The following is a 72,089-nucleotide window of genomic DNA, read 5'->3' as shown; positions in this document are numbered from 1 at the left end:
GCGCCTGGCCCGCGCCCAGCGCCAGGACCCCTGGCCCTCCCCGCCGTGGCAAGACGACCCGACTGTCCTACGACGCCGCCACTCTCAACGCACTCAATGCTGGCCGGACCCACGCCTGCTGCCGAGCCACCCTGAGACGCACCCACGGACCCTTCACCTGCTGTGCCTGCAAGTTCACCTGCCTCCGAACCTGCCCCTCACCCGCCAAGACAAACACCAGCAGCAACCACCTCAAGTGCATCCTGATCAACACCCGCTCCATCCACAGACATGCCGTGGAACTCTGGAACCTCCTCGACGCTACATCACCGGACGTCGCCTTCCTCACAGAAACCTGGATGAACGCCTCCTCTGCACCCGACATCGCCATCGCCATCCCGGACGGGTACAAGATCATCAGGAGGGACCGCATCAACCAGACCGGAGGTGGCATCGCCATCGTCCACAGGAACACCATCCGCATCACGACCGATGCCAACGACTCCTTCGCCGCAGCCGAACATCTCCACTTCCAGATTCACACCGACCCTAAGACGACCCTCAGAGGCACCCTCGTCTACAGACCCCCGGGACCACGCACACAATTCAGCGAAGACATCACAGACTTCATCAGCCCGCATGCCCTCCCCTCCACTGACTACATCCTCCTCGGGGACCTCAACTTCCACCTGGAGAACAACAAGGACCGCAACACCACCGCCCTGCTGGAAAACCTCGCCAACCTCGGACTCAAGCAACTGGTCAACACCCCCACCCACTACGCTGGCCACACGCTTGATCCCGTCTTCTCTTCCAGCAAGTACATCACCTTCAGCCACGCCACCGGACTCCACTGGACCGACCACAGCTGCGTCCACTTCAGCTTCAAAAGATCCACGACCCACCACCACCCGCAACAGGTACCTCACAGGAATTGGAGCAAGATCACCACAGACCAGCTAACCACCTCCCTCAGCCAGAGCCCACCCGCCAACACAACGGACCCCAACGAAGCAGCCCGCAACTTCACACAGTGGCTGACCGCCTGCGCCGACGACCTCGCGCCACTAAAGAACCCTCCCAGCAGACCCAGAAGCAAGAAGGCATCCTGGTTCACCGACGACCTCAAGGACTCCAAGAAGACCTGCCGCACCCTCGAGAAAGCCTGGCTCCTCGACCGGACCACCGACAACATGACCGCCCTCAAACACGCTACCCGCAATCACCACCAGCTCATCCGCACAACCAAGAAGAAATCCCTGAAGGAACGACTGGACAACAACGCCCACGACAGCAAAGAGCTCTTCACTATCGTCAAGGAGTTCCCCAACCCCAGCACCGGCACCAATGACATCACTCCGTCACAAGACCTCTGCGACTCCCTCGCCTCGTTCTTCCACCGCAAGGTCGCCGACATCCACAACAGCTTCGGCGCCCCACCCACGCACCCAACCGTCGAACCAATGCCCCCCACCGCCACCCTTCGCACCTGGACCACGGTGACCACCGAAGACACAGCCCGCACGATGAACACCATCCAATCCGGATCACCGACAGACCCCTGCCCACACCACGTCTTCAACAAGGCCGACTCCACCATCGCACCCCAACTCCGGAACATCATCAACGCCTCCTTCAACACCGCCGCCTTCCCGGAGAGCTGGAAGCACGCCGAGATCAGCGCCCTCCTGAAGAAACCTACAGCGGACCCCACCGATCTCAAAAACTTCTGCCCCATCTCGCTCCTCCCTTTTCCTGCTAAAGTAATCGAGAAGATCGTCAACAGACAGCTGACCGCCTTCCTCGAGACAAATGGATCCCTCGACCCCTTGCAGTCCGGCTTCAGAGCCAACCACAGCACCGAGACCGCCCTCATCGCAGCCACCGACGACATCCGGACCCTGCTCGACAAGGGGGAAACAGTGGCCCTCATCCTCCTGGACCTCTCCGCTGCATTCGACACGGTCTGCCACCGCACCCTAGTCCAGCGCCTCAGCAACATCGGTATCCAAGAGAAGGCACTGGAGTGGATCATCTCGTTCCTCGCCGGAAGAACACCAAGAGTCCGCCTCCCCCCGTTTCGCTCCGAGGCCACCGAAGTCATCTGCGGCGTCCCGCAAGGATCTTCACTCAGCCCCAACATCTACCTGAAACCTCTCGCAGCCATCGCACGCCAGCACAACCTCAACATCATCTCTTATGCCGACGACACCCAGCTGATCCTCTCCCTCACCAGAGACCCCGACACCGCCAGAACCTGCCTACACGAAGGGATGAAAGACGTCGCCGAGTGGATGAAGGACAGCCGCCTGAAACTGAACTCGGACAAGACAGAAGTCCTCATCCTGGGGTCTTCGCCCTCCACCTGGGACGACTCCTGGTGGCCCCCAGCCATGGGCACCGCACCCAAGCTAACCGACCACGCACGCAACCTGGGCTTCATCCTGGACCCCTCCCTCTCGATGACCAGACAAGTCAACGCCGTCTCCTCATCGTGCTTCAACACCCTGCGTATGCTTCGCAAGATCTTCCGCTGGATCCCGACCGAGACCAGGAAGACTGTCACCCAGGCACTCGTCACCAGCCGACTGGACTACGGAAACGCCCTCTACGCCGGAACCACAGCCAAGCTACAGAAAAGACTCCAGCGCATCCAGAACGCCTCCGCCCGACTCATCCTGGATGTCCCCCGACGCAGCCACATCTCCAGCCACCTGAGGAACCTGCACTGGCTCCCCGTCGACAAGAGGATCACGTTCCGGCTCCTCACCCACGCACACAAGTCTCTCCACGACCTGGGCCCCAAGTACCTCAACGACCGCCTGACCTTCTACACGCCCACCCGCCAGCTACGGTCCACCAGCCTCACCCTCGCAGCCGTACCACGCATCCGAAGAGCCACCGCCGGAGGAAGATCCTTCTCTTACCTGGCTGCCAAGACTTGGAACTCCCTCCCCATCCACCTTCGGCTGACCCAGTACCATCTCGCCTTCAGGAAACAACTCAAGACCTGGCTGTTCGAGCAGTAGCATACCCCTCCCCCCAAGCGCCTTGAGACCCTCCCGGGTGAGTAGTGCGCTATACAAATGGCATGATTGATTGATTGATTGATTACCCAGAATCCCTTGCAAACCTCAAACTTTGTGTAGGCAGAGTACCTGCGACAGGAAACAGCCAAAACGCAACGTGGCCACATCTAATTTTTCCATTGAAAACATACTTTTTTTTGCAATATATCTAGCTGTGGATTTGGGATCCTAGCTCAACCGGCACACTGGAAAATCTAGCATACCTGTACATTACTAGACACACAGGGAAATCCAGGATGGGATGACTTGTGTGGCTCTCACTAGGTTCTATTACCCAGAATCCCTTGCAAACCTCAAACATTGTCAAGAAAACACATTTTCCTCCCATTTCTGTGATAGAAAGTTCTGGAATCTTCAGAGAGCCATAAACTTCTACCCCCCCAGCATTTCCCCATGTCTCCTGATAAAAATGGTACCTCAGTTGTATGGGTAGACCTAGTGCCCATGACAGGAAGCGGCCCAAAATGCAACGTGGACTAATCATATTTTTTCACAGCAAATTGACCCATTTTTTGCAATGTGCTTAGATGTGGATTTGGGACCCTAGCTCAGCCGGCACCTAGGAATATCTAGGAAACCTGTACATTTTTGAAAATACTAGGCACATAGGGAAATCCACGACGGGGTGACCTGTGTGCCTCTTACCAGGTCCTCAGACTTTGTAAATAGAGATACCAAAAACAGTCAGTGCCTAGTGGCCTGACTGCATTCCTGGGGGGCAGATCAGTGGCTATTGCCTCAATATGCCCCCAATGGGGTCAGAAAGACAGTGGCCATTTTGTGGGAGGGTAGGGACATAGACATGTCCATGCTGGGGAGCCCCCAGCCCTTCACTAAGAAAGAAATAGTCCCTGGTGCTTAGTGGGCTATTGCTCCCATATGCCCCCTTGTGGGCATAAAGAATGTGCCTATTTTTTGTGGTAGTTGGAGGCATTCCGGGCAGCCCCCACCCCACACCTACAAAGAAAATAGTCCCTGGTGCCTAATAGGCTTTCTGCCCCTGAGGGTGATGATCGGGGCTATTGTCTCACCTATCCCTTAGGGGAGGCAGAAGGTCTTTGGTCCCCATTTATGTGGGGTGGGGAATGGTCAAGCCCATTGTGGGCAGCCCGTACCCCTCTTTTATAAATAATAAATCCCCATTATCCAGTGGGGTTTCTGCCCCTTCTGGAGGGGGCAGATCAAGGGTAATACTCCATCTAATGAAAGATTGTCCCATTTGTTTGTGAAGGTGGGACATTGGCATGTCCATTCTGGGCAGCTACCACCCCTATGTATAAAACAAACTAAAATCCCTGGTGCCTAGTGGGCTTTCTGTCCCACCAACGTCAGTGCTCCATGCGCACAATCATCATTACATTGAAGGGAAAAAAATTGCCTAGGGAGGTTAGACAACCTCTTCCCCACCTCCTAAAGCAAAAAAAAGGAAATCCCTCTGCAGTTTACAGCAGAGGGATTTCATGCTTGTGTGCACACGAGCACCGTAACTCGTCACAGAACCATTCCGCCATGAGCATGGAAGGGGTGAATATACATACTGGAATGATCCTCAGGCATATTTTCAAACTGATATTGCATCCATCCATGCAGGCCTATGGCAAATTCACACTAGCTAAACGCACAAAATTGCTGCCAGCTTTTCCTACTTAGTCAAGAAACAACACTGAGCAAAGAGGCATGGGCAACAAGCAAGACATGCAGGCCTATGGCAAAAACACACTGGTTGAGTACAAAAAATGGCCCCCAGCCACACGGTCAAACAACAACCAGTAGGGAGGCATGTTCACAATAAAGAAGACATGGTCAAACAACAAGAAAGACGCATGGAAATCAAAGAACACACAAAAGTCCATGGACACTGAATATATAACAAAATGGCCCTGGCCACATGCATAGGGAACTAGGACAAATGGTGGCCTTTAGCAAACACATTCACGCACTGGCCAGACAAATAAGTCATGGTAACAAAGGAGAAAAACATATTAATTCAGCAATGCCCCAAAAATAAAACCCACATCCACCAAAGGCATCAAATATATTACCCTACCTGTACACTGTTTTTTCAGAAAAAAGCCATATTTTGTAATTTAATCCAATGCCTTGGCCTAATGTATGCTTCAATTCAACAAACACCACACAAACAGTTGTTTCATGTACCCATGACTAGTACTGGACTTACTGGCTGGAAGGCCCATTGCTAGACTAGGCCACATAGTGAATGAAATTAATACTGCAAATTATTTAAAAACATGGAGAAAATGTACTAAACTGTGCAAAATCTTTCCTTTACAAAAGAAGAAAAATTACGTACAAAAAAATGACTAGGCCCATACTGAAACTGCAGCCACCCACCAGAGTACATTTTAAAAATCAAATAAAAGTACAAATACATCCTAGTGCATGTGCTGAATCAAACAAATAACACCCTTATGCAACAGATTTTAAACTTACTTGTGAAATCTCAAATAAATAGTCTTTAAATCCAATGGCATATGTCAGGGACAGGAAGAAAATCCACTAGAGAAGCCTCTACGCTGCCTCTCAAGCACGAAAGCTACGTGAGTGATGCGTTTGTGATTGGCATTACATTGCATCGTCGCGGTCGGAATCCATGCAAGCGAGTGTGAGGTATTGCGTGAATTTTCTAGTGGCCCGAGATTATCAAGCTGCTTGCTTTGCGGGTGAGCGCCAAAACAAATCTCGAGCACGAACAGAAAAAAAACTTGCTCCTCTCCCAGGAAGGCAAAATTCAGGAATAGAGTTTACCACCCGTGCCTAACAACAATGTAAAGGTTCTTCATATGTTTTTGAAAAGCAATTCCATGATGTTTTATTGGATTTAACAAATGCTTTTGACACTATGTAGTTAAAGTCTTTCATTACTTTTCATAATAAAAGGATATATAACTGTGGCATATGAACAACATTTTCCAATGAACCAATTATTTCTGCAGAATTTATGATTGGCTTGTCACAATAACCAACCGGGACATAATCCATGCAATATTTTTCATTGTAAGCACACAGTGTCTGCCAAATAAAAATCTGTACTCAAAGTAAGAAAATTTGAGCTGAGCCAAAGCTCCTCTCTCATAAATGCCTCTTGAAGCATTTTTCATATTGATCACATAAGGTCTGTCAATGGCTGTGCTATCAAGCCGGAACTGAAAGTAAACCTCTTCAGAGATATTTTCACTCAATCCCAGAGAAGGCAGGACCCCACATAATACTATGCAGTCTCCCTCCCTGTTGTACCCCACTAGGGTGTTTGCATTTTAATGCTTGACAAGAATGTGATATGCATTACATTCACCTAACCACTATCTTGTATGGTAAGTAAAGGTACGTAGAAGTGGCATCAGTGTAGTATTTATACATGCACATTGGGATGTAGTAGTTAGTGCTATGCGGAGGATGTGATATTGTTTCAGGATAATACTATCAACCATAGTAATATGTCATAAAATCCTCCTTCACAACCCTCCGTTAAAGATATATTAGTGGGACAGCCCCCTTGGCAGTGAGTAACAACTATTGACACAGCTGAAGACCTTAAAATGGACTAGCATGATGAAGGTTTTTCACATTATATGTCACCACACTATGTACATTATTTAAATAAATAAATTATTGCATTCTGCTGCACAGGGCAAGAGCTGCGTTCTGTTAATTCAGTGGGAACGACGTGTCCCAGCATTCCTGAGGGCGAAGAAGGAGCCCTGCATCAAGCACCACCTGCTTTGGCTGTGAAGTGCTTAAAAGCGCACTGTGAGTTTCATCAGTGGGGCCTAACTGTCCCAGCATTTCTCAGGGCAGAGAAGGAGCCCTGCAATGATCACCACCTGATTTTGCTGTAAAGTGTTTAAAAGGGCACTGTGAGTCTTGCTGTGCAGGAACAGCAACTTCTTTCTGCTAGATCAGTGAGGACTACCCACACCAGAAACTAAGGGGCCTATTACGATAGTGGGTGGATCACATCAGGTCACGGGCCCGACCGTCCATGTCACAACGGTCCCACCACACACATTAGGATGCGCCAGCCACACTGACAGGCGCATTCTGCATTCTTAACATTGCGGCGGGCGGTGCTGTAAACAGAACCCGCCACAATGTTAAAAATGCATGTTGTGCATTTGCATGCACAACGTGACAGGCAGCACGGGGTGCCTGCCACCTTGTGCATGCAAATGACCCCCATGTGCACCTCCCACCCCCCTACACCCCTGGGGCCCGCTGCATGCCCCAACAACAAAGACCCCAAGCCGTTGCCGCCATGAGAAGGCGAGTGACCGCCTACATCATAATATGGATGGCAGTGTCTTGCAGACACCACCACCATGTTATGGACTTTTTCCGCCCAGTTGACGAGTCGACTGGCGGAAAAGCAGCGGACGTTCTTTCTTTCCGCTGCGGACCCCCAGCCATCCTAATGTGACGGGGGGACATTCCTGGCAGGATGGTGGTGGCGATCCGCTCGCCATCCCAATGGGCCCCTAAGAAGGTAGAAATGGTAAAACGCTTACAAAAAAACATGGTACTGCACTTGATTCTTTTTTGATATGTGGTGTCTGTGTCATTTATAAAGAAATAACTCTAGCAGACGGCGTTCAACACAGCATATGGGTAAGTCTCCCATGAGGCTTATGAGGGCATCTAGTCGTTTCGTGATCTCCCCTACTGGAAATGGTTCCACGATTGAGGTGCCTAACCAAGACACAAAGGCTCCTAAAACCCATTTCACCATAACACCAACCCCAGAACTAACAATTGCTTGTGTGGATGGGTCGCCGTCAAATACAAAAAAAAAGCCAAGCACACAGGTCTAGGGGTGGGTGGAATTGGCATAATCACGTTACGCAAATCTCCGCAAAACTGTAAATAATCTCTACGAACACGCAGAAATTCTGTGAAAATGCACAATTGCTTGTTCGTGATGCTTTTTTACTGTCCGCAATCTCTGTTTGTGTGCTCGGGGGAAATATCTCGCCAACACGCATTTTGAGAATGCAAACAAGCAAAACGGAACAAAGAATTTTGGGGAATTTCGCGTTCTCCGCAGAACACAAAATTACCCAACTTCCACGAATTCCAGGAGCGGAACAGAATTTGACGGCCAGGCCTACACAGGTCAACATGGTGTCCATAGAACCACCAGGGAAGCAAACGTGAAGAGGGTTACTGTAAATGCGCAAGCTCAAACTCCACTGTCCAATTTAGATAAATCTTCCTTCTCTGAAGTCTCTGACCTTGCTTTTAAACTGGACTTAGACTTTATAATTGGTAAATTCCAACACATGCGGACAGCGGGTTAATCTCCACTTTTCGACAGACTATGTAAACTGGAAAATGCAGTTTGTTCATTTTTGATCATCTACGTTAGCACGAACATCAGTAGGGCTCCAACTCAGGATATGGTAGAGAATGATCACCAACTTTGCAGCTTGAATCCTTACTCATGATTGGCTTATCACAATACCCAGTCCAAGTGCAGTGTCTTCCTTAGCTCATGGTGGACCCCGCATACTTATAACAACACTATTTCTACCACCAACAAAATAGATCCTGGTGGCTTGGTTAAAGGGAACCAGCGCCAGGGTACTTCAAGGAGCCACAATGTTACATCTGGTGTACACAGCAACAGGGGACCCACTGATATAGAAGGAAGGCACCTGAGCAAAGGAATCACTACGGCCAGCAGTTACACATCTGGCAAACCAGCCAAAATCTTTATGAGGCCTTATCCATCAACATCCTAACCATGCTATCTTGGATCTCCCTCCTGATTGTTTTCCCTATGTAGCCATACTGACTGATTTCCCACAACTAAGCCATGACAAATAGGAATCAACTGAGCAGCTGAAAAACAAAGTCTGTGACTGGCTGTCCCGAAACACTGACTTTAGGAACAATGAATTCCAGTATATTTTGTTTGTCAGAAGGGTGGTATGGGTTGGCCCTTTACCTAAAAACATAAGTGGGGACTGCATTGTAGTTAACTGTACGTTTCCTAATATTGCCAAAAGTCTAACTGGTCATGGCAATAGGTTTGGTAGGGGGGTTGCTGGATCTGGCATATACTTTTTCCAACTGGGGTTCTTTTACAAACATTTCTCCACCTTCAATCCAAAATCCTTGTCTGGTGGAGAGGTCACCTGAAATAAGCCACAGATCAGTGCAAAATTACAATTCCTGTCCACATTGGGTCCGAGCCACTTGAGGCTTGACAAAGTGATGCTTGAAGGGTGACTACGTCCATCATGCACCAGCCCAAGTAGAAATACCACAATCAAGAGGCTTCTGGGCTAACTTACATTTCTACTCATGCTGAACCCCAGGTGCTGGGTAGCCACTCGTTTAACCTCACGCACACTATTTACCTACCCCCAGCTCAAATATGGCCATCCTCCCCTCGAATCGAGTATGGTATCCATTTAAATGGCCTAGAGTCACCTATTTTGAAATTATCTTTGAATGTTTTGGGTCTGAAGGGCAAAATCAGATCCAGAGTGGGAAACGTTTATTAATTGCAATGATATTATCATCTTAAAATAAACATTGGCATTGGAAAAAACCTTTAGACTGGGGTATTTATATTTTAGCATTGAGCCTGTGCTATCCAAAGCCGGTCGACCATCCGGCGGCTGTACTGTTTGGGTCAAAAATCAATCAGACCTAATTGTAAAGGAGTTGGACATCCACAGTAATGATATTTTGAGACTGTCTATTAGGGCTAGAAAGAGTTGCAGCTTTTACCTATACAATGTTTACAACCGCTCTGTGCCCTGTAACAAAGACTCCCCCACATAACATCTTCTCTGTCAGTTCCTTGGGCATATAGCCTTTCTGTATAATTGGAGGCAATTTTAATACCACCTTCGAGCCACTGAAGGGCTTGTACTCCCTCCTTGGGACAGAAGATGAGGCCAGAGGCATTATCACCTTGGAGAGAAAACCACTATCCTCACGGTCAGTGGCAGCTACACAGCTTCTGTCCTTAACCCTGAACTATGACATACACACATATTACAGGAGGTTTCTGTCTGACAATAACTGTACCCACACATTCTCTCATGGTTCCACACAAATCAGAATCGATTGTCTTTCTAGACCTTGACCTTTGGCACATGTCAGTTGATTTTGAAATCCTCATATGCAATAATAGTGATCACAATGTACTGCAGCTCACCCTGTGTAGTCATTTTTTTAGGAACTCTGTAGCACTGGGCGACAATCCAAAAACAATCTTGAATTTGAGCAATACAAGGAAATCAATAAAATTGTCAAAGTTGTACCTAGACATGAGACTTACAACAGGTATTTTATAGCTATCCTTAAACCATTTACGGAATATGTCAGTAATGCATTCCTATTGCTGGATTATCACCTTGTCCTATCTGCAACCCAGAAGCAACACCATACCAGGGCCCAAAATGATAAAAAATTGACATGCCCTTGGCCCCCCCATGGATCACTAAGGAGTGTCTTAAGGCAAGGGGTCAACTTATTAAAGCTGTTTAAAGGGGGGTGGCACAATGACATCCATGCTGCCAGTGTAAATTATAAATGGATAACAAACAGAACCAAACAAAGCTGGGTTCACTGAAATTGTATAGCTCTAATTGAGGCCTCAAATAATAATGACCCAGTCATTTTGGCACATCCTTTCCTATGGCTGTCCTAGATCTATTAGCCCTTTAGAATAGAATCCAACCGAAGCATTGGGTTGATCACTTCTCCGCAATATATGCACAACCTGATATTGGGTTTGATCGCATAGTGTATGGTAAACCAGCTCTAGAGAAGGTTAAAGTAGCGACACCACTTCACTTCTCGCTTGAAGAAACTTTCAGAGAAATTAAGACCATGCCTACTGGCCACTTGGGGTCTAGTTAGAGTCCCCAGTGATCTGTTTGGCTCAGAACCTCTTGTTTGGGGACCCTACATCAACACGGTCTCAAACAAGATAATGGCAGGTGGGGATGTTCCAGACTCTTGAAAAAATGCAGAGATCAACCCAATATACAAAAAATATACAAATAGAGGTAGCCCAAAAAACCCACTAGACTTATAGAAAACCTGCAGAATATCTTCTGCTGGCAGATCTTGGCTAGACCACAGGACTGAATGGGTGAAGACTCAATTTTGTCTCCATTGCAGGCAGGGTTTTCTGCCAAGGTGAGCACAATAGTTCAGATTATTTGTCTCGATTACTACTGTGGCCAAATATTTTATATCATCCAGGGACCATCTATACTTGGATTTTGTGGCCCTCAGGGCTGCCTTTGATTTGATTCCAAGGCAGAACCTTTGGTCTACCCTAACTGCCAAGTGCATGGATTATAACTTACTTAACACTCTCATTAGCCTACAGAGTAACACCCTGCAAAAGTCAGGTGGGGGGAAGATAGCAATTTAACTGACCTATACCCGGTCCAGCTTGGTGTGCGACAAGGTTGTGTATTAGTGCTGACAGTTTTTCCCCTATATGTAAATGACGGAATTAAATTCCTAGGTGACTGTGTCCATGACTCTCGTAAGCTTGCTGCATGCCCCATGTCTGTCCTACTCTTTGCAAGCGATACACACCTCCTCTTTCTAACATCTACAGGTTTCAGACCCTCCAAAATACATTTTCCGCATATTGTGACATCTGTGGCTTTGAGGTGAACACCACATAAAACAAACGTATGGTTCTTTACCTGCACAAAGTCTGTAGACTTGGATTTCTGCTTCTGAGCCTCGCCAGACAACCAAAATATCAACGATATACCTCTTCCACAGCAACACTTGATGTATAAATGGGTTGCTATGGTTGAGGATGTGATCTTGTTCGAATTGGTGGACATAGAGGTTGGCGAGGCTCGGAGCGAAAACACTCCCCATGGAGGTTCCAGAGATCTGAAGGAAGAACTGGTCCTCAAATTTAAAGAAGTTTTCCTTCATGGCTATTCTAGCACATTCAAGTATAAAGCTCACAGGAGTGATACTGTCCAAATCTCACAGGGATAGTAGTTGACTAATGGTTTCTAACGTTTCTTCCTGCGGTATACAAGTATACAATGACTCAACGTCGAAACTAGCCAAAAGGTCAATTTCGGGGTTGAATTCGGTCACAGGTAGCAATCTGAGGACATCGGCTGTGTCCTGCAAATATGTGGGCATCTCCTTCACTAAAGGTCTGAGAAAGAAATTCACAAAGGTGGAAAGAGGCTCCATAAGTGATCCTATCCCCGATATGATCGGGTGCCCTGGCGGAGGTCTAGTGGCTTTGTGGATATTGGGGAGACAGTAGAAACCCAGCTATTTAACTTTTCTAGTTGCGACCTAGATTTACACAAATTCTTCCATTCTTAATAGAGCGGGGCCCCACTTTTTCCCGAGCTGGTGCCGGGTGAGGTGTGGCGACTTCCCACACAATGTTGGGTAAGTAAGAATATGGTTTTATAATATCATTCTTTGACTAATCGCCATGTATACTTGCAGAACAAGCATTGTCTGCACGACATTGAGACATTTTTGCTCTTGTTCGATTGTGTGTTTGTTTGTATTGTTTTCTTGTGTGACTTGCGGATCACTGTGAACACTTTTTTACACCATGTATTGCATGCACTTTCTACCATGTAGGAAAGGACGAATAACTTCATTTTCCACCAGTTAACATTGGGGACCCAAGTTTCTGGTAGGAATATTCTGATTTGATATCGTCTTGTCTTATAAAAAATTTCTCTGCAGTTGCTATATAATCACGGTCCTGAAGAAAGCTGGATAAGTTCTATCCACATAGCCGAAACATGTCGACCACTCTGCACTGCGCCCCTATATAGTTATAATGTCTCACTATTGGGCGCAATTTTAAATTTTGACACTAGAAGAGTGCCCAATAAACATATTTTATGTTCTGGTAGTCTATTTTAACATTTTCTTTACCACTCACATTTTCTCACAGAGCACTGCACTCCATCAGTACTTATCTTTGAAATATACTGTGGCTAGATATTTATCACGATTATCCATCTTTGTACCATCACATGAAAGGCTGGACAAGCTTTGGATTTATCATACGTATCCCATGTGATGATATTCCGCCACATTGGTGGTCTGATGGGAGTTTTTCAGCCACGGTAGATTTCTCTGTGTTCTATGATCCTATACAGTTCTCAGGTGCAATACTACACGCACTTCTCTGTGACCCTACATCTCTTGTTTATTGTTTAGCATATATTGGGTTTGAGATTACAGGGTCATTAAACTAACCCATCTAGACCCCCCCTACCTTTCCTTTTTACGACTATTGGAATAATCCTTCAACAATTGGGGCAGACGCAAAGGGTGTGGTTAAAGTTGCATTTTGGAATAGAAATGTTATCGACCACCATCTCAAAGCCAAATCTGGGAGTTTGGTGGGGGCTTTCCTAGTATGTAAAACTGCCCCTCTATAGAAAAGTATCTGGATCATATGCAACCCCACTTACTTTAATACACTCTTTATAAAATTCAGGTTGGGAACATTACTCGTCAACAAATTCATATATAGCTGGAAATCCAACCAGTTGACTTTGGCAGCTTGTAAGTTTTGTTATCATGAATCTGAGGACATGGAACAAGCACTATTCTTTTTCCCCAAGTATGATAGGCCCAGGAGGAGCTGGATCAAACCCCTATGTATCTTCCTATGAGCAAGACACTACAGGGAGTCCTAGCACATCCTGCAATCAGACACAAGACAGGTTTGGTTCTCTGGTATTAGCCAATATCTAAACGCTGTATGGTTGCTTAGGAAGAAGGCTGGAAAGTTACTCTTACTCCAGTCGCGGCCGGCATGACTCGTTGTTGGAGGGGCGGGGTTGCGCAGGGAGTGGGTTGCGCGGGTGAGGTTTAATTTAAAAAAAAGTTTGCCGGCTTGGTCCGGTCCCGCATTGCGTCTACTCTCTCTGCTTGGGAGTGCTGCGGAGCAGTGGGGTGAGACAGGGGAGGGGCATGGTGGTGGGGTAGTAAACTCCGGATCAAGGCCCAACGGAGTTCAGTAACAAAATAAATAAATAAAACAAATTACATTGCATGCTGCATCGCCGGTTTGGTGTTGCAGCATGCACAATGTTATTTGTTTTATTTATTTAGTTACTGAACTCCGTTTGGCCTTAATCCAGAGTTTTCTACCCCCCACCCTGACCTCCACCACCGCCTGCAGTACACCCTCCAGGAGCTGCTACTGTCTGCTCCCCCCAGGAAGCCGGCAGCCTCCCTCCCCTCCCCTAAGCCAATCACAAATCTGCAATGGCAGCATTGTGATTGCTTGAGATGCCAAACACACAGGCGTCCATGGAGAGGCCATTTTCTCCATGTAGGCTGCATGCAGCCTACATGGAGAAAAGGGAGAGTGCATATGACTGGTTTAGTCGGCCTGGGGGCCCACCAAACTGTCAGCGCCCTCAGAGTGGGTAAGCCACTTCTCCCCTGACCTAGATTAGGACTGCCCACCGGCCCGCCCCAACTAAACTCTTCTGCTTTCTCGCAGTGTAAGAAGCAGAAACAGAAAATGGTATTTATATTACCATTTATGTTTCTGCTTCTCACACTGCGAGAAAGCAGTGGGGCGACACTGTTCCCCCACATGGAGGAGCAGCCCCAGTCTTACTCTTAAGGTAAGTATGAAGCACCAACTTGTCATTTCTGAACATTTGCGCAATTGATTTCATGGATACATTATTGGTGTTATATTATGGTTTCTAATTTCTCAATTTTAATTTCTTGTCATTGGAAATCATGTTTTATACTCCATTACAGCCCTGCGGGAATGCTCTTATTCTGTTGTGTTTACCAACCTGATAGCCGCCATGTGCCTTAGGTTTTGCTGCTTTTATTCTTTGTGAATGGAACTCGTTCTAACATCTTAACCCACATTGTGCACTTTATAATTGTATATGTTAATAATTTAAGCCACCTGGACCTTGCAATTAGTTTTGACTTCCCAGATGGAATAACGGACCGGATTCCAGACCCCTTAAAGTTTTTTTTGTTGTCTACATAAGCAGAGAGGCGTCATATTGACTAAGTGGCAGATTTAAATTTTCTGGCGCATCCCAGCAAAGCAGCAGGGATGTGCCAGGAAAGATGATGGACGCAAGTTTGCCCGTGTGCCACCACAGATGTGCCGCATTTACAATGCGGCGCATCATGGTGCAAGGATAAACAGATGTGTGTCGCATCTGCCGGTGTAAGGTTGGTGCAGTGCTGGAGTTGTGTCGCGGGGCGCAACGCAACTACAGCACTGTTCCAACTCGGCCTAGGTACAGCATAGTGCGTCAAGCCTTTCGCCTGCTTCAAGCGGGCGCAAGGTTTAGACGCAGCGGCGTCAGAAAAGTGACTGAGTGAAATCTTGTAGATTTCACTCAGGCACTTTTCCGAGGCGTTCCCTCAGCGCCGGAATGCCGACATGAAACCTGACACAGGTTTCATGTGGCGCAGGGCTTTACAACGTCCCACATCTCCCTAGATGCATCACGTTGTAAATAGGGCACAACTTGGCGCATGGTTTACGCCGCCGCTGCGTCACAGAAGTGATGCAATGACAGCACAAATGAGGCGCAGAGGGCTTGTAAATCTGCCCCGAAATATCTAACATGATCTTAAACTCTATTTCATTCCATTATCCCCTAAAGGAAAGTACTTATTTTGCAAACATAAAAAATGGTTTTAAGGAGGTATAGGAGTTTTTACTCCCACAACCTTTAATTTGAAGATGCTGTGCTTCATGTCGTGAACAAAGCCTCATTATACAGTCTCTAAGTAACTATAGGGAGGCCATCAAACATGGACACAGATCATGACTACTGTGATTGACGTTTAATGATATTTTTGTATGAAATAGGGCTGTCTGTTATGCTCCACATTTTCCGTTATTAATTTTAAATATTTCTTGTATGTGATTGATTTTCATCTAAACAATACATAACAATTTACTTTTACTACTATATAAAAAATACACACTTGCCGGGAGTGCTCTGGGCTGGAAAGGAACCTACATGGCAGTTGGGTTTTAACTCCATGAATGTCAATTTAAACCATACTGGTAGGAAGCATTTTACAGTTTAACTGAAAATTACAAATATATGGAGGGTTTCTACTTTTTCCTTGCGCTGGAGCACTGTATGCAGCCTACTGCAAACATAGGCATATTTGTGCCTTTCTGCAAGGGTGCTAAGTTGCAGACAGGATTGTTCTTGGCAGGAAGGGATACTTACTTGCAAAAAAACAATACTCAGAAGCATTTTCCTCTTACATGGAAAGAGGAAATAACAAGGCGAAATAAAGGTATTTTGCCTTGTTTTGTGCGTGGGGGGTCGCAGGCTGCTTTGAAAAAATATATATTTAAACCTACCTTGCCGCTGCTGCCGGGTCCCGTGTCTTCTCTCTTGCTCCTTTGTGCTCCAGGTCAGAACAGAAAGCAGGCAGCCAGGCCCCAACTCCTAAACCAATCACAATGTTGAAATGGAGCGTTGTGATTGTTCTGAGCATCGTGACACAGCACTCAGCCAGGAGCTGAAGGTGTCGGCATGTTCTCCATGCAGGCTGTAATGCAGCCTGCATGGAGTACAGGGGAGTGTGCAAGAATGTTTTGGGTGGCCTGAGAGGGCCGACTAAACAGTCATTGCGCACAGGAGTGTTCTACCACTCCTCCCCTGCAGCTCTCCCCCGCCCCCTCAAGCACTGCTACAGCAGGTGACAAAATAAAATGATAATGACATTCTGTTATTATCATTTTATTTTTTCCTGTCTATACTTCTCCTGGCAGTCTCACACGATGAATTTATGGACCTGGTCAAAGCAAGCAGGCCTGCCGGCAGCCCTTCTGATCTCTGTCCGCCGCAAACTTGCAAGACAATTCTTTTAACAACCTCTGCTGCCATTCCAGTAAGAAGAATCATCAACGATTCCTTCACTACTGGAATATTTCCAGAAGACTTCAAAAAGTCATACATACGCCCTTTACTGAAGAAAACAAACTTGGATCTGCTGAACCCTGACACCTACAGACCCATTACAAATGGATCTTTCCTGGGCAAACTGATAGAAAGAGCAGCGTTCGCCCAGATGTCACAATTCAGATGACATACATTCAGATTTCCAAACAGGATTCCGTCTGGGAAGAGCACTGAATCTGCCCTCCTTGCCATCTGGGATGACCTAAAGAATACAGTTGACCGCAACGGGGTTGCTGCGCTACTCCTCTTGGACCTCTCAGCTGCCTTTGACACGGTTGACCATGACACTGAAAAAAAGACTTTATGAAGCCGTCATAAAGGGAACTGCTCTAGACTGGATTGCGTCCTACCTTCGAAACAGAACTAATGTCATCCATACCCCACCTTTCTTATCCAAACCGTACTCCACAAAAGCAGGGGTCCCTCAAGGTTTTATCATCTCGCCCATGCTTTTCAACATCTACATGAAGTCTTTACCAGTACTGATCAATACATTTCACCTCACATGCTACAACTATGCAGATGACATGCAAATACTCCTTCAACTGGAATGCCCCAAAGACATTGGAAAATCACCAATTTTCAGCTATCTCAGAGCCATGGATCAGTGGATGACTTGTAGCCATCTCAAATTGAATGCTTCAAAAACTGAAATACTTACGTGTGGCAATTGGAAAAATTACAACCCGCTTGCCGCATGGCCTGATTAACTGGGATCACTGACTAAAGTATCGAAGGAAGTAAGAAATTTCGGAATGGCCATGGACTCCAAGCTGTCGATGCCCAAGTGGATAAACTAGCAAGATCAAGCTTTGCTACTATAAAAATGCTGCGACAAATTTTCCCTCATTTGGGATTTCCATACAAGGTCCAAGCTATCATCTCCCTTGTTCTATCCAAACTCAATTACACCAGTAGCCTCTACCACGGATCACCTTTAACAACCATGAAAAGACTACAACAGATTCGGAACTCTGATGCCAGACCACTCTTGCATATCAAACCACGAGACCACATCTCCCCTGCGTTGAAAGCCCTGCATTGGTTACCGGTTGCCAGAAGATCCAAGTTCAAGCTGCTTTGTATTACCCACAAAGCAATACATGGAATAGGACCACTGTTCATCAGGAATAAAATCACCAAACACATTCAACTAAGGAACCTCCGCTCTAAAGGAGCATCTCGCCTCAAAGTCCCACATACAAGAAAAAACCATGGGTTGCACATCCTTCTCTGTTCAAGCAGGCAAACAATGGAACTCTTTAGCCCCCAACATAAGATCCACCGACAACCACCTTATCTTCAGAAAACTACTCAAGATTTGGCTCCTCTGTATATAAGCATTTGTTTTCACTATAGATATGTACCTATCTTTGTGTATTACTTTATAAAACATGTAAAATAATAATGTTGTTAAGAGAAAAGAAACAAAAAATAATATTAATAATAATATTAATCAATAAATAAAAATCATCTTTGGTCTACATGTACATACTTCCATTGTGCATCTATGTACCTTCCATGTACTTGGATCTGTGTGTCTGTTACTTTTCTCCTGAAAAAGCATATCCAATGCCCTACCCTATTTCTCATCCCGTGCCTCTATCAATATATTTAATCTAAATATACTTACTTCCTTTATGTATCTATATACTTTCAATGTACTTATGGAACTATATATTTATCACTTTCTTCTAATTTAGCATTTCCAATGCACTAGCCTATTTCTCAGCCTATACTTCTCTCAATATATCTTCTAGCCCAACCTTCAGACTCATCTCAAACTTCTTTCTACTACTCCTTCCAATGCACTACCCTATCTCTCATCCTATACATCTATCAATATATCCTCTACATCCAATCTCTCATTTATCCCAAACCCCATACTACTACTATGATCGTGAAAATAACCTGTTCTAGACTCTCTCCTGCTCTACCCCTCCTTGCATCATCTGACATATCTTTTTACTACACCGATCCCCTAAAACAAACCTTTCTAAACTCTCCTCTCTGACTCCTCCCCTCCAATACAAACGTGCACCGGATCCTGAGCTACAAAAGTTCAAGTAAGTTTGAAATATCAAGTCCCAATATTTAGGTGCTCTTCATTTTATTCTTCATAAGAAAATTTTTTCTTTCATTCAAATGATAGTGTCCATTCTTCATACATAAGGAAGAGAAACAACCGCCGCCAACACGTGTTTCGTCTAGGTCGTTAAGACCACTAGACTTCGTCAGGGCTGTAAATACATATTACAATAAACATAATCACAATCATGTTCCAATAAACATACACTGTTATGACAAAAGAGAGAAAGTTATCCTATTTACAATTATATATTACAAAGTGGCAACCGTACAAAAGCACCGATAACCAAGATATTGTTAACATTAGCACACACAATTATAAGTATTTACACTAAAATGTCATCCACAATGGAGAAGATACATTGTGATATACGAACAATAAAGTAATCAAACCACCAAGACACCAGTGATACCCAGAATGTGAAGGGAAAGAATAGTCAATGAGAATGGTAACCACCAAAAGGAAACCCAGATCAGAATTATATCTAAAAGAATAGACCCAAAACGCACCCAAAACGGTACAGAGCCTATCTCTAAAACAAAAAGTGCCTGCCAACCAACATGCGATAAGAAAGTCAAATGAATGCTCACCAAAAACTATCTACTGCAAACTTCCAATAGGTAAGCGTGGGCGTATTGTTCAGACTCTAGATCTATAACAAACATAGGACAACGTGAGCACACACATGCTCCATCGTCCAAACCGCCTATATCTCCTCATAACATTTTCATTGCAAACAGTCCAAATTCAGTGACAATGTATACACTCACTTAATCTCCAAAAAGACAGCGTCTTGCTCCATATAATTATCACAGGGGAAGGACATCCAGTCCTTAGAATCGTTAGCAAATATCCACCCAATCCATAAGGTGCTCGTAATATCTCCTGTTAAGTGCAACAAAGTCGGTATCAGATATACACACTTAATTGGGCTTAAGGTTGGTTTAACACAATAAAAATAAAATAATCCACTTAAAAATATTACTCCGCTTGAAGACATTCTCCTTAATGGTCCAGTGTCGCGTCCAGACACACAGACACCGTGCTATCCAAATTATAACCCGACCACATTGCAATAGTTGCATTTCTATTTTTAAACCCTTTACACAACCGCTAACACCCTGTTCGTGCAGGGCCCATGATCAAAAACCTGTCGGTTCAGAGTCCGACGGCACATACCTCCGAGTACGGGGTCCTGGTCAGGAAACAGTGTGTTCCTTCAGCGTGTCTCAGGCGTTCAGCACACGCGCCATTACTTTCCTTCCTTATCTTTGCTTTGCGTTCGGTAATCCAAAAAGGGAAATAAAAGTAGGACTATCCTACATACTGTTAAATGGTCGCGATCTTTAAGTGACCCGTGTAACGTCCCAGAAACCAATATCTGTAACTTAGTGTTCATAAAAGGATACATAGGAAGAAATCTTATGGTAAATAATAAATCAAAATATCCCAAATAATAAGAAAACCCCAAAGGGAAAGAAGAATGTCAACAGAAAGTAATGTGAAACGGAAACCCTATGAGAAGCCTCCGTTATTAGAAAAGCGGAAAGCTTATGAAAGCGAACAGAGTTATGAGTCACATAACATTCTGATAAGTGTTACAAGTGAACTGCACTTACAAAAAGTAGCACACAGACAGTTAAATCGTACAATCTTGACAGCAATGCAACCTATACAAATTACAGAAAAATACACTTACAAAACATACAGATAGAGAGGTCATCATATACTTGGGGCGTGAAAGACTATTCTGATTGGCTGTAACGCTATACCAGAAAGAATTGTAATTCATCATCAAAATTCAAGCCCCGCTCCACTGCATCCTCCCCTCCAAAACTCCTTTTGACCTAAAAAAAATATATATCCCTCACTCTTTTATCCCGCCACTGTCCTTTTAAATCAAAATTATCAGACTAACATGTTCACTTCTCAAATTCCATGTTCAACTGTACTAATATACTGCCCAAATAACTGAATAAAATATCTACTACTCAAAATACTTCATATGTATACTATACTAATTTTCAACAGTAATCCTTTATGGGTTCCGGAGTGACGTGCTACTCGCCAGAAAAGCGCTTCAACACCCATCAGGGGTAACAAGCGCTATATGAATGCAAATCTTTCTTCCCCCTTTTATCCCTACGCTATCCTTCTCACTCCAAGTAACAGACTAATATCCACCACTGAAATTACCTCATTTTTCACTATATTAATTCACCACTAATCCTTTGTAGGCTTCCTGAATAGCGTGCGCCAACAAGCGATAAATAAATACAAACCTTTGTCCTCCTCTATCCTTCTGCTATCATTTTAAATCCAAATAACTGACTAATCTATCCACCACTTAAAATGTACTTGCATGTTTCACTATACTAATTCAACACTAATCCCTATGGGTCCCGGAGTAGCGTGCTACCCGCCGAAAAAGTGATTCGACGCCTCATCAGGGTTAGTAAGCGCTATATAAATGCAATTACAATACAGTACAATAAAGGCCTATGTAGTAAAAGCTCATGGTTGGCATTGTGTCTAATGAAATATGCAAGCAACTGTACTTTCAATAGTACACTTCTGACCATTATACAAGTTGGTGAGTTCGTTTTGACATGTGATCACTACAACTTAGTTTGCAGTGTCCTAAGGATTGTCACGCCTTTTTTTAATCTCACATTTGGGTGACATCATTTTTTTAATTGTTTTGTTAATTATAACCAGAAAAATTTATTCAAACCTTTGAATATAAAACACCGTATTAAAATCACCAGAAGGGGAATATAATGCATCTATTTATCTTGAAGATCAATACAAAATTTGCAAATAGGCTAAGTACATAGTTAGTCGGGTTTAACCTATTAACAAGTACTTAGGGGCAGGACTTTGGGGCAGATTTATGAAGGCCTTGCGCCGCCGGTGCGTCACTTTTTCCCATGTTAAAAATGACACACCGGCGGCGCAAGGCCTTCATAAATCTGCCCCTTTGTTTTTAACAAATGTCCTCATACATCCCTTTATTATAGTTAAACATTTGCTGTCCTTATAGTCATAACAATCAATGCTCTTCTTGACATTCTTCCATCCGGAGTGTGTCCTCCCCTTTCTCTAAAGTGTTTCCTGATGTGTACATTTTTTACCATATAATCACGCAGTTTTAAGAATTTTATCAGTTTGCAATTGAGCAGCGTGTCTGACAGGTACAAAGCTTGAAGGATTGCTGCTCTCCAGGTCCTCATCCCTTTTGCTAGAAATTATCTTTTCATTAAAGTGACACATGCTCTCTGTAAGTAGGGGCAGATACAGATCAAGTGAATAAAGTCCTCTTTGGTACCACCACAGAGTCTACATGTTATAGGCCCACTATAATTCCAGGATGGTTTGTCGGCCAGTGATGGTAATTGACCAAAGCGGATTAATTTGTCATAAGATTTTTATTCTTGTCGAAAAGGTTAGACCCAGGTAGATAGCCGATTGATGCGTTTTGTAATTTTTATTCACTGTCCAAATATGTGATTGGGAACTAAAAACATCCTCATCAAGTGGTGATGAATGAAGTTGTGCAACTTTATTTAAAGTGCGCTCAAAAATATCAAAGTAGAGAATCCTATTCCGGAGCTCTGCAGAGTTGGTTAATTCTAGAGCATTGAACAGATACTGATTATATGTTGAGCTTTTGCTTTTTTTACCTCTTCCCACAGAGCTTCAGTGATTGGGTGGTGCACCGAATTTTGTTTTATTTTAAACCAACACTTTATTGTGGAGTACAAGCTACCTGCAGTTTTATTATCAGCAAAAATTCTATGCATACCTGCCCTGTGAGGCAGACATAGATTGGTGGATAACAGTTTATACGTTGTGACCCATAGCTTATTTATCAATGCAGAATCTTTTTCGTATTGGATGACACTTGCATAAGATTTTGTAAAGAGCAATTTTGCCGCTATTACTGCAATCAATGGTTTAGGTGATGGGCCATTTAGTGTTTTTGCCAGTGTGGTAAATGCAAATAATAATTAACCCTGGGCGTAGTTCGCGGAGCCGCACTCCGCGGAGCTACGCGAAGACGCAGTTGCACTCCGCGACCTTCACGTAGCTCCGCGGACATGCGTAGTAGCTTGCTAGACCCGTTCGCGCGCCGTTTTTCGTCTTCGGGAGCGCGGTGCGCGTGTTCGGGGCGCTGCCTGCATGCTCGAGATAGCTGTGTGTTAGACATGTTGGGGAACTCATCTTCTCGTTCGCACTGCCAAAGTGCGTGATCGCGTCAAATATCGCGCGAACTTACCCCGGCGCACGCGATAATGTTGTTCAGCGCGCGAGAACTACGCTACGCACCGGATCGCGGAGTAATCTACAGCTTCGCGTTCTCCGTAGAACGCGGAGTTGCCAAAACTCCGCAAGCTCCGCGAACGGAGCGTAGTTCTTCGCCCAGGGTTAATAATAATGCCCTTGATTTTTGTTACATGTAATTGTTTGGCACTGATGTGTGAATCTGCTGACTGTTTGCTCCCAAGTACTTGTAGCTGGTCACTTCTTCCAACGCCTTCCCATTTAACCGAATAGTCAGGGAGGGAGGAGGACGATTGCAAATCTGCATGGTCTTTGTTTTTGATGTATTCATTTCTATGTTATTTGCCGTGACATACATGTGCATTTCATTCAACAACCTTTGAAGTCCTACTTTTGTTTGACTCATAAGTACTATGTCGCCCGCATATAAGAAATGCGATAGTGGTTCATTTCCTAAGTGCGGCGGGTGGGAGTTAATCTGTACAAGTCGAGGTGTCAGGTCGGACAAATACAAATTAAAGGGATGTGGTGCCAGGACGCGTCCCTGTTTAAGGACTTTATTTGTGATCAGTTCTTTTGAAAGTCTTGAGCTATCTCCCGGTTTAACTCTGATCCATGTATTAGAATAAAGTAACAATATTCCTTTCAGAATTGTGCCTGGGATATCCCAGGTTCTTCGTTTTCTCCAAAATGATTGTGTCGAATCCTATCCCATGCTTGTTAGCAATCGGGCTGGCCATATGGCAGATGGATAAGGGTTCCACCATAAACCTCTCAGTCAGAAAGTTTACCGAATCGTGTTCCTGGACGTTAGATGACAGCACATTATTTGGTCAATTCAGTTTGTTTATTGTATTCCAAAATGTACTTGAATTAACTTGTTTCTCATTATACAATAGTTTTGCCTAGAATATATCTTCCGTCTCCTTTTTCTCAGCACATTTTATTTTTATTCTCTCCGTAATAGCCTGACTCCAGTGCTTACATTGAGCCGGTGCTCTAATCCTCAGCACTGGCGCTTATAGCATCAATTAAGGACATGTTCATTTGGAAGACACATGATTTTCCCCAGAATCACAAAATGTTGAGCCATGCTGAGACTCCAACCTTGTTCCCCAGTCTGAAATCAGCAGCTCTAGCCATTAGGCCAAGTCCTCACCAGAATAAAAAGTGATGGGACTCTCGTCAGGAGACAGTTTACACCAGCACATTTCTCCTGTTAGCGCTGCCTCCTTAGGAGAGCCCCAGAACTTTTTTGTTTTACAATTTAACCACTGCTTTATCCCATGCCAACTCATCACGAGCAAAAGGTTTTAACTTCCTGACTTTTCTTTAGTTCTTGTTTCATGGACTTATGAGGAAGGGAGATAATTGTACCTGTTTTTTTAGTTTTGGCTTTGTACAGTTGACATCAGAAGTATCACATTTGAGATGAATTTTATCCCAGCATCAATATTATGCTGTTGCTTTGTGAGAATCTTCAATATTTGTTCCTGTACTGTATGTTGCAGCTCTTCTAGGGAGTCATTTGTCCATTTAAGTCTCCTTAAATTGATTGTATTTATGCTACCAGCAAGTATAATTACTTCTTTATGTTTTGGCAATGTTAATTTGAGATGAATGCATTGATACGAATGATCACTTTTGGTGGTGTATTCGATTGAGTATTGTAGAAGTAGTGGCATTGATGGTAGCAGGACTATTGTGTAATCTAAAATCGATGTGCATGAGGACCATGGAATGTAAAATGTGGAGGGGTATCGTCCGATGTTCTGCCACTTAGTACCTCACCCCTAGATATTCCAATGGAGTGATTAGGGACTGGCCTATCCGATCTGGTCTAGCTGTTGCTGAAAGATACTGACGGGGATTACACCAGTAAGTATTATCTGCTGTTAGGATCTCATCCTCATCCGGAGTATATATTAAATTGCAGTTGAAATCTCCCGTTAAAAGTATCTCCGAACAAGGAAAGGATATTCTTACATTTGTAATAGTTGTAATAAGTGTTAAAATACGAATCTGTTTTTTCCTTGCATTTGGATGCACATATGTGTTTATTAGCAGCAGAGTGTTTGATTTAAGTGGGCTATCAGTTGTACACTTGACTAATTGGATACAGGATCTGGCAAAGTTCGATATTAATGTTTAAGGCTGAAGACATATAGATTGCCAGTCCTCCTTTAAGACGCCCGCGCACATGGGTGACATAATACATTTGACTTGTATGCTACTTTTTCATTTTGTATTTATGTATACGACGTTACTTTCTTGAATGTGTAATATGCCTTAATTTTCTGAATGATAAGCTATGGCATTAATATACTCCAAGTATCGTTATCTTTTTAAACACCATAGCAGAATAAACATAATTTGGTTTGACTTGGAAATATTGAGGAAAACGAGGAATGAACCCTACATTTTATTTTAGAACTAAGGGAATCAAAGTTAACTGTTTTCTGTTAAGATACTTACTGGAGAAAATAATGTTATCATGGAGTCTATTAATTGAAATCTGGCATCAGGCATGAGAGTAACCTCGTGAGAATATTAAAAATCTATAGTTGCTCTAGTGCATGGGTACTCACAAACTTTCTCTTGGGGGCCAAATTTACAGTGTGGTTTGTGTCCGAGGGCCGCACCGGTGGGGGCAGGGTCAGTGGGGGGGCGGGGCTAGAGCAACAAAAAAACTGGCCATGAGGTTAAACACAGGTCCCTGCAGCAGACTCCTTCGTCCACTGAGCTACCAGACCCGGCATACACACCTCTCTCTCTCTCTCTCCTCTCTCTCTCTTCTCTCTCTCTCTCTCTCTCTCTCTATCTCTCTCTCTCTGACTCCCTCCCTCTATCTATCTCTCTCTGCCTCCCTCCCTCCTTCCCTCCCTCTCCCTCTCTCCTCCCCGGTCTCCCTCTGTCTCACTCACTCTGACTGTCTCACTCCCTCTCACTCCCTCTCTTTCCCTATCTCACCCTTATTCTGACTGTCTCACTCCCTCTCCCTCTCTCCTTCCCTCTCCATTCCTCTCCTTCCCTCCCTCACCCTCACTCCCCTTCCCTTCCCCTCACTCTCCTTCCCCCTATTCCCCCTCTCCCTCCTTCACTCCCCTTCCCTCACCCTCACTCCCTCCTCTCTCTCCGTCCCTCACTCCCCTTCCCTCTCTCCCTCCCTCACTCCCCTTCCCTCACTCCCCTTCCCTCACTCCCCTTCCCTCACTCCCCTTCCCTCACTCCCCTTCCCTCACTCCCCTTCCCTCACTCCCTTTCCTCACTCCCCTTCCCTCCCTTTCCTCACTCCCCCTTCCCTCACTCCCCTTCCCTCACTCACTCCCTAACTCCCTTCCCTCACTCACTCCCTCTCCCCCTTCCCTCACTCACTCCCTAACTCCCCTTCCCTCACTCACTCCCTAACTCCCCTTCCCTCACTCACTCCCTCACTCCCCTTCCCTCACTCCCCTTCCCTCACTCCCTCCCTCATTCCCCTTCCCTCACTCCCTTCCCTCACTCCCCCACTCCCTCCCACACTCCCCTTCCCTCACTCCCCTTCCCTCACTCCCCTTCCCTCACTCCCCTTCCCTCACTCCCTTCCCTCACTCCCCTCTCTCCCTCACTCCCCTCTCTCCCTCACTCCCCTTCCCTCACTCCCTCCCTCACTCCCCTTCCCTCACCCCCTTCCCTACCTCCCTCACTCCCCTTCCCTCACTCCCTTACTCCCATCCCTCCCTCACGCCCCTTCCCTCACTCCCGTCCCTCACTCCCTCCCTCCCCTAACTCCCTCAATCCCCTTCCCTCACCCCCTCCCTCACTCCCCTTCCCTCCCTCCCTCACCTTCCCTCACTCCCCTTCCCTCACTCCCTCACTCCCCTTCCCTCACTCCCTCACTCCCCTTCCCTCACTCCCCTTCCCTCACTCCCCTTCCCTTCCCTCACTGCCTTCCCTCACTCCCGTCCCTTACTCCCTTCCCTCACTCCCTTCCCTCACTCCCTCCCCTTCCCTCACTCCCTTCCCTCATTCCCTCACTCCCTCCCTCCCACACCTTCCCTCACTCCCCTTCCCTCACTCCCTCACTCCCTTCCCTCACTCCCCCTTCCCTTCCCTCACTCCCTTCCCTCACTCCTGTCCCTTACTCCCTTCCCCCTCTCCCTCCCTTACTCCCCTTCCCTCACTCCCCTTCCCTCACTCCCTCCCCTTCGCTCACACCCTCACTCCCTTCCCTCAGTCCCCTTCCCTCAGTCCCCTTCCCGCACTCCCTTCCCTCATTCCTTTCCTTCATTCCTTTCCCTCATTCCCTTCCCTCATTCCCTTCCCTCATTCCCCTTCCCTCACTCCCTTCCCTCACTCCCTCACTCCCCTTCCCGCACTCCCTTCCCTCACTCCCTCACTCCCCTTCCCGCACTCCCTTCCCTCACTCCCTTCGCTCACTCCCTTCCCTCATTCCCTTCCCTCATTCCCCTTCCCTCACTCCCTTCCCTCACTCCCTTCCCTCACTCCCTCACTCCCCTTCCCGCACTCCCTTCCCTCACTCCCTTCGCTCATTCCCTTCCCTCATTCCTTCCCTCACTCCCTTCCCTCATTCCCTTCCCTCATTCCCTTCCCTCATTCCCTCATTCCCCTTCCCTCACTCCCTTTCCTCACTCCCCTTCCCGCACTCCCTTCCCTCACTCCCTTCCCTCACTCCCTTCCCTCACTCCCTTCCCTCATTCCCTTCCCTCATTCCCCTTCCCTCATTCCCCTTCCCTCACTCCCTTCCCTCACTCCCTTCCCTCACTCCCTTTCCCTCACACCCCTTCCCTCACTCCCTCACTCCCTCACTCCCCTTCCCTCACTCCCTCCCCCTCATTCCCCTCCTTCCCTCACTCCCCCTTCCCTCACTCCCCCTTCCCTCACTCCCTTCCCTCACTCCCCCTTCCCTCACTCCCTTCCCCTTCCCTCACTCCCTTCCCTCACTCCCTTCCCTCACTCCCTTCCCTCACTCCCTTCCCTCACTCCCTTCCCTCACTCCTTCCCTCACTCCCTTCCTCCTCACTCCCTTCCTCACTCCCTTCCCTCACTCCCCTTCCCTCACTCCCCTTCCCTCACTCCCTCACTTCCCTTCCCTCACTCCCTCACCCCCTTCCCTCACTCCCTCCCTCATTCCCCTTCCCGCACTCCCTTCCCTCACTCCCCTTCCCTCACTCCCCTTCCCGCACTCCCTTCCCTCATTCCCTTCCCTCATTCCCTTCCCTCATTCCCTTCCCTCATTCCCTTCCCTCATTCCCTTCCCTCATTCCCTTCCCTCATTCCCTTCCCTCATTCCCTTCCCTCATTCCCCTTCCCTCATTCCCCTTCCCTCATTCCCCTTCCCTCATTCCCCTTCCCTCACACCCCTTCCCTCACTCCCTCACTCCCTCACTCCCTCACTCCCCTTCCCTCACTCCCTCCCCCCCTCACTCCCCCTTCCCTCACTCCCCCTTCCCTCACTCCCTTCCCTCACTCCCCCTTCACTCACTCCCTTCCCTCACTCCCTTCCCTCACTCCCTTCCCTCACTCCCTTCCCTCACTCCCTCCCTTCCCTCACTCCCTTCCCTCACTCCCTCCCTTCCCTCACTCCCTTCCCTCACTCCCCCTTCCCTCACTCCCTTCCTTCACTCCCTTCCCTCACTCCCTTCCCTCACTCCCTTCCCTCACTCCCTTCCCTCACTCCCTTCCTTCCCTCACTCCCTTCCCTCACTCCCTTCCCTCACTCCCTTCCCTCACTCCCCTTCCCTCACTCCCTCACTTCCTTTCCCTCACTCCCTCACTCCCTCCCTCATTCCCCTTCCCTCACTCCCCTTCCCTCACTGTGCCTCCCGCACTCCATCGCCCTCATCCCTCTGTCACCCTCATCCCTCTATCGCCCTCCTCCCTCTGTCTGTGTGTCTCCCTTTTTCTGTCTCCATTTCTCTGTCTCCATTTCTCTGTCTCCATTTCCCTCCCTCTGTCTCTGTCCCTCTACCTCCCTCTGTCACCCCACCCTGCCTGTGTCACCTGGGCTGAGACAGCTTCCTCAGCCTGCTTTCCCAGCGCGCACAGACACACAGCCCCACCCGAGCATTTCACAGGTCTTCAAAAAGACCATTTGCTTGTGAATGGGGCATTGCTGTATTTCACACCCTCTTGGCGCCCCTGCAGCTCCACTCTGGCTTCGCCGGAATAAATTGCCTGGCCCCCACAGAGCAGCAGAGTGTTTGCAGACAGTCTTTGTAAACACGGGTACTATGTCTCATGGTCCGCGGGCCGCCACGGAAGGCTTGCCGGGCCGCTGCTGGCCCGCGGGCCGTACTATGAGTACCCGTGCTCTAGTGTGACTCAAGTAGAGTGTCAAAGGGGAAGACTAGTATGGAGCTTATCATTTGGGAGAGATAAACACTCTGCAGATGACATGCTTATCATTAGTGTTATATTTACACAGTTGGTCTGAGCAAAGTCCTTTGTTATTATAACAAGCCTGCATATTCAAGTTACTTACACACAACTTAGAGTTTGTTCCTGGGTGACCTGGTCGGTTTGCTTTAGGCAATCATGCATCGTACTCCCCACTCTCCACTCTCCACTCTCTCCTTCTCCCCTTTCTCTTTCTCCCCTTTGTACTTCTTCTACTCCTATGAACCCTCCAAAGCTTAGAATGTCGTAGGTACTCCATGCTGAGGTCACAGCTCAGAACACATCACAAATGGAAGTGTTGAATTTAGTTGAATTTAGTATCCTTTACACCACAAAATAGCGTTTATCCATCGATAGAGCAGCAGGTTCAGTGACATCCGGGCCCAAAAGTGTGAAGTGCCGACAAACAACTGAAACTGTTTTTTAACTCCACCCACCGTGTGGAGTGCGAGCAGGGGCGTCCTTAGGCATGTGCAAGCTGTGCACCTGCACAGGGCCATCAAACCCCGGGGGCCACCACACCAATATATATCCTTAATATAATAATCCTCTGAGGATGGGTACATATTTGCATGCTTCACGTATCTGGCAGGGATTTGGCGGCCTCCGGCTCTGTTCCACTTCCAAACACCTTGAGCCCCCCCCCTCTTCATTGGCCTCCGGTCTCCACCCCGACCGGACCCCCTCTTCTACGTGAAACATGCGAAGATATCTTGCATGTAGCCATTCCACATCTCTCTTGCCGGCGCTCCTTGCTCCGGTGCCCTTTTCCCTGCTCTGTGTGTTCTGGCCGCTACTTGCTCGTAGCTTCCCCCTCTGCCTCCACGCCCACGCCTGTCCACTTCCGCTCGCTGCCGAGTCTGCCGAGTCCGCCCCGGGTTCAGCCGTGGCTTGGAGGAAACGCTGAGCGAGGCTCTTTGACAACGCCAAAAGACGGGGGGAGAAAAGAACGGCTAAGAGAACAATCAGCTTGTGATTTTGGCTGCAACGTGAGAGAGAAAACCTCCGGTTTCGGAAATTGAAGCAGAACTGTTTTAAAAAAAAAAAACAGAGGAAAAGCATATTAAATTCGGAAAGAGGAGAGCAAACGCTGGGAGCAGGGTGATCCCTGCATTAAATGGGCTGAGGAGCTGGGCACGAGGCAGGAGGCACCAGGTTAGACCAGGTCAGACACACAGAGGTAAGTGGTGGGGCTGTAAGGAGTGAAAAAGAGCGTTTTTTTTCTTTTCTTAAACTGTCTGTTCTTAATGCCTGCGAGTTGAGGTGCAGGTGGTAGATATTACCTTATACTATACTGCTACTCAGAAAAAATTATATCCCCACTGAAGTAATCTGGAGAGCCTATCGCTGGGGTGATAAACTACCAACGTCAAGGACTGGCTATTAGACAACTGGTATCGCCCTATAGCAACCTATAATACTGACTTCTCCTAATAGCCGGGAGAGATATCAAAGAAAGCGGCGCCAGCGATTACTAAACAGGGGGAATACCCGGGAAAAAGCACGAGGATGGTCTCAAAAAAAGCGAAGAAGCAGACAGAACATAACCTGAGGCCTCATTTGAACGCGGCAGAGGCTGAAAGTATGGGCTCCCTGGAAGGCTCCAGCGGAAGTATTGAGCAATCACCAGTGAAAGTAAAAGGGAAGGGGAAAGGAAAAGGTGCTAAAAAAACCTAAAGCATTGGCTAAACCCCTTGGTAGAGACATATCGAACCCGATAAAGGAATTTGTGGGGAGACATTTTAAAAAAGGAGTTACGTCAGCGCAGGTGCACAACCTCGAACAAGAACTAGAAGGAGATTTAGAACGAGAACCTGAGCAAGAGCATGGGCAGGCAAAGGCCACAACCAAACCAATATCTCTGAATGGGACCCAAGAAAGGGGAGAGTTTGTATGCACCTCTTTACCAGTGGAGGTACTCAGGTCTGGCTCCCTAATCATGATCAATCATTCGCTACAGTTATTACTGGATCAGAATGGCCTGCCATCACCTCGGCTGTCATCTTCTCCGCACGCCGCCTCTTCTTTGACTTGGAGAGAGGCTCCCTGGATAGCCAGACTCCGGTGCCTGTGGATGTGAGGGAGGGAGCAACGAAAACCCCCTTAACAAGTAGGGCAAGCAGTAGCACAAGCCGGAAAAGAGATGGAAATAAAAGCACGCTGGAAAATCGTGATACCACCTTGAATCAAGAAGATGATTTGAACAAGACACCAGAGTTAAACCCAGAACTAAATTGTGACCTCTCTTCCCTGCATACTACGTCTATGCTGGACTTAATCCTGACACTACAAAAAACTTTGAAAGGACTACTTGAAGTAACTCTGTCCAGGGCGACTGACGCTGGAATCTGGGGAACACGGTTCGATCCCCGGCTCCGGCGGCAGGTTAGCCCAGCACCATGTGACTCTGGGCAATAGCTCGCTTAATCTTCCCGACGGCCCCCCAGCGCCTAGAGACCCTTACGGGTGATTGTGCGCTTTACAAATGTGGACTTTACTTTTTTTACTTTTGTCAAATAATGCTGTATTAAAAAAACAGAAAATGTATTTAGCAAAAATAGAGGGGGAACTGCAGGGGATAAGATCCCACATGCCAGATATGGTAAGACAAGTGCCGGACTGTGAGTCCCAACTACAGGCACCGGGGGAGGGCAATGGAGCTCTAATTGAAAGAGATCGCATGGCAAAGACAGTAGAAAAAACCCCAAACCTAGACCCGGATATTCGTGGAAAAGGGCAGCCCCTCACCGAGAAACAACCCAAAGAGTGCCACCAGGTATACATATCAAAGTGGCCTATGAGGGTAATAAGGAGAGCAGAACAGACTAGATATAGTCAAACAAGTAGAGCAAGGGGCATAGGGAAAAAAGTGGTAAGGAAAGTGAGGCAAGCCATCTAGGAGGAATTGGGGTGGAAAAAGAAAAAAGTACGAAGGATAAGGAAAGAAAGGAAGCCAACCAGCCTAGGAGTATATCAAGGGGAAAAACTCCAAAATGCCCGGTAAAATCTGTACCCCCACCCAAGATCAGGAAAACCCAGGGGAACGTAGATAGTATTAAACCCACAGTACATCACAATGGGACGGGCAAATAACTGGGAGGAAACCTGCAGTCTTGGGTTACAAGGGCGGTACGACCTATTAGCTTAAACAAACAAGCAGAGAAGGCCAAGATAACAAAACCGCCGTTAGTAAGTAGGACAAGGAATGAGAAGAACGAGAACATGGAGCTGTACTTTGAACAAATCCCAATAAGAACAGGGGGGAAGAAGCTAGGAAAAAGGCCGCCCCTAAACAGGTCTCAACTGCTGCAAGGATTTGCCAAATGTCAGAACCTGAAAGCTATAGGAACAAACAACCTAAGGGTAGTGGGCTTTAGACAAGGAAGAGAAGGGAAGGAGGTCACAAGAATCACACTCTATTCCAATCTGGTAAAAGATATGATCAAGAAAGCAGCGAAGGAACTCCAGAAGGAGGGAATTAGACTACTAGATGAGAATGAGGTGTTTACAGAGTTAGATGAGAAAGGCGGGCAGGGAAGAAACTTCCTAAAAAATCATGCAGGGTTAGGAAAGAGACAGGTTATGTTTCGTGATCTTGAGGACGAGGATGGCACACCGCTAGGAAACATCCAAATAGTAGCAAATAATTCTAATATTGACCATTGGTGGGGAAATTGGAGTATTGAGTCTGGTCAGCCAGACTCCTCAGAGAAAGTCATGGAAGAACAGGGGGAGGAAGGTTGGCTAGATGACATCGAATAGGTAAAAGGTCAACCACATAGCATAAGATTAGTCTCCTGGAATGTAAATGGGCTAGGAAATGAGGAGAAACAAAAAAGCATAAGGGAGCTGGGGGAAAACACAGAGATTATATGTATACAGGAGACCTGCCTATGTGGTGAGACACCAACTTTCGACGGATTCTGCCACCTGAACCGACTAGCTAAGAAGTGTAGATTTGGGCGACCTGCGGGTAGAATAATGACCCTTGTGTCAACAAAAATAATTAATAAAGTAATTGAACTACCCGTGAAATGTAAATGGCTATTGGTCTGTAGAATACTGATATCAGGATGCATAAATAGTACCACAGTCTTGATTATAAATGTGTATATGCAATGGGCCACCACTGAGCTATATGGGAAGGAAATGGCTCTGTTTAAAGAAGATATGGACTTTTTGTGTGAGACATATTGTGAGGACATAATTATACTACTTGGTGATTTTAATCATAAATTGCATCCTAAGAATGTAGATTGCTGTTTCCAAGATATATTAGAGGCTTATGAAATACCACAAGCTACTTTTCCATCATGTATAATAGGAGCAAAGGATAATCAGTTGATGAATTACTTGGGTGCCAAAAATCTCTTCTGCTTAAACGGAAGAAGCGAATTAGACTGTCCCGCAAAAAGAACCTTTAAACTGGGTGCTCAAACTTGCCCGATTGACTACATTTATCTGACTCCTTGGAACTTCCATCGATCCTCTGGGTTTAAGATTATAAATAGAGAAGGAAGTGATCACAACATGTTGGCCTTTGAGTTCCCCAGTGTTCAATTAGCACCTCGCACACTAGTCTTGGAACAACAGATGGAGTACCCCAGACGTTGTACAACCAGGCTAACAGAAGAATATGTCGCAAGATTAATAATTCTACAACGAAACCTAGACCTTGGGACTGCGAGTGGACAAACTATGGAGTGTTACACAAGTAAGATCGAGGAGGTAGTCCAAATACTCAGTAAGGGATTAAAAGTTAGAAACGGTGGAAATACAAAAACTAATCGGAGTGATAGAAAGATGGGGAAAGTAACTGGTTGGTTTACAAGGGAATGCCAGGAGAAAAAAAGAGAAATCAGGAGGATGGTACGCCGTAACCCCGGAAACAGGGACCAGGATAGTAGAAAAGCGTTAGAAGTCCTAAAAAGAGAGTATAATATGCTAACTAGGAGGGTGAAAAGAGAATTTAAAGAAGGGTGCTGGTTAAAACTACTTGAGACAATAGAAACAAAGAACCTACGCCAGTTTTGGAAACTAGTGCACTCAGCAGCAGACCGCCAGCCAGGGGCAATGAATTGTATAGTGGAGGAAGCAGCTTGGAAGGAATATTTACATGACTTGTATGTATAGCCCGGGGACAGAGCGGGAAGAGAATCTGTACACAGATTGGAGCGGTCTGGTGTTAGATATGAAACACGACTTCTCAGTCACTGAGGTTAAAAAAACGTTAATGGGCTTGAACCTCACAAGAGCAGCAGGCCCTGATAACCTTCCAGCACTGATAATTAAAACGCATCCAGACTGGTGGGCTACATTCTTCGCAAACATGTTCCAAAATATTCTAGATACTGGGAAATTCCCTGATACCTGGAAAGGGGCAACAATATGGCCCATACACAAGAAAGGGGACATGTATAGCCCCAAAAACTATAGATTAATTAATCTACTGGACATTGGGGAGAAGATCTTCGCTAAAATAGTACTTGGCAAACTAAAAAACTGGGTAGAAGCCAACCAAATCATCCCGGTAGAACAGGGGGGTTTTAAGGAAGGGCATTCCACGGTGGACCATTGCGTTGCTCTGTGGGCCTTGGCACGGAAGTCAATAGAACAAAGGGGGAGTATGTGGTGCTGCTTTGTCGACTTCCGTGCAGCCTTCGACTCTGTAGACCGGGGGAAACTTTGGGAGTGTCTGATTAAATACAATATCCCACAGCACTTATTAGAAATATTAAAAGAATTACACAGAGGGAACTGGGCCCAAGTAATAAAAGACACTCAGGGGGCACTCACAAAGAAGGTTGACATAGGAAATGGGCTACGACAGGGTTGCGCCTGGCCCCGCTTCTTTTTTCTATCTTTCTAGCAGATTTACCAGCAGTATTAGAGGTGGAAAAAAGTGCCAGCCCCAGAATGAGTGGCAGAAAGATCTCATGCCTGCTGTACGCAGATGATCTGGTTAATACTGACCAGACCGAATTAGGACTGCAGAGGAAATTAAATGCTTTTAATGAATACTGCAAGAATAAACTGTTAACTGTAAATATGGATAAAACAAAGGTCATGTGTTTCGGGAAAGGGTCAAAGAGCTTTTGTTGGTATCTTGATAAAACCAAACTAGAAATAGTAAAAGAATATAAATATCTGGGGCTATTGTTCGAGTCTAGTTTAAAATGGAATAAACATATGGAAAATCAGAATGCAAAAGCTTCAGCATCCATTTGTGGTTTGACATTTTTTATAAAAACTTTGGTGATAGGTCACACAAACCCATGCTGGAAGCCTTTACAGCCGTGGTCCCCCCACAAGTATTATATGGAGCAGAGGTGCTCCTTTTTAGCGGGAAAGGCGACTGGGACCAGGAAGAAAGTAAGGCCTTAAAAATGCTTTTGTCCCTACCAAAGTCTGCAATGGTGCAGGCAATTAGGCTTGAAACAGGAATTATAGGGTGGAATACCCAGGCCAAAATGCTAGTGGCCAGATTCTGGAAACGCCAATCTCAGGGGGAAGATCAAAAGGTCTCACATTGGTGCAGTGAGGAGATCCGACAAAGTAGTCTAAGATGGGCAACCGAGGCAAAAAAATAAATAAAGGAAATAATGTGTTGCCTAAAGGTGGGGGTTACCCAAAATTCCTTAGAGGTTAATTTTACAAAAAGCTCTTTAAGAGCACAAGGAAGGGAACTCTCTAGAACACAAGATTTAATATATGTAAGAAATAAAAAATCCGTCCATAATATAATAAAGATATGGGAAGCCGACGTGGGGTATCCTTACCTGGAAGCCTTGCCGAACCATGGATTTAGGTGGGATATCTTAAAAATGAGAATTGGCATTATCCCCTGGCGATTGGAGGGGAGAGTGATGCATGAAATGATGTACCCCGATGGTATATGTAAATGTGGACTAGGGACCAAGTGCGGAACTGTGCACATATTACTGGATTGTCTTATGTGTATAGAAACGAGGAAACAGTTTCTGCGACCCTTATTTATAAAGTATGACATCAGAGCAAGAGCACAAGCAATCGATTTATTATTAAGAATGGATCATCTTTATATAGCAATTGCTCTTGGGTACTACTTGAAAGGAGTGAATGCACTGGCTAGGGAAAAGCTCAAGTAAGGTTAGTAAACTCCCCTTGTAATCTATATCTAGCAACACCGGAAGGATAAATCATGGGTGAGGCAAATTCAAATAGATTTAATATTGCACAGTAAAAGGATAAAGATCTTATTGTCTGTTTGAGAATGTACATAACCTTTTATACTTTTAAAGATTTTAATAATTTTTAGTAATGAAATCAAATGTCGAATAGAAGTAACAAAGCACAGTGTATAGAAGGAATGGTTGATTTTAATAAGGTCTGTATGACGTGTTTTTAGCTGATTTTGTATAGGGTTTCTATCCGATTGTTTAAAGACTAAGGTCTAAATAAACAGAGTTCTTCTCTCCCTCTTCTGGGGTTCCCTACCTACGCTCCCTGCCCAGGGCCGCCATGAGCCAAGAGCTGCCCCTGCAGCGAGTTTTCCTAGTTTGCTTTCGGGCCCATGTTACCAAAAAAAACACAGAGCTCAGGAGAGCTCTAAACGACGGAGACCCTCCTGGAAAGGCGCATAACGAGTCAAACAGTGCGGTATTTATGGCTCCAGCCTGATGTAAAAGAAGTTTTCAGTACAGCACCATTATAGATGTAGCGCAATTAAAAGATAAATGCAGTTCTCACAGTGAAATATATTGGCTACACCAATGGTTTGTAACAAGTGTTCCGGGGACCCCTGGCAGTCCTCGATGCCTTATGAGGTCGCAGCTGTTTTTCAAAAATGAAATAATATTAAAATAAATACATAAAATGTAATAACATTCATACAAATTAAAAAGTAAAATTGAAAATGTGAAAACTCTTTCTGTTGTTGATTGTGAAGCATATACAATATTTGAGAAGGTAGTGTATACTTGTTTTTAAACTAATGTGTAGTGTTTTGAAGTCCAAATTTTGCAATTTGCTTAACCCGAGGGTCCCCAGTCAGTGTGTGTGTGTGTGTGTGGGGGGGGGTGGAGTGTGAAGGGAGGACCTAGAATTCCAGTACTGTATCTCTGAGGGTCCACAGAAGTATAAAGGTGAAGAACTGCTAGGCTACACTGCAAACAGACAGTAGTATGCAAAAGGACAAGTGAACTCTAAATTATTTTTTGTCTTCTTTCTTTTGCAGACGAGTACATGGCTCTGAATGATATCAATGACCGTACCTTATTAGCTTCAGAGGAATTCCTCTCTTTCATAAAACATAGGTTACAGCATAGTCAGTCCGTTCTCAGAGAAGCCCAAAAGAAAATTCCGGATGGTGTCGTGTTCGAAAGCTTACTTTCACAAGGTAATCCAAATTTGTGTTTTCATATTCAGCCCTCTACTGAGCCATTTCTATTTATGCTTGGAACAGCGGTGTGGTTTTTGTCTGTCATTTGCATTGCTTCCAGCGGTCTTAACTTTGTCTCTCTTTTCCTCTTCGCTTCATTTTGCTCAGGGTATTTTGATTGTTTAAAAGCATTAGAACCGCAGAAACCTTGTCACGGCACGCCACCTTAAGTTCCACATCTGCACAGGGACATTTTAAGGATTTGAGCGACCCAGGGCAGAATGTATTTTGGGGGCCCATGTTCTGTACAGCTTTGAATGTATTACCCAATTTCAGCTCTTGCACTAATATTACTAACTGCAAATAATCTTTGTGACACCGTTCCATTTCTCATATGTGAGGATCTGTGTTGATCTAACTGAAAACTTTTTTTATGGATTTTAAATGAAACAGAAACACAACATTTCTCTGCAAAATGTTTGCAATAAAACATCACTCCCATTAAAAATAAATTAAAGAGAAACAGTATTTAAAACAATCTGTTTAGGAATTATTTAAGGCCACCAAGGAAAAACTCTGTGTAGAACAGAGCTGGCTCTATCAGAGTGTCCCCTGCAATGGTGGGGCCCTAGGCCAGAGCCCACTTTGCCTATGCTTTAAAACGTCCCTGCATCTGCATTATTCCCACAAAGTGAGTCCAGTTTAGGATTTCAGTTGGCCTAAAACCTGTGAGTCGCAAAAACACAAACCATAGGTCACTAACCAACACATCACAGAAGATGGTAACTGATTTGTGAGTTATGTCAGGCGTAGTAAGGGGTTGATTAGGACCATTGCCTTCTTCCCCTGATGTATTGCCAAACGGAAAATATTTTTTTGAACAGCAACACTGTTTCCTTTAACAGCCACAGGCTGCTTTAAAAAGATGAGAAGTTTTCCATTGATAATACAAACACAATGATTATGGTCTGCTGTTACCATCTTTGTAGCCAATCCACGATCTGGTTGATTAATATTTATTAGTCAGACCTTTCTTCGACTCCCTATAACTGGTGATTTTTTTTACACAACTTATTATTACATAGTCGCAATATCAGAGAGGGTGCAAATAATTCAGTGCACAATTTGTGACCACTTTTGGAAACAACCTTAGGTCATGGCATTCTATAAGCTGTTCTGAAATTTGTTATAATATAATATACATATTGCGCCAAGCAAACCAGTCAAACCTTCTCTAGCAGTATCTTCTGTGGGAGGAGGAAGAGGAGCATAGCTGTCAATTTTTCTACAGATTACTAACCCTGGGCGGGCAACTTCACTACGCCCACGAAGTGGGCGTAGTGTTGCCTACTTCGCCCTTTGCAAAGTAGGCAAAGCAGGCAACACTACGCCCACTGCGTGGGCGTAGCGAAGTTACCCGCCACCCGCCTCCCTCCCGCCCTCCCTAAATGCTTAAATGACATTATAAATGAATTATAAAACCACTTACCTTGTCTGCCGCGTCCCCGGGGCTCCCTCTCGTCATCGCGCCGCCGACGCCGCTGTCTTAGATACTAATGCGCGAAATGCGCATGCACGGGCGGCCGCGCATGCGCATTAGTATCCAAGACGGGAGGCGGGATGGAGGCGGGTGGCGCGTAGTGGGGCTATGTGAAGTGCGTGGGTGGGCGTAGTTTTTTGCCCACTTCGCGTAGCTTCGCGAAGCCCCACTACGCCCACTACGCCCACCCTTACAGATTACCTGGTACTAGGCCCATATTTGTGAGGGTCCACCACACTCCAGTTGCTGGCTGTGTTTTTTTAATATAATCCAGGGAAAGTGGGGGGGGGGGCAATTTCTTTGCTTGCATTAGTGCCCTCCGCACCTTTGCTACTTGTTAGATCTATGAGCCTTTGAGTGGTCTTCCACCACCTTTTTGCCTTCCTATTACATTTTTGTGCAGATCCCGTTTTGCTGGCCTTAGGATTCTGGGCACTTTACCACTCTTAACCAGGGCAAAAATTCTTGTGCTCTTTCCTCTATACATGTTAATATTGGCTTCTCCTCAATTGGTATATTTAATTTACTTCTAAGTTCCTAGTTAAGTGGTACTACATGCACACAGGGCTTGTAAATTAAATGCTTCTAGTGGGCCTGCAACCCTGAGTGTGCCCCCACTTAAGAAGGCCCCTAAACATGTCTCATGCCTGCCATTGCAGAGCCTGTATGTGCATTTCAAAACTGCCATTTCGACCAGGCACAATAAACCTTTTGTCAGATCCCAACCTTCCCTTTTCATACATATGTCTCACATAAGGTAGGCCCTGGACAGCCCAGACGACAGGGTACAATGTATTGAAGAAGTAGGACATGTACTTTCAATTTTTAAATGTCTTGGTAGTGAAAACCTTTAAATTCATTTTTCACTACTGCAAGGCCTATCTCTTCCATAGGATAACATTGGAGTTGCCTTATTACGCTTTGAAGTGGAATTTTCAAATAGGAAGAGATGACAAACTCATGTTTGGTGTCTCTGGAATCAAAAATGTAAATCCTAACGTATAGAGAAGTCAGAATTTAGATGGCAGGTCTGAAAATGACAGTTTTTTAAAGTTGGCATTTTCTTGCTTTAGCTATTTAGTGCCTGTAGCCTGTCTCTGGTCACATGACTGTAGCTGACAGTTGAGCTTTGTATATTACTCCTGGACAGCCACACAATAGGGAGTTTAGGTTTGCATGGATTGGCCATCCCTGGCAGAATAGGAGGGACAACAGGTCACAGCCCCACTTACAGCTGAATAGGCTGTACCCTGCCTCCACACAAAATGGTGCATAACCTCTGTAGCTAGTCTAGAGACCAGGCAGGGAAGGCGGGATGTCTGAGAACTTCAAAGGGGAACCTCTAGCAGCTACTTCCTCACTTTAATGGCACAACTGGGTATAAATACTGTGCCTCAGACACCAATTCTTCAGAACACTGCGGGACCTGTAGATACTCTGCCAGAAAGAAGGACTGCTGTGCTACTACAAGGACTGCCACTCTGCTGGACTACTGCTACACAGGAACTGCTGCCCTGCTCTGCTGACCTGCGTCTGTTGGCATACTGATCTGAGCCTCAGGGACATAAAAAGCTCCCAACCAGCTAATGGACCCAGCTCCAGCAGGTTCCTGACCCACAAGTGGTGTCTTTCATGTCCTGACCCTTGGTGTGGTTCACAGGCACTTTAAAGGAAGTTTTTGTGCTTTTTGCAACCACAACCCAGCCTGTTCGTACCCGAATGACTCTGCTTGCACAAAAATTGAGCAAAGGCCCCTGCAAGTTCATCTCTATGCACTGCAAGCATCAATCATCTGTGGAGAAATGCCACTGCAAAGCTCCAGCCCGCCTGGCTGTGACTCCCAGCCTGCTATTTGCACCATGCGGATCATTGTTCGAGATGCTCTCCTGGCTCCTGCAACCCCCCTCCAACACGAATAGAAATCTTAGCACTTGAGAAGATAAACCTTCAGCTGGGCTATTCTAAGACTGTCCTTGAACCACGCTCCATAGCAGTTGGACTGAACCTTTGACTTTGACCCAGTCCAGTGCGACAAGATTTTGGTAATTGGCCCTTTATGCTTCTAGTCACTATTTTACAGTCTATTCTTTAAAAGTGGAAACTCCAGTTCTACAGATTTTTGTCGTTTTGATCTGGATTTACTTATTAAATGCAGGTCTATTATTAAAACCTGATGTGGGATCATTTCGAGTGGTGTTTTCACCTTTTTACTGTTTGAAGTGTTGCACAAATACTTTATTAATTAACTCCAAGTTAAGCCTGACTGCTCTGTGCCAAGCTACCGTAAGGTTAAGCATGGGTTAATTTGAGGTTTGCTTGTGTCTTTCCCTAACTAGGATTGTGGTTGTTGCTTGACCAGAGCTTGCACCCTAGTCCTCCAAACACCCAATTTCTTACACTTGTGTTCAGCAATGAGGATTGGACTTTTGTTTTAGAGGCAAACAGTGATTTGTGTACACTATCATCCCATATCTAGACACATTTGAGTTTAATTTTTCCGGTATTGGCCATTTACATTTTTCAAAATTCTCTCTCTGTCTGTTGTGCCTGAGTCCACCTCTAGAAGCATGTGGTATGAATTGGCAAATATGGAGTTCAACACTGTTGCCCAGCTTAAGAAGTTCTGTAAGGAGAGGGAATCTCCAGCCAAGGAAGGTGGAGTTACAAAAGGCGCTGAGGGCTTGGGTGGATGTACACCAGTTACTTTCTACAACAACTGAAGGAGATAAGGAAATGGATAAGCAAAGAGCGGATTTAGATTTCAATCATGAGAGCCAACAGTCTACTGAAGGGAATGGTTTACCCCCTGATGTGGAGCTCCATGCTAGGCATGGAGCTGGGGGAGAGAGGGAGTAGAGCGATTTCAAGCTGGAGATGGTCAGGCTCATTGATGTACCTTTCAGTTGCAAATAACATTTGTTTTCCCACTCAAAATAACTGTGGTGAAGACAAAAATGTAAAACCTCTAAAATGAACACTTTATCAGCTTCAATGGCATTTTGTTTTAATAAAGCCCATTCTCCGGCTTCCATACTTCCTAGATGGGGAATGGAGGTATATAATGCCGTGAAGTCCAAGGTACACAAGATCGTATCTGTGTTGAGTTTCACTGAATTCAATTTCTGTAAAAAAAAATGTTGTGTCTTTAATGTAGGTTGTCCAGGCCTGGCCAAAAGGTTGTAAAAGATAATCTATATATTGACCAACAGGTTCAAAGATTGTGCCGCATCCGGTGACAATTGGTCAAAAAGGGGGGTCATTTACATACTTGTGGATCTTTTGTAGCATGTACAATCCTGGTCTTTTTGGATTTGTGACTGTAAGATACATATTGGTGTTTGATGTGATCCATTCCATTCTGATGGCTTTCTCCAAAATTAAATCTAAAGTAGATAGCAGATCTTTCGTAGGATCTTGATCAAGTTTCAAATACATGTTGGTGTCAGAAATATGTTGCATAACTTTAGACTTATAGAATTCTTGATCCATATTAACTATAGCTCCTCCCTTGTCTGCTCTTTTAATAATAATGCAAGAATGATGATGGATTAAACCCAGATCAGTTGACTGGGGTGAGTGCTTGCAATGCTCAACACTCCACCCTCAACCCTTTTGGTTTTGCTTTGTTCACCCTAAGTTAGCAGGGTATGCCCAGACGTGGGTCCCTTGCTCACTTTGCCACTGGATTCAAGCTAGCCTGGCTGATGACAGCTGAATAGCCAGAAACCGGTCCCAGGATGCTTGTTTATTGTCCAGGGAAGACATGGCTTGTCAGTTCGGGCTGGACTGTTCCCATGAGGCACAGGGTCAGACTGATTTGCAAATGGCCATGTCTGAACTGTTGTGGCGGAGTGAGCTAAAGAATGATGAAGGATTGAACCCAGATCAGTTGACTGGGGGTGAGTGCTTGCAACGATCAACACTCCGTCCATCATCCCCTTTGGTTTTGCCATATTCATGGTACACATTGGGTAGGGACAGCCATGGAGGTAGAAGAGGTAAGATGCCAGGACAGGATTGGGATTATGGCCCACCCATGCCAATCCTCCACCTGGCCATGGGTGCTCCTGTACTAATGCGAGGCCCAGGCTGGGGGAGCCAGCGGCACCAGTCATGGGAGTGCATCAGTGAGAAGACTGGAGCTGAATCTAATTGGCACTGCTATCTCTGCACACTGTGCCTGTTAATCCTGTGCCTGCAGAGAGCCCACAGAGCTCCTCACCTGTGATGATGGTTTGCTATGATGATTTACTGGGGGGCCCTCTCGGAGTACAGAGGAACCCTTGCTAAAAAGGGGACTGAGCCTCCCTGCTGCAAGAGGTAGGAGCATCTGCTGTGATTAGAGTCGCTTGATGAAGCCCATTGGGATGCAGGAGGGCACTGTCTGCTCTATGGACACTGTGGACATCCCAAGCAGAGAGACGCTTGTCCACGTTGTCGCACAGAGCTCCCTTCAGCTTTTAACCCTCCTGGATGAATCAGTGATGAAGGGGACTTGTTTAATGAGACCCAATTTCACTACATACTGAACCCTGGGGGCAACCCCTGAATCCCCCTTCTGTCAAGCACTGCCAGGCACAGTTGGTGTGCAACATTTAAGGCTATCACACCCAGGCAAACCCATGGGCAAAGATCAGTAACTTAGAAGAACCCAGCAGACAAAAATATACCAGTACGCATTCCCTGACCTGGACAGAGGCAGTTCCTGCCCTCTGTGCCTGTGGGGGACATTGGTGCAGCTATGTCATATGCCACTAGAGTCCAAATCCTTGCAGCAATAGAATGTGTCTGCACCATGTTTGAGACAAAAAAACAATACCATCTCCCTCCTGCATGCAGACCTCAGCAAGGTGTCCAAAAAGTTACAGGAAACTGAGCAAGCAGTGGCCTAGAATCCCCTGCCAAGGATGCTGAATGCTGCTCACGACCCAGAAAGCTACAATTTGTTGGTTTTGCAAATGCTGAGCTTTTCCTTGAATGCTAGAGCCAGATGGTGGGGAACTAGAGTGGCCTTTTGTCATTATTTGTTGTTGGAAGGGTACTAAGGAACCTGGCACTGTGCCCCCTCTAGAGGCACCGCCAAGGGCGATGATAGCTAATCTCCTCAACTACCACAAGAGGGACCTGATTTTTTTAGACGGACTGTCTAGGCCAGTGATCCTAAACCATGTCATCCGTATTTTCCTTGATTTTACACAAACGTTGCAGCGTCTAATACAAAAATTCACAGGAGCTGGGGGGGTAAGACCCTACGATACATGTTGTTGTTTCTGCCTGAAGCTTTTCCAGAGTGGCTGGGTCCACTTCTTTGCTACCCCTGATGCGGTGTAAGCATGGAGGGGGACACATCTGGATGAGGGGGTCCTCCCTCCAGAGAAGAAGTCGTCAATTGGATGGGTATGAGAGGGCTGACAGTCCTGAGCTCACTGATGGAGATCTCGGAAAACCAGGGAGGACTGGGAGAGTAACAACAAGATCATTGTGCTCAAGACTCCGTGTTACATATTAAAGGCCGCAACCATTAATGGGAGGAAGCCAGGACACTGGTAACAGCAGTGACATTGGTGGCCACGGAGGCTCTGACCACCCCATTGATGAGCAGAGTGACAAGCAGACCCGCTGAAATGATTGATGGGTACTACTTGCCACACCTGTTGTTGCAGTGGGATGTCGACTGCTGGTACCATTACCTGGATGGTTGGCAGTTGCCCACTGGGCTCCTGTATGAAGGAAATTTACCTCTGAGGGGGCTTTGACATCTCACATTGCACTGGGATTGAGCAACGTGGAAGCTGTGGGGGGAAACGTGCAGGTAAAAAAATTATGCCCTTGCATGCACACCCGAGGAGGCCTAAAGCTCCTGATATCCTCGCAGGGTAACTGTGCACTAGAACACTTGTTTCCATTTCCGTTACTCTTCATCTACTCTCTACTCACTTTTTCATAGTCTCTACTTTCTTTGGTTGTTGTGCATGAACCACTCTTGGTGGTCCTAATAAGCTTTAAGGGTGGGCTAGAGTGGCCATCAGGATGGGTCTGGACCCTGCACTAGATCCTCTGTGTGTGTGACCTGAGACATAATCCCCCGTGCCAAGTGCACATGGGACACTTCTTAACTGATCTCCTGCATAAGCTTATGTTGTGGAAGTGAGTATTTGAGGGGGCGTATGTGCCCATGCATGATTGGATAGACACAGTTGGGATGTAATTAGTATTTACACTGGAGGGAGGCTTGGATGGGATGTTTAGTAGCTGAAGTTGAGAACAGGAGAGCTGATGTGTTTGAGTGGGTGCGACTGGGAGGAGTACATGGAGCGAGACAAATGACGGCCTTCCTTGGGCATGTGGGTGAGGGCCTTTTGGCAGTGATGTAGTGCAGCTTGATGGATCTCTTTAGGATGGTCACATGGTAAGCTTGTGACCTCAATTTATTTTTTAAGCACTACAGTCCCCACACCTTCCTCAGGCGACATAATGTCTGCATTGCTTTCATTTAGGAGACACACTTTAGGGATGGGGATGTGCAGAAATTGGGCGAAATGTATTCCTCTATGTACTGGAGTTATACAAAGGGCGTTGCCATCTGGATAGTGCCTGGGGTCACCTTTCATCTAATCTCAAGGCAGACATGGAGGGACAATATGTCCTCCTGCAGGGACTACTGGATGGCAGGGAAGGTTCACTGAACAAATATCGATGAAACAATATAGAATGCAAAAATATGTATGAGAAAAATATAGATCGCAAAAATTTTAACTCCGATACTTAAACAGATAAGTACAAAAATATCGAAAAAAATATCGATGTAAAAAATATAGTTTTACAAAATATCAAAGGTTATATGCATATATAAAAAAATAATACGTTAATATGTTAAAATATCATATAGAAAAGTAAAGTAGATCTAATGTACAGTAAAAAATATAATAAATATACTTAATTTTAAAAAGTTAAACACGCATACATAATAATTCATATATATTCACTTTAAAACAATTAATAAACTATTCATTTATATATATATATATTCACTGAAAAAACCATAGGTTATAGACCATATATAGTTAGGAATTTGCATTTACAAAACCTTGAAAATTCACTGAAAAAACCATAGGTTAGAGACCATATATAGTTAGCTGGACATTTTATTGACATAAAACCAATGAAATTCCATATATAGTTAGTTGCACTAACTATATATCGTGCACCCGCAATCCACTGCTGATGATGTCACATATTACATCATTCATGACATGGTCAGTGACATCACTGATGACATCACTGATGACATCTCAAATGACATCACTGATGACATCACTGATGACATCTCAAATGACATCACTGATGACATCATCTAGTGTCTGTGTTTTTGTAAAGTTTAAATATGTTTTACATATTGAAGAATGAGTGGATGTATGGAAGACTGAGTGTGTGTGTGGCTGGCTGGGAGGTGTGTGACTCTGTGCATATCAATGTGTACTTGTATCAGTGATTGTATAAGAGAGTAAGTATGTGTTAGTATATGTGTGAAAAAGTATGGTGGTCTGTGTTTAACTGTATAGATGAGGAAATCGAAGTGTGATTGATTCTTCAGAGGACTGACTAGGTGTATGAGTGCATATGATAGTGTTGTAATAATGAGTGACTGTATGTATGAGTGATTGTATGGGTGAATGAGTGAATGTGTGTGTAGACGTAGGAATCAGTGAGTGCGTATGTAGTAACTGGTATTGGTGTTTCATGATGTCATCAGTGATGTCATTTGAGATGTCATCAGTGATGTCATTTGAGATGTCATCAGTGATGTCATCAGTGATGTCACTGAAGTATGGTGTTCTGTGTTTAACTGTATAGATGAGGAAATGGAAGTGTGATTGATTCTTTACAGGACTGACTATGTGTGTGAGTAACTCCATGGATGAGTGGCAGTGTGTGAGTGTCTGCATAGGTGTATGAGTGCATATGATAGTGTTGTAATAATGAGTGACTGTATGTATGAGTGATTGTATGGGTGAATGAGTGAATGTGTGTGTAGACGTAGGAATCAGTGAGTGCGTATGTAGTAACTGGTATTGGTGTGTCATGATGTCATCATTGATGTCATTTGAGATGTCATCAGTGATGTCATCAGTGATGTCATTTGAGATGTCATCAGTGATGTCATCAGTGATGTCACTGACCATGTCATGAATGATGTAATATGTGACATCATCAGCAGTGGATTGCGGGTGCACGATATATAGTTAGTGCAACTAACTATATATGGAATTTCATTGGTTTTATGTCAATAAAATGTCCAGCTAACTATATATGGTCTCTAACCTATGGTTTTTTCAGTGAATTTTCAAGGTTTTGTAAATGCAAATTCCTAACTATATATGGTCTATAACCTATGGTTTTTTCAGTGAATTTCATTGGTTTTTTAACAGCTAATATATGTAGCTGTAAAATGTATTCTTCTTTAAATCCAAAAATATATTTTATATGTTTATTAATAACTTTTTTTTTAAATATTTTTTTTTCTTCGTTCCCGCTTCGCGAATCGGGAAGCTTCCCGTTAGCTGACCTTGATGCCGCGAAATAGACCACGAGCCGGTAAACGTTTCTTTACCGCAACTGCCGCGTTAGAAAACAACATCGTGACGCCTCCCGTCCGCATGACGTTTCGCGTTGTCGCGTGATACGTCATATGACGTGCTACGTTAGCGAACTCGTATGCTTACCGAGTCGCAAAGCACAGGTTTCTGGAAGCAAACCGGGAGGCCCTGCAAAGCGCGTAACATACACACAGCAGGTCATGTGACTTGGTAATAACACTTTTCATTGGTTCATTTCACTTTCGGTTTCCTAATGATGTAAGACTAGGTCATATGATCTAAAATGAACACTTTTCATTGGTTGAGAACTATTTTTTTTCCCAAATGGTGAAAATCCCTCCTTCTTTCCTCACTCTGACTTTCATCATTGTGAGAGAAAGACCCTTTGTTACCAGTGAGCAATGGCTTCTTTACTAGCTTCAGCTGGTGCTTCCCCACCACCTCCACCACATCCAAGGAAGAGTGGACCACCTGCTAAAGTTATAATTCAGCAAGAAGACGAAGAAGAGGAACAGGACGACCTAGATAATCTCCCTATTATGGCCAGAAGATCTGTTGTACCGGAAGTAACGGGACCAGAGGGCAGGGAGATGGTGCCAAATATACAAACGAGATTTCGTGAAGTAAAACAAGTCTGCCTACATTGCAGTGGATTCATTTGCTACGCAGAAAGTAGCATCACTCTGATCAACAGAGCTATTGACAATCATGCTCATGTTTGTCCGAAACTCCCCAAACAATAAATTCTTTTTTTTTGTTTTCTTGCTCCTGTTGAGCCCTTTACAATGAATCGTTTTCATTGCCCCCTCCGAAAAAAAAACAAAAAAATTATAAAACTGTTCAGAAAAATTCAAAAAAAGTAAAAAAATGTTCAGAAAAATAATAAAAAAAATATAAAACAACAAAAACAATTTAAAAAAAAGTTCTTTTCAGAACTACCTCCCCGTTATTAAAAAATTGGTACAATATTTGCAACTGTGCCAACCTCTATTTCTCTTAGTTCGCTTCCCAGTTCGCTCCCCGGTACGCGAACCGGAAGCGAACCCAAAATTTTTTTTTTTAAAAAAGAACAGTAAGTATAAGGGAAGGAAACAGACACTTATGTTAAAAGAAAGACAGCTATAAGGGAGTAAACTAGAGATACTATTACCCGTAATCCACTGCTGATGATGTCACATATTACATCATTCATGACATGCTCAGTGACATCATCAGCAGTGGATTACGGGTAATAGTATCTCTAGTTTACTCCCTTATAGCTGTCTTTCTTTTAACATAAGTGTCTGTTTCCTTCCCTTATACTTACTGTTCTTTTTTTCAAAAAATTTTTTTAGATCAGTCAGAAACAGTGAAAGTAATGAAATATAAAAGACTACGTAGAATATGAGGACTGTATGCAACAACTTTGACACTTACAGAAGCCTCACCTACTCCATGCCTCCTACACAGTTCTACATGTACATCATAAATGCAAACAGAACAGAATTAATTATACATGTTAAATGGTTTATTTTTGCTGTTCTCAGAATGTATCAAATTTCACTAAAACAGTGACTTGAAGGTATTCATCATATAACAGCGGGGAAAAAAAAACACAATCAAAATGATTGTGTTTAAAAAACCCATACAACATTAGAAATCAGAATTCAGAACTCCTTAAAGTTAACTTACTTTCCATGACGGCCAAGGATGTCCTATGAACAGCTTACACTCTGTTGTGCTGTTATTACTTTCAACCCGCCACTTTCTGAAAGAAAACCTCCATCGTTTTCAAAAACATGTTACATACAATAAATGACTTCTTGCTCTCTACCACAAGATTCCACAAGGCCAAATCTTGTCAGAGCCATGTATAACTCTTGGATTTCTTGTTAGCCAATCCCGTCTTTTCGCATTTCCACAACTTTCAGAATTAAAATGTTGAAGATCATTTACACAATCCTGGACTAGTAATATCTTCCCCTTCTTCCTCAATCATGTTCTACATTTCCTATCACACTGATACTGCTTACTATGAAGCAGACTTACACTACCTTTATGACTAGTACAATTATTTAATTCTCTACATCACGTTTAATCACAAAGCAATGTAAAACAGTAGACAGCATTGCAGACTTACATTCCCTCTACTCCATGTTTTGATTGGCTGCTTCAATTAGCTTATAAAAAGAAACAGTTTTTCTGAACTCATTCAAAGTGCACGTATTTCTCCATAAAGTCCAGTGTTATGGTAAGAAGTTATGTCTCTGTACTACACTTATCCTCAAGGCCAAATCATGTAGGAGCCATGAGAACTTCTTGAAATTCCTCAGAGCACATCCCGAGATTCTTTCCCTAAAATTTTGGTTTTAAAAACACCAGGTAAGAGTTTTTAAGGTCAAACGGCAATTTTTTTTTGAAAATTAAAACAGAATCATTGCAGAATGACCAGCCATTTCTACACTTTAAATAAGCTGTATAATGTCCTGATGTTATTGAAGGACCATCATGATATATAATTGCTACAGTTACAAAAGTCCTTCCTGATATTGACAACTGTGAAGCCACAAAATTTTTAATTAAAGTTGTCAATTTTGTTCCATCAGGCCTACATCGTTGGAACATTAAAATGACATACTGGCCATATGTTCGTATAAATAATGTGGACATCATTTCAGATTTACATTGGCTACACTCCATGTTGTGATCAGCTGCTTTTACTAGCTTATTAAAAGAGACTGATTTACTGTCTGGCAAAGTTAAATATATAAATCTTTCTGAGTCTACACTAGTAGTACTTGATACCCTACAGTTCTCGCAGTCATGCTGCCATTGATAAGAAAGCCCAAACAGGTGATCTACATCTACACCTTCATCATGCAATACATCAAGCATGTACATTAAAAACTCCTGACAATCTTGCTGACTATTTTGAGAGAATTGTGTTTGGCCTGAACATCTGTCTAACAGATTTCGAATTTCAGACACACTTTCTATGTTTGTTCTATCAGTGCTACATTTCTCTAACACAGAATTTAACAAACTGCAAAATCTTTGATCAGAATTGACCACAATCTCTTCTTTTACATTTTCTAGAGAAAACAAAACATTAACTACTACATTAGCATAGCAGTTGACACCAGAACTGTTTTCAAATTGAAAACCAACAACATCTTCAACAGAATCCTTTTTGTTTCTGCTTGTAATTTCAGGTTCATCGACTTTTCGTCTTTTTGCTACAACCTCCCCAGTATTGGTCACATTTCTTCGTTTCCGGCCTACCACACGTTTCTCAAACAAAGGATACTGAGGCAAATGTGGCGCATACTCTCTTCTCAACCTATTGTATTCCTTAACACAATCTAGATCCGCACAAATGTTTGTGACATCACACTCAATCAAGTACAATCCCGATAAAGTCCTAACTCGTGACAATGCCACATATGCCATACCCTCCTTGAACACAGAACTGCCAATATTCACCAATGCACAGTCTACACTTAAACCTTGCGATTTATGAATTGTCACCGCATATGCCAAGCAAACAGGAAACTGCTTACGACGAACATATAAGTCTTTTACAAGCAAAAATCTAGCAGAACAACGAGCAATTAGCTGTACTTCCTCAATGCCATCAAATTTAATTTTTAAAAATTCAATTCCATCTCTATTTCTGTATTTCACAAAATCAACAACATTACCCATTGATCCATTTACCAGACCTCTTTCAACATGTAAATACCTTCTTAAAATTATACGGCAGTTCAAGCACACATTCAGAGTCTTTTCAAAACCCGCAGTTTTAGATATACTCTTCTCTAATGAATCCAATTTTGTTTTCAGATTCTCAGACAAAATAATTGTTGATCCCATATGCTCTACTCTGTCAATAGCTTCCAATTTCAAAATCTCTTGCTTTTCTAAATGCAACATTTTGTTGTTGAATTTGGCACATTCTGCAAGAGTTGGCATCAAACATATTCCAGATTTTTTCTCAGTAACTTTCTGAAAAATATTCTCAGGCACAACATCTTCGTCTGGATATAAATTTGTCAGTAATCGTGCATGTAAAGCTTCTTTCCCATGCTCGGTCACTTTTCCAATTCTAACATCTTGTAGAATAGTCTTGTAAACTTCATCCTTTGCCTGACGCATATTTTCATGCAGTTCAGCATAATTGAAGTTTAACCATATATTGACGTTGCCAATACTCCCTAAGCACTTCCTGGTATCTTCATGCGTGAGCATTTTGAACACAGGTTGCCCTTTCACTGGTGTCAGCTGCAGAAGATCTCCGAAAACAATGATGTGTTTGCCACCAAATAACACATCATACTCTGTTTTGAGAACTTCTTGCATTCTCAAATGCACAAAGGCAAGCATGACATTGGAAACCATGCTTACTTCGTCAATGATAAGAAGTTTCATTTTCCTCAAGACTCTTGAAACTTCAAAACAAGCATCTCCAGATAGCTTGTGATATTCTAATTTGTTGTCATGCTCCACTGGCAGCATCAGTAAACGATGTAAAGTAATCCCTTTAATGTTATGTGCTGCCAGTCCAGTTGTAGCGGTGACAACACAAGACAGCGATGACTCTGTCCTTTCCTGCAAATAACATGAAATTGCTTTAATAAGGAAACTTTTTCCAGTTCCCGCTTCTCCACTCACGTACAGTCGGACAGGCTTCAACGACGTACATGAGCACTCTTTCTTGTCATGACTTAATCCATGATCAATTTGCATGGTAAGTTCGTCATATATTTTCCTCTGCTCAACGTTGAGTTGTCTTTCCAACTCTTCTAAGTTAACCGCATCCTCCTGAGCATGTGCCATGGCTCTTTCCACTTCATTCATAGCAGTGGCAGCTTCATTTTCGATAAGAGGTCCTCCTAGTGGATCCTCACTCAATGAAGCAGAACTCTGACTGTCCTGAGAACTGTCTCTGGCAATCTCGGCTGCAATCGTTGCTTCCTGCTCAATTTCCACATTCAACATTTCTACATATTTGGGAAAAGCAGGACATTCTATGGTCTCCTTGGCAGCATTGAATGAGTCTTCGTAACAAAGGAAATCTCCAAGCAGTTCCTCTTCTGCACGCCAAGGCTTAAAAAGTTGCAAAAGTGCTAAATAGAAAAACTCCTTTTTTTCAGGAGATTCGCCACTCAATTTTCGATGGTTTATCAAGTGGCATTTTCTTTGCTTGACCAGACATCCCTCACTTCCTATTACAGCATACACTCCTTTCTCAGTATCTTCTTTGATGTTCCTCTTGAATATGTAATTTTGCAGAACCTCATACAGACAAACATTCTCGAGGTGACTGCTTCGATTTGGATAATATGTATCCAACATGTTGCTCTTCAAAATGTCGGTACTGTTTGGCTCCTTTTCCGCCAAATACTCAATTTCCCGCACAGGTTTCAGAACTCGATTACGCGTTGCAGCAAGACCAACACTCGCCCAAACGATACTCCTGGACTTGGCATAGAGACTTGCTGAAGACAACCGGTCAGAACATTCGTAAGCTCCGATTTCTCGATGCGACAACATCTTCAGACTGAAACTGTACAACTTCTTGCTGAGGCTCTTTTCATGGGAAATGTCCTCCCACATATCCTTCAATTCTGTCTTCTCTTTTTTGGTGATGTAAGATGTCACATACCGAGCCACAGCCATACAGTTATCAGCCACAAACTGTATATCCATGTTAGCATTCCACATGGACAAAATCACCGGGTTGTAGTCGTTAATGTACTTAGACTCTTCGTTCCTCTTCAAATTGTATGTGTTTTTAGGTGATTTCTTCATCACATTATGTCGCAGCGAAGACATCAAACTGTTCACTCTTCCTTTAGAAATCACCGGTCGTGGAAAGCCGAAACGACATTTGGTGTAGAACTTGTCTTTGTTCCGGAATTTACGACGACAGTACTTTCCACATCGATGGCTTTGGAAACGTAGAACTTTTTCTCGTAGGCTTTTTTTCTCCTTTGCGTTTGGAACAGCACACGTAGAATACTGTTCTATGAAACTCATCACTGAGTCTTCTGCATCCGTTCCAAATTTAGGTGCATCCTTGATCCACAGCAACATATGTATATGAGGAGCACCTCTTGCTTGGTACTCCTTCCTCCAGAAGAAATCCAACACCTCTCCAAGAGGTGGATTCTTCTTATTCATGATGAAAGACATCATACCTTCAAATCTATGATTGAAGTACCTACATACATTGACTGGATCCAAAGAGCACAGTTCTCCGGGTGTCTTGAATTCGATGTTTTCTACGTTAGCATTTGCCTCTCGTAGAAATTCAAGTAAGTCTTCCCAGCCATACTCAGCACAGCTCAAAGTGAGGAACCATGTGGGAGTTCCTAAGTTCCTTAGCATACATTTTAAATCACCATGACGACGGTACCAGTACTCATTAGTACCACGCTGACACGCCATGAGATTAATCAGGTGAGAATCCAAAATACTGTCTTGGACATTGACTTTATCCATAAAGTCACTTGCCGAGATGTTTTGCATGTGTATACCACTTTTCAAGATGTGGTTCACTGCATATGACAGTCCAGACAGATCGCTTTCAAACAGGAGATGAAACAAATAAGGAATGCATTGTCGAAACCTAGGATCTCCTGCATACAATCGCAAAGTCCGGTATTCAGAAGCAGGAATTTGATGAGGTCGCTCATCATATCTTCCTCCCTGACCTGTTGGAAAAAGCTGTGGGAAACACCGAGCTTCCAAACTTTCCTCCCAAACACTAATGGGACTCCCTTTCGCTTGTTTCATTTGAAACAACTCAATAGCATTCCCCATGACTTCCTTGGAATGCAAAGGATGAACACTATAATGTTCATATATTTCTTCACTAGTACAGGGTTCTACTTTCTCAATTTGACCAGCACACAAATCGCTATCCTCTTCCTCACTTACTTCCTCTTCTGCAACATATACATTTTTATAGTACTTATTATATTTTTTCAAATACAATGTTGCCCTTTTGACTTTCCTAACATCTACTAAATCTTGCCATATTTTCTTATTCTTTGTCGGAACCCCATTAACTAAGATAACAAGAGGTTCCTCTTCCACTTTTTCTACTCCAATTGTGTTAATGTTTTTCTTCAAATCTAGAGGCAAATAAACAACTCTTCCCTTTAATCCTCTCTGTAAATCTGATGGAGGCAATTTCCCTGTCTTTGGCTCCATTCTTACAATAGCCTGAAAGGGATGGATACTTTGAATCAAAATAGATTCATAAGTATTTAAATCCTTCAATTCAGAAGGAATCTCAACCAATTCCAGATTATTATGAACTGCTCTAGCAGGCATCTGGTTTTGATTTAATTTGTTACAACAATAAGTACACACACGTTGATCCCATCCCAAATCAAAACAATTTTCTACCATCAAGTATGTTGTAAAATCCTTCCATTCACTATTATTTTCCCTATTACTTTTTCCATATAAATCCACTAACTTAGTCTGATTCTTATAATAAGTGCGTCGACAACACACACAAGTGAAATTTGGCCTCTCACTTGATTTCACCTCAAACGTCGCAATTTCCCTCTGGAAATTATCTGTACTGGAAACCTGTACACTATCTTCCACATTACTCTCTTCTTCTTGGTCAATTTCAACATTCTCCTCTTTACTTCCAAAGTAACAAAACTCAATTTCTTCACATATATTCTTCACATCTATTTCAGAACCATGCAAAAGAGCAGCGCATAATTGTTTAAGCATAATTGCTGGACTCTTAGCATAATACAACATTCTAACTAATTTCCTCACTTTATTATGATGCACTGCTAGCATCCTGAAATGATGAAAAACACTCTGGCATACTCTCCTGGAAAGACAAGCCAGTGAATGACCATGCAAACCTATCACTTCTCTCACTCTGCAAGGATCTAATTCTTGCAACAACTTCATTTTCTGCTTCAAACTGTTCTTACTAAATGACCGTATAAAATCACAAAGCAAATTGATGGAATCCTGTCGTACACTGCAAATACTACTACACTTCCAGGTGTACACAGGACCCTTAGGACGTCTCCCTAAAACCTCATTACCTAACACCTCTTCTATCTCTGTTGTCACAAGTTTTTCTTTTTCAACTGGACAACCATCTTTCACTTCATAAGCTCGACCACTGGTGTCAACTGCATGCACCAAATCATTATCCTGGAAATAACTCTCCTCATTAAAAAATGCCTCAGAGCTGGAACTATGCATCCATTCTCCAGAAAAAACTTCACAAAAATTACTACGATTAACTATTCTCTTCCATCTACTATTTCTTTTGAAATCATAAATTACCTTGTTTAGCTTCCGAATTCTATTGATTGTCAAAATAAATAACTTACGTTTAATTTCAAATGCCTGATCAATAACTTTCTCAACAATTTTTTTTCTCTTATAAAAAACCACTTTCTGCTGACCTTTCTTAATATTTTTTAACAAATTCCCAATTATCCTGTTGCGGAACATTCGTTTACGAATATCCCTAAACTCTTGTTTCCTTCTACTTTCATGCATAGAGTTATCTCTTACTCTAGCAGTAACATTTCTCATTGACCTTTCCTTACCATTTGAATTCTGTCTCCTTTTCTGGAGTGAAACATTTTCTGTAGTAATATTTTTTTTACTACACATATTTCTTATGACTGTTTTTCGACTCTTACCCGGTGCTTTCTTGGTGACTTGACAAATCTTTTTGTTAGAGGACTGCTGCATTCTTATAAACAAGCACAAGATCCTGAGCTGGAAAAAGTTCAAATAAGTTCAAGAAATCAAGTCCCAATATTTTAGGTGCTCCTCATTTTATTCTTCATGAAAAGATTTTTCTTTCATTCAATTGATGGAGTCCAATCTTCATATATTTACAAGTGAAAAACCACAACCACCGCCAACACGTGTTTCGTCTAGGTCGTTAAGACCACTAGACTTCGTCAGGGCTGTAAATACAATATTATAAAAATAATCACAGTCATGTTCTAATTAACAGACAAAATTCTAAGTAGAACGAAAAAACTTCTCCTATTTACAGTTATATAATACAAGGTGGCAAAACATACCAAGATACCATGTACATATTGATGTTAACCTAGGCACACACAATTAAAATTATTTCCATTAACATGTCATCCACAATGAGTGGGATACACTGTAATATGCAAACAGAAAAGCAATCCAATCACCAAAACACCAGTGATACTCAAAGTGTAGCGGAATAAAGTAGGAAAGAGTGAAAAGAAGTATTAGTTGAGAACGGTAACCACCACAAGAGAAACTAATCAAGAATAATATCTAAAGTGTAGTAAAAACACATAGCACCCTTAAGGTGCTAGAAACCAACCCTAAGGCCACAAGTGCCTCCCAACCAACATGCGAGAAACAAGTTAAATGATAACTCACCAAAATTTATCAATAGCAAGCTTCCAATGGGTAAACGTAGGCGTATTTGTTCAGGCAGAACAATCTATAATAAACATGGGACACAGTGAGTCAAACCATGCCCATTTGTCCAAAACGCCCCTGTTAAACTAATAACAGTTACTTTAAGCAGTCAAAGAAATGACAAGTGTAAACACTCACTAATAAGTTTCCAAATTGCAGCGTCTAGCACAAGGCAATTGTCCCAGGTAAAGGACAGTCAGTCCTCAGATCAAAAACATATATCCTTCCAATCCGAAGCTCCTAATAGATCCTGTTAGGTACATAAAATCGATGTCAAAAAAACACAAAGTCGACAAGCATGTGGTCGGTACATATAGTTACAAATAGGTTTAGCCAATTAACCATTTTAAAAATACCCCGTAAGGCCATTCTCCTTTAGAGCCCATTGTAAGGGTCCAGATACATACACACCCTTGATCCAAATCATGTCCCAAGTTCACCGCCATAAAGAGCCCGATGCATGCAGGCCCCCCGTTTAAAGAAAACAAGCCGGAAAACGTCCGACAGGACATACCTCCGAGTACGGGGTCCAGGTTGAAGAGACAGTACCTTCCTTTGCAAATCACGGCGTTCAACTCCGGCGCCATTAGCTTCCTTCTTTTATTTTTACCTCCTGTTTGGAAGCCCGAGCAGGAAATAGAAGTAGGACTATCCTACAAACACATACGATGGCCGCCATCTTAGAATGGTCATTAAGCGGACCAAAAACCAATACCTGTTACTGAAGTTCTTATTCGTATATCATAAAAGAAAAACTATTTTGTGGTGCATAGTTAGCCAAATTAACCCAAAGTCCGCGGGAGACACCAGACAGAAAAGGAGAATGTGAACAGAGGAATTGAGTGGAAATAGTAAAGATAAATAAAGTCAAAAAAAGACAGAAATCTTGTTTTAAACCTCCATAGAGGGAAAGCGGAAAGGTCATGAAACAAACCAAACTATGTATCACGAAACAAGTCACATAAGTGTAACTTGCGAACAGTTTAAAAAGGATAGCACACAGTCATGTAAAATTGTACATTCTTTACAGCAATATAACCTGTACACATTGCAGACGCACATAATTTACAAAAATTATATACATGCACATATATACAACACATATATGAACGGAGAGGTCATCATAATTATGGAACACACGGGACCAAAGCGGTTAGCTATGACGCTATACCAGAAAGAATTGTAACTCATCTTCAAAGTTCAAGCCCCGCTCCACTGCATGAACCCGCATTATCCAACGCGCTTCCTGCTGGCGTAACCTAAGCTCGCGATTACCACCCCTAATATCAGTAGGCATCATCTCTATGCCATGGAAGGACATAGTCAGATGCTCAGTTTGGGCTGGGCAGTCCATGGCATGCGCGGCTATTGGGACTCTGTTGTCCCTATTTTTAAGACCCCTGAAGTGTTCACTGACACGATCTTTCAGTTTTCTGATGGTACTCCCAATATAGACTTTACCACATTTACAGAGAATAGCATATATTACGTATGTAGTAGTGCAGTCAATGTGGGTTTTGATGTGATACGTACCCGAGTCGTTGTAATTAAAGTATTTAATCCCATGTATTGACATTCTGCACATACTGCAATTCCCACATCTATAAGAGCCCTTATTGTGAGAGTGCAGCCAAGATGTTTTACGCGCAATCGTGGGATAACTGGGACTGATCATATTTCCAATCGTGACCCCTCTCCGAAAAGTCATAGACGGATGTGGCAAAATATGATCTTTTAAAACCGGATCTGCAGTGAGCATAAACCAATATTTCCTTAAAATACCATAAATATTAGTTGACCATAAGTTGTAACTGGTCACAAATCTCACCAGTTGCTTAGTCACAGTATTTTTCGGTTTAGTTTGTAATGTTGTGTCACGTTTAAGTTTAAAAGCCCTGTTCTTGGCTCTACTTATGACACCCCTACTGTAACCCCTGGATAGGAATCTGTTCTCAATATCATTTGCACATATGGTGAAGTCAATCTCTTCACTACAATTCCTGCGAGCTCGGTAGAACTCGCCAAAAGGAATAGAATTCACCTGAGATTTAGGGTGCGCACTATTCCCGTGTAATACAGCGTTACACGCGGTCTCTTTTCTGAACAGTGTGCTACACAATTTGCCATTTTGCACATAAAATTTTAGATCTAAAAAAGTTATTTCCGTGCGACTGTAATTCATAGTGAAGGTCATATTAAATACATTTTTGTTCATGTACTCAAAGAAATGCAAAAGCTGAATCTCGGTACCCGTCCAGATGAACAACAGGTCATCAATATACCTGCCGTAGTAATTGATACAATCATGCCACTCTGTACCACCAGGGCCCCAGATATGCTGTGCCTCCATCCACCCCATATATAGGCAGGCAAAGGATGGCGCAAATCTGGAACCCATGGCTACTCCGCATCTTTGGCGGTACCAAGTGTCCTTGAACAAGAAGACATTGTTTTCCAAAATGATCTTAGACATAGCTAGAAGCATATTAGTGTGGTCCAACAATTCTATCGGCCTCTTGAATAGAAAATATTCCAAACCCAAGATACCTTTGTCATGTGTGATATTGGTGTATAACTGGGAAACGTCCATGGTGACCATTATCATTTCCGGCTCCCAGTTAAAATCATTAAAGACGTTTAGTACGTCCTTGGTATCCTTAATGTATGAGGCAAGGCTGGTGACATAAGGACGTAAAAAGATGTCAACAAATTCCGACAGTTTCTCGGTAGGCCCCCCAATGCCAGACACTATTGGCCGACCTGGCGGACAAGTACTGTCCTTATGAACCTTTGGCAAGGTATATAGGCATGGGAAGCGAGGACGATCCACAAGTAGATATTTGTATTCTTTATCTGAAAGGATGGTTTCAAGATGACAAGTTTTCAGAAACTCATTAATTTTAGCCACTATTCCAAAAATAGGGTTAGAGGGGAGTTCAATGTAACATGCTTGGTTGTTAAGTTGGCTCATAATCTCGTTATCATAATTGGTTCTGTGCATTATTACCACATTCCCCCCCTTGTCTGCTTCTTTAACTACAAGGGAGGGATCCCCAGCCAGTGTCTTTAAAGCTGTTTTTTCACCCTGTGTGAGATTAAACCTACACGGGGGGGTTTTAGATGTCTTAATCCTCTTTTCTAATAAATTTAATTCCTGCATTATGATCTTAAAAAAAAAAAAGCATCGATGTTATTGTTGCTAGCCAATCTGGGGGTCCATTTTGATTTACTTTTCAAACCGCTGTCCTCACTGTAGTTGGTACAGTAGTCCAATTCTTGCAATACACGCTGTAAGGTAAGTGGATCATTATCATTTTCTGTGATAGAGAGTAACAGTTTAGTTGCCTCCACATCCTGAATTGTAACATTCCCCCACACATGTTTGGAAGATTGATTCGTCTCCACACCAGTTGCTGCAAAGTACTTTTTAATCTTCAGTTGCCTTACAAATTTGTACATGTCAATTTTAACATTAGTCATGTCACAGATACCAGTCGGACAAAAGTTCAACCCCTTTTTCAATACACTCAGAGTATCCTGACCAAACTCTCTGTCTGTAAGGTTCATTATCTGGATATCATTAGTGCCATCTACCTCCTCTGATTGGCCTGCCATGACCTGGTCTGGTAATGGGTTCTTGTATCTGAATTTCCGACCGCCCCTTTTACCTCTCTTGGGCTTGCCGTCCCTTCTCCCCTTGGGTCCCGCTGTCTCGAATTGCCTATTTTTATGCGTTGGACCTCCTTTAAAAAAGAAGAAGAGGAAGAGGCGGGAGCTGGTGCTACGTTGGCCTGTTCAGTGTTAGTGTTGCTAGTTCCCTCATCCCCACTAACAGATACACTACTGGATGATATAGTGTTAATACTACTTGTTGACACCGTATTTCTGTTCCTGTTAAGGGAATCACTTGTAATTAAATTGTCGAATCTCTTGGCGAAAGTAAAAACCCTGCCCATAGTATAATCCTGTTCGTCCCGTTTTAGTTTCCTTGCCTTCCTCTGTTTGATCTCATCCTCATATTTAATTAGGATGTCATTCAAGATGTCATAATTTTTCTTTGTACCTTCCGCTTTCTGTAAATCAGCTATTTCCTTTTCTAACGTGTCCACTTCCTGGACAATTTTGGTTACCTTCCTCTCACAGTTCTCAATCAATAAGTTCATCAACCTCATAGAGTTTCCAGTGAGTTCCTTTTCCCAAATGAGGAGAAGGTCTTCCTCAAGGTCGTCATAAGTAGGAAACAGTTGAGATCTTAAACCACGTGGGACCCTATCTAACCTCTGGTATTCTTTCAGTGTTGCTCCGTCCCACCATTTGCTAATTTCTTGCTTTTTCAAGCGTTCTAACCTCACAAATTTGGATTTCAGACCATCATTAGGTCTAGATGTACCCAGAGCTACTGCCTTATTCACAGAGGTCCCTGCATTCAGACTCAGGAAAAGATCACTTGCCACCTTGCTCCGATCAATACGAGAACACATTTTCAAAATTTTAAAGGCACTGATGCCCACAAAAAATCCTTCCCTGCAGCAACCCCAAGTTAAACAAAACAGCAACAGCAAAAGAGGGGTGAACAGGGGATAACATGCGCTGGGAAAGAAAAATGAGTACAATCACAATATTTAGTAAGCTTCCAAGGATCAGATTCTGGTCACCCCACCAGAGTCAAAACCTGCGACACCAAGGGGCCACAGTTAACCTATGTGTTATGTGTTTTTACTACACTTTAGATATTATTCTTGATTAGTTTCTCTTGTGGTGGTTACCGTTCTCAACTAATACTTCTTTTCACTCTTTCCTACTTTATTCCGCTACACTTTGAGTATCACTGGTGTTTTGGTGATTGGATTGCTTTTCTGTTTGCATATTACAGTGTATCCCACTCATTGTGGATGACATGTTAATGGAAATAATTTTAATTGTGTGTGCCTAGGTTAACATCAATATGTACATGGTATCTTGGTATGTTTTGCCACCTTGTATTATATAACTGTAAATAGGAGAAGTTTTTTCGTTCTACTTAGAATTTTGTCTGTTAATTAGAACATGACTGTGATTATTTTTATAATATTGTATTTACAGCCCTGACGAAGTCTAGTGGTCTTAACGACCTAGACGAAACACGTGTTGGCGGTGGTTGTGGTTTTTCACTTGTAAATATATGAAGATTGGACTCCATCAATTGAATGAAAGAAAAATCTTTTCATGAAGAATAAAATGAGGAGCACCTAAAATATTGGGACTTGATTTCTTGAACTTATTTGAACTTTTTCCAGCTCAGGATCTTGTGCTTGTTTATATTGGTTAACTGTGGCCCCTTGGTGTCGCAGGTTTTGACTCTGGTGGGGTGACCAGAATCTGATCCTTGGAAGCTTACTAAATATTGTGATTGTACTCATTTTTCTTTCCCAGCGCATGTTATCCCCTGTTCACCCCTCTTTTGCTGTTGCTGTTTTGACTGCTGCATTCTTCCATGGTCCTGCTGTCTTTGACGTTTTGCAGCCTTTCTTACTCTTTCTTTGCTAGGCATCCTAAAATCTTGAAATAATCTGCAGTTGAATCTGTGGTAAAATATAATAAAAAATGTTATTAACCACTATTACCCAACAGTAAATTAATAACAGTCATCAAAAACTTAACACACTACTTAAGTATATAATATACTGAAGCCTATCTCCAATTTTTCACTGAACAGGACTCATCTCTTCTTAACCTTGGATAAACCTCACCTACTCTGTGTCCCCTGCACATAATTAAATGTAAAGGGGCAGATTTATATTAACTAGCACATCCCCAGGGATGCACCAGTAAACGTGCACCGCTGCTCTGCCACCCACGGTGTGCCGCATTTACAATCAGATAGGACAAAGCTACATCAAAACCCTGCGCCTGCTTGAAGCAGGCATAGATCTTGACGCAGGTAGGCTGAAAGCTAAAGCAACAACTAAGTATCGTGTGCAGAAGTTACAAAAAAGGAAAAATGGCGTTTAAACCAGTAATGAGCCCATGCTAACGTAACACAGTGTAAAAATATCCAGGATCTACATCAGTTTGGGGTTCACGAACCTGGCAGGTACAAGGCACTGAGGCTTTCCACCGTACATGTCTCATCCCAAATCATATGTTGTTTGTGAATGAAACAATTTCCCAGACCAAATGCTTTGGATTGGCTACTTCTAAAAAATTAAACACCCCTACTATCCCGGAGTTAGAGGAATATGATGGTTGGAGTAATTTTACTCGTTGTCCATTAAAGATTTACAGGCCCTACTCCGTAATTCTTCCTTTAACATTTCCAGTATAAATCCAAAAGGTTCACTGCTTTGGCAACGTGCCTTATCCACGGTTTAATAACGCTGCCTTTTGCTTTATATAAGTTTTCAAATTGTATGAAATATATACCAATAGGTCGTTATTAACCTTTAGGTAGTGGTTTTCTTCATGAGGTCTGGTCGCTTCCATACACATACAGATTTTCAAAGATGATCAAGACCTTTATCTGAATGGAGAGGAATGCACTGAGACGCCAGATCATTCACTAATGTGTAGGCACATACAGTTACACGGTTCATGCAACAAACACCGACCAAATATGGCTTGCGTGTTGCAAGGCACGCCAGTTCCTGCTATCATCCCCACGTTCAAGTTCTTGGAAAATGGTAGTTATTTGATGCTCAATAATGAAGATTGTTCTGGGTTAATTAAAAGTATTCATTTTATCGTAACAGTAAATGAACGGGTTATTTGCTGCAGAAATGTTCTATTTCCTCCCACACATGAACATAGGGAGTTTTCAATCTGGCCACAAATACCAACCTTGGGAGCACATTTCAACAGCATGGCAAGAATAAGAGCTCTTTTGTCTCAGAGAGAGGTGGCCTTGAGTTCGGCCCGTGAAACTTTCGTGCTTCACATAGCGAACACCCGTACAGAGGTGCAGACCCTTTTAAATACAGATTCGACTTTGCATTTCAGCAAGATTACCCATTCATTTCCATGCAGCAGGAGGCCCATAGGAATGAAGGTGCAATTTGCGATTAGCAATTACCTCATCGCAAATTACGAATTTTTCCGACGGTGCAGGGGTGTCTCAAGAACACCCTGCTGCACCCCTGAAAAAAAAATTTGGGGTCATATGGCGCACATAAATTTTGAAAACATTCCTTTACCTCAAAAACGATTTTCAACTCATAATTTGAAAACACTGCACATGGGGAAATGACTTAAAATGTCCTTAAGACACATAAAAGCATTTTTTGATTGCCTTTGCAGCATGTTTCAGTCACCTTTAACATGCCTATGTAACGGAAACATTCAAAATCTAAATTTGCCATGCACAGGTGGGAGCATATTTACAAGCAATTTGCTCCACACACAAACTTCTTACATTGAAATGGGAAAAATAACATCAGAGACTCTCAATTACCTTATAAAGAAGCAGACACCATTATGTCCTTCTCATCAATATTAAAACCATTGCTTTTTCTCAAAAACGATTTACAAGTCATAATTTGAAAACACTCCACAGCTCCTATGCACATAAAAGCCCTGTCAGTACTAATACTTCACATTTTCTCCAATTACAATTTCTCAAAGAAACAAAATCTATTTGTGAAACACTTGAGACAAAGCAACATTTGAAAAACACAACTTTCTTCATAATTTTCTCCTTAAAGCACACTATTTTCTATCTAAATTAAAGAATTTTTTTCTCACCTTAGCAAATACTTTGAGTTTCAAAACAGTCTCAGAAACACACCAATTTGTCTTCAGCAGAGCAAAAGGTATGCACTCCAGAGTCTGCAGCTATCAAAAGCACAGAAATGCTGTAATTCCTCACACAGATCTCTCATGTCACCCAATCAAAACTCTTCCCTCACTTTTTTTCAAAGCAAAACCCTTCCCCCCTCTGCCCCCTCTCTGCTTTTTCTGCATAGCAACCACCTCTTGCAAGACCTCTCACACAACAATGTTGCAATTGAACTCTGAACTCTCAGTGCACCTGCATATCCAAAGCATTCTTTCATTTAATGATTTTTTCTTCGCCACTCAAAATACATCTTTCAACGAACTCATCCATGCACACTAACTTTCTGTTTTCAGCAATCAAAATCCACCAATCACTCTTACTGCTTCATTAACACAGAAACTCCTCAGTTTTTTTCATTTTACACTCTCATTTTTTCAACTGCCATTTCATTGCCACACTTCATCTGACTGCAGGAGAACCTTCTCTCGCCATGTTTTCTGTCTGGATTGTTGGACATAGCTACATCTATTGGGCTCAAAGGTACGCTGAAAACAGGAATTTACCTAACCTCAATTTACAAGATGTGGAAATTAAGTGGTTTGGCCACAGAGGATTAAAATGTCACCAATTGATACCATTGGTGAAAACCTTTATGCATTTGCCAAAACCTGACCTGTTAATTGTGCACTGTGGAGGTAATGATTTGGGCACTTTGACTGGGGTAGGTCTGGAAATGCTTTTAAAGGACACCTTTGAGCAATTGATGGCACTTTTTCCTCAGACTGCCTTGGTATATTCAAATATATGCCAAAGACAGAAATGGAGGTGGTCGAACCAATTTTGTCCACAAATTGAGAAATCGAGGAAGCATGTAAACAAATCTGTTTCAGCTTACATGAGAGACCATGGAATGGGCTCCCTGTACAACAATAACTTGCGTTACTACATGCAAGATATCTACAGAGCAGATGGAGTTCACTTCTCAGATGAGGGCAACAGAGTTTTCACTCTGAATTTAAGACTGTGCATTGGTACCTACTTATAAGTACCTAAATGTACCATAAACCCAAAAGCTCTTCTCAGAGCTACCCTACATCTGATCACTCACAATTATTATTTTACTCTAACTTTTTTCACTAATTTTCAAGAAAGTACGCTCCCCAGACCGCTTCCCGGTTCGCGAACCGGGCGCACTCCACGCAAAAAAACTAAAAAAAGGTATTTTTTTTTTTGCCCTGCGAGACCCTTTCAAAGCCTCCACATCAAACCTAGGGGGTCAGGGAGGATCTACTATGCCCCCTTATGGTCATTTGCCCCTTCGCTTTGGCCTCCTCTTGTCTCTCGATCCTACCGAGAGACAAGATGGCGGCCGCTACGGACTGTTTGGAATGTTTACAGACGCCGAAAAACCAATCAGCTTCGCAAACCTCCTTAACGCGAAAAGTATGAGAAGCGGAGCGCTGTTACAGATATATATCTTTTTTTGAACGTTAATTTCTCAAAATCCACTAGAGCACATATATTGAGACCTAGCAAAGGCACATCGGGCTACCAGTCCCTACAATTTGCCAAGTTTCGTGCAAATCCATTCAGCCGTTCGATTATTATTATTATTATTTTTTTTGCCCCGCGGTGCCCTTTTAAAACCTCCACATCAAACGTAGGGGGTCACCGACGATCTACTATTCCCCCTTATGGTCATTTGCCCCTTCGCTTTGGCCTCCTCTTGTCTCTTGATCCTACCGAGAGACAAGATGGCGGCCGCTACGGACTGTTTGGAATGTTTACAGACGCCGGAGAGCCAATCAGCTTCGCTTCGCAAAGCTCCGTAACGCGAAAAGTACGCGAAGCGGTGCGCTGTTACAGATATATATCTTTTTTTGAACGTTAATTTCTCAAAATCCACTGGAGCACATATATTGAGATCTAGCAAAGGCACATCGGGCTACCAGTCCCTACAATTTTGCCAACTTTCGTGCAAATCCATTCAGCTGTTCGATTATTGTTATTTTTATTTTTTTTTGCCCCGCGGGGCCCTTTTAAAACCTCCACATCAAACCTAGGGGGTGAGCGACAATGTACTATGCCCCCTTATGGTCATTTGCCCCTTCGCTTCGGCCTCCTCTTGTCTCTCGATCCTACCGAGAGACAAGATGGCGGCCGCTACGGACTGTTTGGAATGTTGACAGACGCCGGAGAACCAATCAGCTTCGCTTCACAAAGCTCCGTTGCGCGAAAAGTCCGCGAACCAGAGCGCTGCCCGGTCCGCTGTTACAGATATATATATTTTTTTAAACGTTAATTTCTCAAAATCCACTGGAGCACATATATTGAGACCTACAAAAGGCACATCGGGCTACCAGTCCCTACAATTTTGCCAAGTTTCATGCAAATCCATTCAGCCGTTCGGGCTAAAAGTGAGGCCAACCGCCCTATGGAAAACTCAATGTTAAAAACACGTTTTGGGACCCCCCTTTTTTCTCGGCCCCCCCTTGACGAACCCCCCCAAAATTTTCAGGGGCTGCTCAGAAACAAAATGTGCCATTTTCCTGAAAATTTCAGCCAATTCCGTCCACAAACGCCAAAGTTATTAGACATAGAATTTTCAAAAAACCCATAGAGAAAAAATCCTAACTATATATACCTACTGGCGACCGCCAGTAGGTAATATATATATATATATATATATTTCACAAAATAAAGATCCAGCACTCCGCTCGCTAATTTAAGTAGATTTATTAGTACACTGCTAACAGCCTACGCGTTTCGAACCAAGAGGTTCCTTCTCTCGGCAGTGTTACACAGTTGTCCTTCTTTACTTTTTCATTATAAAGAGTGTGCAAGAAGAAATGCATTATGGGACATGCAGTTTCTAAGCCGAGTTATTGCAATCAACCATATTCACATTTAGCGCATTATATGCATTTAACGTATTGTGAGCATTATCTGACTTGTAATCTCATTGTTTGCATACGTTATTTCAGTATCTGCATTGTTTATTTTTTTGAAATGTAGTTCATTGTTTGTGTGTGTCTGCCACAATAAGTATGCAGAAAGCTGAGAAATTACCTACAATTTGTGGAATATTTGTACTCTCGTTATCAGTATCATTGTTTTGATCGGGGCAATGTGATCTTTGGTGAGAACAACGGGCAGTGGCAAGGGCACTCAGCCCGAGATACAGGGATTAGACACACACAAACAATGAACTATATTTCAAAAAACAGGTTTGATCTTATCCCAGCAAGTGTCTAATCGTTATCACTGCCTTCTCACCGCAATAGAGAAAATGGGACATACTTGACAAACATGGGCACTTAGCCTTAAACAATAGGAATTTGATTTAATAAACAATGCAGAGACTGAAATAACGTATGCAAACAATGAGATTACAAGTCAGATAATGCTCACAATACGTTAAATGCATATAATGCGCTAAATGTGAATATGGTTGATTGCAATAACTCTGCTTAGAAACTGCATGTCCCATAATGCATTTCTTCTTGCACACTCTTTATAATGAAAAAGTAAAGAAGGACAACTGTGTAACACTGCCGTGAGAAGGAACCTCTTGGTTCGAAACGCGTAGGCTGTTAGCAGTGTACCAATATATCTACTTAAATTAGCGAGCGGAGTGCTGGATCTTTATTTTGTGAAATATTATATCGGGACCCCGTCCTGGTCCTGACTCCAGCACCAACTTCCAAGTGCTCCCTCTGCGACAGGACGGTTTGAGAGTGATATATATATATATATATATATATATATATATATATATATATATATATACACTGAAAAAACCATAGGTTATAGACCATATATAGTTAGGAATTAGCATTTACAAAACCTTGAAAATTCAATGAAAAAACCATGGGTTATAGACCATATATAGTTAGGAATTAGCATTTAAAAAACCTTATTTTACTCACACAAAACCATTGAAATTCCATATATAGTTAGTTGCACTAACTATATATCGCGCACCCGCAATCCACTGCTGATGATGTCACATATTACATCATTCATGACATGGTCAGTGACATCACTGATGACATCACTGATGACATCTCAAATGACATCACTGATGACATCACTGATGACATCATCCAGTGACTGTGTGTTTCTGTAAAGTTTAAATATGTTTTACATATTGAAGAATGAGTAGATGTAGAAGTGTCTGGATGAAGGATTTAGTAGGTGCGTGACTGACTGCATGAGTGAGTGATTAAATGTTTCTCACTGAGTGCATGGGTTAGTGACTATACTGTCTTAATTTGTGCATCATTATGTCTGTTGTTCTGTAAACTGCTGCATGTGTTGATCAGTAGCTATATGAGTAACTATATGGGTTATTGATTGATTGTCCAAGTATTTGTATGGGAGACTGAGTGTGTGTGTGGCTGGCTGGGAGATGTGTGACTCTGTGCATATCAATGTGTTCTTGTATCAATGATTGTATAAGAGAGTAAGTATGTGTTAGTATATGTTTGAAAATGTAAGGTACTCTATGTTTAACTGTATAGATTAGAAAATGGAAGTGTGATTGATTCTTTACAGGACTGACTAGGTGTGTGAGTAACTCCATGGATGAGTGGCAGAGTGTGAGTGTCTGTATAGGTGTATGAGTGCATATGATAGTGTTGTAAAGATGAGTGATTATATGTAGGAATGATTGTATGGGTGAATGAGTGAATGTGTGTGTAGACATAGGAATCAGTGAGTGCGTATGTAGTAACTAGTATTGGTGTGTCAATGGTTTAAAAAATTATATTCTGTATTTAACACTGGGTGTAACAGAGGTTATATTAAAGTGTGAGGAGATGCATTGTATTGTCACATGAATGATATCATCAGTGATGTGACCATTGATGTCAAATGAGATGTCAGTGACCACTGCGCCTTCAACAAGGCCGGGTCACCCCCTTGCTTCCCACGCCTGGCGCTGCCGCTGCCTGCCTCCTGTTTGCCGCCGCTGGGCCACCCGGATCTCCCCCTGCCTCCCACGCCCACCCAGGGACACCGACCCGGCCGCCTGCCGTCTAGAGGTTCCCGCCGCTGCCTCCCTGCGGCCCTGCCCACCACCAGCCCATTGGCCGCCCCGCTCCCGCCGAGCGCCGAAGGTGCGCCAAAGGTAAGCCCGTCTGCGCCCGTCCGCGCCTGGACCGCACCCAGTGCCAGGACCCCTGGCCCCCACCGACGGAAGCCGACCCGACGGACCTACGACGCCACCGAACTCATCGCACTCAACACCGGCCGAACCCCGGGCTGCTACCGAGCCACACCGAGACGCACCCACGGACCCTTCAGCTGCCACTCCTGCAAGTTCACCTGCAACCGGACCCACGCTAAACTAGCACCCACCAAGCCGAACTCCAGCACCACCCACCTGAAGTGCATCCTGCTCAACACCCGCTCCGTCCACAGACACGCCGTCGAGCTCTGGAACCTGCTCGACACCACAGCCCCAGACGTCGCCTTCCTCACGGAAACCTGGATGAACGCCTCCTCAGCGCCCGACATCGCCATCGCCATCCCGGACGGCTACAAGATCATCCGGAGGCACCGCGTTAACCAGGCAGGAGGAGGCATCGCCATCATCCACAGGAACACCATCCGCATCACGACCGACACCGACGATGCCCTCGCACCCACCGAACACCTGCACTTCCAGATCCACGTCAACCCCAAGACCACCCTCAGAGGCACCCTCATCTACAGACCCCCGGGACCACGCACACAATTCAGCGAAGACATCGCCGACTTCATCAGCCCACACGCCCTCCCCTCCGCCGACTACATCCTCCTCGGGGACCTCAACTTCCACCTGGAGAACAACAACGACCGCAACACCACCAACCTGCTGGACAACCTCGCCAACCTCGGACTCAAGCAGCTGGTCAACACCCCCACCCACTACACTGGACACACGCTCGACCCGGTCTTCTCTTCAAGCAAGGACATCGCCTTCAGCCACGCCACGTGACTCCACTGAACGGACCACAGCTGCGTCCACTTCAGCTTCAAACGGACCACGTTCCACCATCACCAGCTACAGGTTCCCCGCAGAAGCTGGAACAAGATCACTGCAGACCAGCTCACTACTTCCCTGAGCAAGAACCCTCCCACCAGCACAACGAACCCCAGCCAAGCGGCCACCAACCTCACAAAATGGATCAGCGACTGGGCAGACGACCTCGCCCCTCTGAAGACCCCGCCCAGCAGACCCGGCAGCAAGAAAGCCCCATGGTTTAACGACGAACTCAAGAGCTCCAAGAAGAACTGCAGAGCACTCGAGAAAACCTGGCGCAGAAACCCAACACCAAACAACATGACTGCCCTTAAGCTCGCCACCCGAAAACACCACCAACTGATCCACGCCACCAAGAAAACCGCATTCAAGGAACGACTGGACAACAACGCACACAACAGCAAGGAACTCTTCAACATCGTGAAAGAGCTCTCCAACCCCAACGCCGGAAACAACTACATCACCCCTTCGCAAGACCTCTGCAACTCCCTCGCCTCCTACTTCCACAACAAGATCGCAGACATACACAACAGCTTCAGC

This window comes from Lissotriton helveticus, chromosome 2_1, assembly GCF_964261635.1.
Source record: "Lissotriton helveticus chromosome 2_1, aLisHel1.1, whole genome shotgun sequence".
Taxonomy (NCBI): Eukaryota; Metazoa; Chordata; class Amphibia; order Caudata; family Salamandridae; genus Lissotriton; species Lissotriton helveticus.
Note: the sequence above shows the minus strand (reverse complement) of the source record.